Source organism: Podarcis melisellensis (genome assembly GCF_964234715.1).
Source record: "Podarcis melisellensis genome assembly, chromosome: 3".
Taxonomy (NCBI): Eukaryota; Metazoa; Chordata; class Lepidosauria; order Squamata; family Lacertidae; genus Podarcis; species Podarcis melisellensis.
In genome coordinates, this window is record NC_138530.1 from 68187080 (window position 1) to 68259168 (window position 72089).

At 42.8% G+C, this 72089-nt stretch overlaps 2 protein-coding genes across 9 annotated transcripts in view; both read right to left on the minus strand.

Moving 5' to 3' along the window:
- Positions 1 to 379: 379 nt before the first annotated feature.
- Positions 380 to 29131, minus strand: DCBLD1 (discoidin, CUB and LCCL domain containing 1). 4 transcript variants are annotated; one of them, XM_081905443.1, is made up of 15 exons: positions 28844 to 29131; positions 18808 to 19020; positions 16187 to 16321; positions 15099 to 15150; positions 14254 to 14323; positions 13075 to 13208; positions 12100 to 12140; positions 11439 to 11654; positions 8975 to 9099; positions 6044 to 6191; positions 5819 to 5935; positions 4888 to 4978; positions 3418 to 3467; positions 2344 to 2478; positions 380 to 1121 (listed from the first exon to the last, which is right to left on the minus strand). In XM_081905443.1, exons 1-15 carry the CDS (start codon positions 28953 to 28955, stop codon positions 607 to 609), a joined length of 2154 nt encoding a protein of 717 aa, XP_081761569.1. In that variant the 5' UTR covers positions 28956 to 29131; the 3' UTR covers positions 380 to 606. The 4 variants fall into 4 exon arrangements, with proteins under 4 accessions (XP_081761569.1, XP_081761568.1, XP_081761570.1 ...); XM_081905442.1 differs by having other exon boundaries at positions 14254 to 14326; XM_081905444.1 differs by having other exon boundaries at positions 2344 to 2463; positions 14254 to 14326; positions 28844 to 29130.
- Positions 29132 to 72055: 42924 nt separating this feature from the next.
- VGLL2 (vestigial like family member 2) overlaps positions 72056 to 72089 on the minus strand; it is a 16747-nt gene continuing 16713 nt past the window's right edge. For all 5 annotated transcript variants that reach the window (XR_014166841.1, XM_081905475.1, XM_081905472.1 and 2 more), the window contains one exon: positions 72056 to 72089. This exon is cut by the window's right edge. The gene's annotated coding sequence lies outside the window, so the exon portion shown is untranslated.

Below are 72089 nucleotides of genomic sequence, written 5' to 3' on the forward strand. Positions count from 1 at the left end.
TAAATCCATGAAACAGAAGAGCCCGCTATTTCTCAGTGGCAATTGACTAGCATCACTTCTCTTCACAATACCATGCACCATCCCTCATTTTTTCAAAACTTATTTTGCCCAGAACAAGTACAGATTTATCCACACAGTTAAAACTGTTCAAAGCAGGGGGTTCTGCAGCATAGGATATGACCCGAGGAAATTAGCTTTTAAATTTAATTAGCTCCCACTTCTGTGTAACATGTCAGAACTAGTTAGCACAACTACCAACAGGAAAACAACCCCAGACGCCGTGCTGTTTTGTTAGGACACTGTCCTACCTTGTCTAGAAATCAGTGCAGTGACCAGTTCTTCTCACTGACAGCCCCCAACCCACACAGAACAAAACAGATTAAAGTTTAAGTTATTTTTATTAAATTAAAAATGTATGTACACATTGCACAACGTTAGAGTGGAGCACCAATATCACAGCTGCAGAGAATTGACTGCCTGAAGACTCTACAGCAAGGGCAGCAACGAACAGCTTTCACTCCTCAGCCAAGAGCAAATTTTGTTTTGCTCTAAATCTAATCCAGTGCTTTAAACATTATGGCAGTGAGTTTCCGCTGGTCCTTAAGGTTACAGAAGAGCTGTCATTGCAGTCTGATTTACCGGTTTTAGGCAGTATCTGGGTGTCGAATAGCCCTCATCTGTCAATAAACTGGTTTGGGGCTTCTGATAGCCAGTATTGTAGTCAAGTGTGGGCAAGACTTTCATTTTTGGCTTGTCATACTCCTTCTGACTTTGTGGTGTTTGATAATCTTCACTCCCCGTTTCAGTCTGGCACAAGGCAGTGAAAGTGCCTGTGGAAAGGGAACATTTATGCGCAGCGGAAGCAGTAGGAATGTTATAGCAGCTCTCTGAAGGAAAAGCATTTTCTCTTCCTACATGTCGCTCTATAATAGGAGTGGCGTATTCAGGCTCGTGGTTGGTCAAAGGCAGTGCATAATCGTGCCGATTTGCTCTCTGTGGGCAGTGGTAATGGTTCCCAGTCTCGGCACTACCTTTCTTCTCATTCTCTGTGTCCATGGGTCTGAAAGTGGATCCCTTTCGGGTTACTGTCCCAGTTCCTATCATGAGAGGCTGTTGATAATCTAGATGGGAAACAGAAAGAATCACATCAGAATCTCAGATCACACCAAATAGTAGATGCCACCTTAATTTATGCTGAGCAATCTGCTATATTATTTGCCTTCTCCCAGAAAGAAACTGTTATTGTTCCTACAGGAGACAGATATTTTTTCTGTTATCCCTGAGTCGTCTGACCAAGGGATATTATTTCCCAACTGCAGCAAAGAAAATTCAAGCAAGTACTTTGAATCAAATGTGGGTGGACTGTCAAGGCAATTAATTAACTTGAATAAGCTAAAATTAAGCACATTTCCAGGATGCTTCAAATATGTATTTTAAGTTCAAGACAAGAACAAATAAGAAGCATACTGGCTCATGTTTTATGTTTGTGTCAATGGGCATTTTTAATTCATTATTTGCAATGGCCTATGGCAACAAGCAATAAATATTTATAAGAATCGTAAGATTTTCCTTGGAGTACTCCTGCCTCCATGCACAAATTTTATTAGAGACCATTTGTTTTTCCCCTGCCTTCTCGCCACAAGATCAAACCATCCTTCTCGCTCTACTGACAAACCCAGTCTTCAGTCTATCAAAGGTCAAAAACAGATTCCTACATTAGATCCTTAGTAGAGCAATAGCTATTGATTATACAAGCTACATGAGCCATGTGCAACAGAAAGAAAAAAAATGTGCACTATAATGTTAGAGTTACTAAGCAAGAAAACATGCACACAATTGTCAAATTTATCCACCATCCTATCTAAAAGGATGGTACCACAAATTACAGCTAAACTCCAAAAAGCTACTAGTCATGATAGCTATGTTCTGCCCCCACTGTTAGGGCAGTATGCCTCTGGATAGCCAACGCTAGGAATAATAGAAAGTCAGGCAAAATCCTCATGTCAAGCTTGCAGGCTTTGCAAAGGCATCTGTGAGAATGGGATGCTGGGCTAGAGGGGCCTGACTGGGAAATCTCTTCTTAACGTCTTTGATATCGCACATGGGTAACCTGACGAGGAAGAATGTTGGAATGCCAAAGCCATTACTCTACAGGTATCTGGAAGAAGAATGCCAACAGTTTTATGTGAACACACTGGCAGGGCAATAATAGAAATATGATAAATAAATTAAAAAATGGTACAAGTTCTATTCTGCCAATCCTTACGGATGGGCAAACTAAGCCTGTTCTTTACGTTTCTTACGTGATACATAGGGATTGTTTTCAGAAGACAGTGAAGTTACCTGCCATCTCTCTTGTGACGAGATCTAGCTTTTGTGGCGTATCCTTTTCATTATTATAACTGATGGTGAATTCAGTAGACTGGTGTCTGACAAAGGGTTGTTTGATTTGTTTCCAGAAACCTAGAAGTTCAAGTCCTAATAATGTTAAAAATCTCAAATGTGATCCAATATAAAACATTGCATGCACAAAAAATAAATAAAACTGTCAGTTTGATTCAGACTGTGTTGGAAAGGATGACATGTAATAGACTTAGGGTTAAAAGAAGCTTGCACTAGCAGAGATCAGTCTATCTATACAGAGCACATAGGGCTAAATCCTGACAACTATCTTCCCTTCCATCCTGCAGCTGCTTGTGTTCCTCACAAGTCACCCTTGAGAGCTGGAATGAAGGGAGATATTGGGGGTGAGAGCTGCAGTGCATGTGCGTGTGTCCGTGCATGTGTGTGTGAAAAAATCAGCAGAAGCTCATCTAGTATGGTCACACAAGGGACTCTCTGATCCCAGCAATTTATCATCTGGACGTTCTCTTGGAGTCATGAACACACTTAATTTTAAATCAGCTGCTTTGCTGATCATTTTTGGATCTCCCTCCCCAACAACGCATCTCAACAGCAGTGCACTGTTGAATTTCAAAGCAAAGCTAAATTTGGACTTAGTGAGCATCTCATGGAAGCAGGCCCACAAGGGAGAAGGGAACAAGAGTGTGATATCAAAAAACACTGACCCAAAACTTTTAATGAAAATGGTTCCACAAAACCCTTTTCCTATTAAATTATCCCCTGGTAGAGATTGACATGGATAATGGATGCGTGATGCAAGCCATCCAGATTAAGCCACAGTGATTCCAAGGATCAGGAAGTACTAAGCACAGGAAACTGTCGCTGGCTGCTGTCAATGCCTGCTCCAGTTCCACCCATCCATTACATATATTAAAAGTTCTTGTGCTATTTGCGTGTAAGATCCTTAAGGGGAATTAGTCCCACTGCACACAAAGATATTGTTACAACTACATAAACATTTCCCTTTCTCATTATTGTCAGATGATGAACAAAACCACGATTTTTACCACCCACCTGGTTTCCCGGTGTCGTATGAGCCATAAGCACCTCCTTTCTTTCCTCTCCTATAATGAAGAACAGCAACAATAGCACTTGGCTTCAGTCAGTTCCATTGAACCAGTGACTGTCAACTCCTATTGACTGTCTAGGCTAGATTTTCAGGCACTGATCTTCCCCAACTTTGCTACTAGAGGCACTGGGTGTCCCTTGGAGACGGAGACCTGGGTCTTTATGCTGAACCCTGGACCTACCGCCTCTTTTGAAAACTTAAGAAAATGCTTACAGGGTAGCTAGGCACAATGCAAAGCAGAATACTGGTGAGACCCATCCACTCACCATCCTGATTTGCTGAATGAGTTGGGCAAGGGTGTGTTTGGGGGGGGGGGAGGCAGACAGGTAAACAGACAGATATAATACTGGATAAAGCTTCTTTCAGTTTCCATATATACTTAAGTAGAAATTCCTGCCAGGTAGGGCAGAGAGACCAACCCACATAAAATGGAATGATGGCAAGAGCCAGAGTAAATTCCTTTCCCTTTGAAAATCGGACTAAATTTGTATAATGTAAATATGCATTAACGTAGGCATATTTGTTTCATGGGCTTGTGCTCCAAATCTTTCTAATTACTCAGTAATGCCCCTGACAGGTGCCATCGGAATCTACAGACTGTGCCTAAAATTACTAGAGAATAATTATTTTTCTGGTGGCCAACTACAAAGAAACAACCATACTACAATTTCATTCCTAAGTAAGGATGTTTAGAAATGCAGGCTTAAATGAATTGCAGGTTGTATTTAAGCACTTAAAGCAATGAACTACTAATAGTGGACTGCTTTCCTTTGTGGTGCAACTACAAGACAGTCTTGTAGTTCTTCCTTGTTTTATATTTATAAAATGGTGGGAATGGACTTTGCAACTGGTTAGAAAGAGAGAGGAAGAAAGTGCACCGCCCAAGAGCCTTTTGCATAGGTCATCTCTTTCCCGATCAGAAAAGCCCTCAGGTGAGGAATGAATCATTGTGGAAATCTTTCTGCTGTTTTTCATGGAACTTCCTATTTTAGCTCGCTTGTCTCTAAAAGGCTAGAAGACTCCTTCCATGAAGAGAGCCACCGTTTCCCATTCCCTGCAATTCATGGGGACATCAGCTGGGAGAAGGAGCTCATTGGACGAGCCGGAGCACAATGAGGAGCTGGCGAGGGGACTTGAGGAAGCCCAGGCGGCACAATTTGAAATGCCGGTGATTAAGCTTGGGACTTCGTATTAATAATGCAAATACAGTCATAGGTTTTGGTCATAGCATTTTTCCTCTTCTGCTGTAAAACCACCGAAGGCAATCATCAGGTGTATTCCTGTTAGCTGGTAAATCTGCCAGTTACTCTTTAACCCACTAAACAGCTAAGGAAAAGGCTGTTATGTGTCCAAATACCACCACAAGAATTTTTAAGCTTTTCAACTCTGAAGAGGGAGAAGTGAGAGTTACATACTTTCGTACAACAGCATAGATACCAATTCCAGATATCAGGAACAGCAAAAGCACCACTACTACTGGAACGATTATGGTAGTGAGATTCAGTCCTTAAAAAGAAATGAAGATTAAAAAGTTACAATGTACTGAAAACCCAGCTGAAAAAACTAGCTTGACGGCTGGACTACATATCACATAGTACTGGTATATAGGGGGGAGTATGTAGAACCCAGGAAACAGTGAGACTTAATTCACATTATTGAATCCTGGCTTAACAAGCAAGGATATGCACGACCTCCTTGCACCCTTTGCTCCCATTTCACTCCTCCCTTCACATGATCGGGGGTGGGGAGCTGCTGTTAACCATGGCTTCTTGTTACGTACAAGCCAGGAATTATGCACAATGGATTCCAAACAAGCCAAGTTTTGAAAGTCATTAACCACAGTTTCTAGCTTGCATGTAGTAGGAAGCCATGGTTAACTGAGGCCTTCTTGGTTTCTTTCCCCATTTGCACAAGGGAAAGAGTGCAGCAAGAGGAATGTGGTTGCATCTGGGTGCAGAAGGCTTGCCCATAACCAGGCTTAACTTATGATTTGATTATGTGTTCCACTGTGTTGAATACCACTCCATGTGCTCAGACCTGCACCCACTTTAGATCGGTATTAAGCATTGTATACCTCTCAAGTTATACGATCAAGCCTTGTATATATCCAGAACACAAGTCACTCTTTCTGGTTATTTGGCCCTCATAAAGTAAAAACCATGTAGCAAAGACAGGAATGTGCTCTGACAACCTCACCTCAATGAATTACATTTTGTTCCCAGGCATTTGAAAACTGGGATTCAAAAAGGTGGTTTGCACTATCATTTCTGAAAAGTTGTCACAGTCTGTGGTAAGAGTTGTGCTAAGACTTTCGCCTCCGTTAAAGTTAGGAAAGGTGTTTCCTACCTAAGCTGCCTTCTTCTGAGGGTATGGGCTCTGTGATGGTTCTGTCTTCTTTTCTAACCAAGACACCTGTGCTTTGACTTGGTCTCTGCCAGAGCGGATGCGTAAGGGAGCTGTTAACTGCAAGGCAAAAGGTGGAACTAAGTGAGCCTCAACACATTTGAAGGGCATTCAGATCCTGCTGCCAATCGAACCTCTCCCCGCCCCCCGAATGGTAAAACGGCTTACCTTGGTTTACGCGACAACCAATAAGTTCCACCTTCAGAGCTATTCTTTTGTTCCAGCTCTGTGGAATAATTCTCACGTAGCGGGCTACTATGGGGGGAATGAAATTATTCCGGACTATGTCTCCATGATTAGAGTTGGCTTTGAATACCTGCGGTTTGAAAGGAAAATGAACCACATTATTTGGTTTAAAACCAATGAACAACAACTCCTCCCCTTAAAATTGCAGAGGATAAAAATCAACAGCAGCTTGTGCTGATCTGCTGGGGGCTGGTGGGGAAAAGACCTCAACCCTCCAGAGTTTAAAGCTTTTCCTCCAATATGTAGGCAGTCCTAAACTGGAGCAGTACAGCAGTAAAATGAGAGTTTGTGACCATCTGAGCAGCTAGTTGCGCAACAAGGCTCAACTCCAAACAGTCCAAGGCCAGCAAGGAGTAGTTAACTCTTCCTCCTCCTTCAGATTGTGGCAGAGTTTGAGGCTGGATGCACAGCAAGCTGCAGAGTCAGCACTATACCACTTTAATTCAACCAGTAGAGCCAGTCTCAGCCTGAACAACTGAAGGGAAGGCTTTAGCCCTTTACAATTCTAGCACAATTCTCTCTCTCTCTCCCCCGCCCCCCCATTACTGGTGCCTATTTCCTCTCCTCAACACACCATTAATCAATGCCACTCTTTTACTGTTTCTAAAACTGTATTCCTGCAACAAGTCCTCCTCCCACTTCACAAACAGTGGAATGGGCGTGTGCAAAATAATACCCTTTCCCCCTGCACACTGTCCCTCCAAGTGTGCAGGTGCCCCATGCCCTGTCTGTTGTGGGTGATCCTGCTTCACAGCCCTGCTGGTTGGCATGGGCCCGTCCACTTTGCTAGTAACGGGAATTAAGTATTGGAAACTTCAGTGTTGTGGGGTTGGAAGAGCAGCACATTTCTCATTTTAGATTTAAAAAGTGACCACCACCAAAGAATGGTATCCAGCTGGTAATCCCCCGTGGACAGAAGACCCTTTGATCTAGCAGAGCCTTCTGTCGGCAGAACAAGGATCAAGGTGATCTTTGGCAAATGCCTCCTCACCCCTGCAGTCTCCCCATTCCCCTAAGATCAACTTCTGGGGGTTAGGGGAAGTTTTGGAACTGTGTGGGGGTGGGGACACACGGGGGTGGGGATCTGCAAGGGAAGGAGAAACTGCCAAAGAAGCCAGAGCGATGGGGAGATGGCCATTTTATTTTTCTCAAAGCGTTCTTGAGATTTTCTTCTGACAGGACAGTACTAATCAGCACTGCCAGTGGAAAGCAAAATAAACATACTACTTCTTTTAAATTAATACCATTAAAAACCCCTCTCTTTTTATAATTTTTTGTATAAGGTTTCACAGAAGGCCTAATATGAATTACAATCATATGTTGATAACCCATACTTTTATTCAACTATGTGGAATAGAGCGCTTTTGAAGTATCTGTGCAGCAGATGGATTTCCCATGTTGTGCAATGCAGCTAACTCAGTAATAAAAAAAATAATAAAATCCAAAACGAGTATATGATGGTGGGAGATAATAACTTCTCCAGATTTGATCTCTAACTTGCCCTTTGTATTTAGGGGCAAAAAAGTAAGTTTCTCTCACTAAGCTGCAAGCAAACTGAGACTTTATCAGAGAGTTTGCTTGCAGAGAGTTTGCTTTATCTCCTACTGATAAAGGCTGAGCTTCTCCAATTCCTATTGTAGGTCAAATGAGCAGGGGTCCATGCCTCTTCTAGACTGATTCATGGAGCTGAAAAAGGGCATAAGAATGTAGATGTGCACTTGAAAACACACCCCACATTTAAAGTGCATCTCCCTTGTAAAGAATCATGGGAACTGTAGTTTAACCTTGACAAAGCTACAATTCCCAGCACCCTTAAACTACAGTTCCTGGAATTCTTTGTGGGGGCAGATGTGCTTTAAATGTTTGTCGTGCACCATCACAGAGCAAACCTTGGAAGTAATTCCCACTGCTTTCAATGGCCCTTAGTTTATTGTACGGTGTGCTCAGGAATGCAGCCTTAATATTCTGTATATATCCCTGCCACACCTTATCAGATGCTTGTGCAATTACAACCTTGTGCTAGAAACCAGAAAAGTCCTGCTTTCAAGACAAGGGGAGAAGGGGAAATAAAATGGAAGATTTCTAACACTTAAAAGTTATAAACATAGATTTGAAAAAAGCTGCTCCACCACAAGCAGTAGTTTCACAGAAAATAGTTCTCAAATAATGTTAAAGTACATGCAAAATCAGCTCACAATACAAGCAGCCCTTCCCCACCCACAACCTGTAGGTCATGAGTGAAGATTTTAAAAATACAAATTCTTATCTACTGGAGGGCAAATAACAGTCTAAAATTTGAGGGGCAAGAAGCTGTTGCATCACATATAGGTCTCCCTGAAAACAATCCGATCTGCTTCCCCCACAGTGAAATTTGAAGAAGGAAGAAGACTCTGTCCGTAGGGGTATGTATATGCAAAAGCATATTTTACTGTACCTATAAAGAAAGAAAATGGCAAAGAGGGCACTTTAGTACACTGTCCTGCTTCTTCTCATAGCCCAAATAATATTTTTTCCTGCCAAACTGCTCATCCAGCTTCCTCTAGTGAAGAGGAATCTCTAGCTTCCTTACAAATGTTTTCAAATGAAATCATTTCTCCATGGCAAAACTAGACTGGAGCCTTCTGAAAGTAAGGGACAGGGCAAATTACCCAAGTCACAACTAAACCTAGACAGCACAACGTGTGCAATGAGGGTGCTGAAAACCCACTGGAGTAAACAAGATTTGAGTATAACAATCCAGTAGCTCCAGCTGTCTGCAAAGGATGAAAGATGGAAGTTGGGCTGCAGGAGAACCCCTCCCCCCGGCAACCACCATTTCCCCCTTGCCCTTTATCTCCCCGCTTCCCCAGTTACCTTTTCTTGATTGCTTAGGATTCCTTTGTAAGTTCTCCATTTTGAGTTGTTATTTTTGTAGTTGACAATAAACGTCTGAACGTAATAGTTAAAATTGAGCATTGTGGACCCTGTGGTTCTAATTCCTTGTAATGAAAGAAAAAGTAAACAAAAGGGATCTGTTTTGGTCTGTTGGTTAATAATAGTAAAATAAGCATACATTTCCTTCAAACAATAATCACTCATTTATATCTGCAGCAAAATTAAGAAATGTCACCACCCGAAAACCTTTCGCTTTCTACTATATTATTTGTAAAGGCATCCTCAGATGTACATGCTAGGGCTCTCCCACTGTCAATAGCAATAGGGGAAAGGCACTCCTGCACTTGTGAAGCTCATCTGGAGCATCACACTTGTACACGCTCTGGATCACAGGAATCATTTTTACAGGCAAGTGTCTCTAGTGAGCACACCACCATCTACAAAACCGATAATGAAAGCTAATTAATATTTGAACATACATGCTCTCCCCTCCTTTCGCATTGGCAATTTGTCCTGCAAAACTGCAAAAGCACGCCAGCAACATGGACTCAAGAAACAGTTGCGAAAATGGGACAAAATGGAAACGGGGTGGTTAGGTCAGCCTCAGTTATGTCCATAGAAGAAGTGGGATGGTTATAGGTCTGCTGGAATAGAAGTGAGGCCACATCCCACCCCTCTTTGACCACTGAATAGCTCCCATGTGACGGGTGAATCAGATTCAGGTAAGCTGCTGAGTGGGATCTCAGCAAATGATAATAATAATAATAATAATAATAATAATAATAATAATAATAATAATAATAATTAAATAAATAAATAAATAAATAAAATAATAATAATAATAAAACCAGGCCTCCAGCTAATTACACAAGTGTTTCTGTAATGTGGAAAGGGTCCCCATATCCAAGTGTGCAGTGGCTCATCTGAAATTGGGGTACCAATTATAATTACATTTAACATTTATCCTGCAATTGTGTGTGTGGTTTTTCTTACTCAAAAGCAAGCAAAGGGAACCCAATCCAAAACAGGACTGCAGTGCACAAAGAGTCATGCCACCCTCTCCCCAAAAGGTTCAGACCCCTTTCAGCAGCTACTGATAATAAAAAAGAAACTTTAAAATCCCTATTGGTGTTATTAGGAGGTGTGTTTGAGAAAGGGGGAGGGAGTCTTGGGGAGCATCACAGTTGGGGTGGAAAGGATTAAACCTAATCCTAATCCACGTCACCCCCTATGCACAAAAGAAAAGAGCACATGCACAGCTACAGCCTGAAGCTTATGTATTAAAAACACAATGCATAGTTTGATCAAATCCAGAATAGAACTACACTCTCATCACCAATCATGGTAACAGTGAATGTTGTCCCTAGTTGTTGGGTATCGGCAGAAGATGTGAGATGTGGAACAATGGGAGGTGGTGGGGCACACGTGAGAGTGTGTAAGGCAGGGCATGGGCAGATGTGGTTGCATTTGTGTAAGCATGGCTCTTTGTGTGAATAGTGGCAAAAGAACCATTTTCAGAATGGGACTAAGTGTCCTTTATCAGGGCCCTGCAAATAAATTCTCACCCAGTGTTGTGCAACCTGTTATCTGGGTGCAGCAATTGGTGCCCTACTCCCCTGCCCCCAGCCTTAAGCTATTATTTACAAGAACAGCAAGTCCTAGACTTCCAGCATAGTATGGCAGGCGTAAGGGAAAACATCTAAGGTGCTCCTGATAAGATCAAATTGAGGGATATATGAAAAGAATGGAGCCTCATTAACAACCCAGAAGAATTCATATATATTTAGTTTTGTTTGTCTAAAAGCTTTAGAAGAACACAATTATAACCAACGACAAGATTCCAAAAAGACGATAGAAGATGCAAGTATGAGGAATTCCTTTCTGCATTTCAATGATAAAGGCTTATTAGCTGTTGATAAGAAGAGGACCTCAGCCCCATTGGGCCTTCTGCAATTTATCGAACCATAAAATATTTCCCATTTGGTTACTGGAAAGGCATATTGCTCCTGAACTGCAGCTGTGTGGGCAGTAAAATTTGGCCTAAAAGCCTTTCGGGGGGTGGGGTGTATTTCAATTGGTCTTTGCTAGTTTTAACAACTCAATGTTGTAAGTACCTACATTTTACTCAGAGTAGACTCATTGCAATTCATGGTCCTAAGTAAGCAATGTCCATTAATTTCAACAGGTCTACTCCAAGTAGGATTAACATTGGATACAACCCTTAGTTGTTGTTGTTTTTTGGCAGAAAGTAATTGTTGCAGTGTTACATTACATTTGTAAATAGCCCTTGCTCGGAGTACCATTTGAAACCTCACTTAAAACCTGAGGAAATCTAGCTTACAAGAACAGTAAGCAAGCTGCATAGGGTCACAACCGATAACTGAATGACACTAAACTTAAATCTAACTTAAGAGACGTACTCTTGCTATGACAGACAACTGACCTGTTATTCTTCTCCTTTCTCCCAGGTCAATTTCTAGCCACTGCCGAGAGTTGCTCTGGTTTGCTGCCCAGGAAGGCCCTTGGACTTTGAGCCAGGCCCTAACAGGAGACCATGGAACCACCTCCCCAATGTCATTGGTTTCATCCCAGAATGATGACGCCGTGATCTGGCCATCGGATGCATTTCGTCCTTCTAGGTTCAGTGATTGATTGCAACCTTCCAAAGTGAAAAAAAGGGAGGAAAGTGTATTTTCAGATAACGGTATTAACTATGACTATAATCATCAACCTAGAAGACTTGATTAATTTCCCCCCAAATATCATTAAGAGTTTCTGAAAATGCTTTCTTTCTCTACCCACCCATGAGCCCTAGCCTAACTCCAGTAAACAAAAGAATTTGATCTATGTTATAATAACTTGTTTTTAACATTTGCTTTTATCATTATTATTTTTAAATGAATATTTTAGATAGGTTCTTTGTAAACTACTTGGCGATCTCCTATAAAGTAAGTGGTATATACATTCTTCATTAACAAGCAAATAAAATAAAGTAGTTCATTGTATTTGGCCCCAAATTGTATTTATTTTAATTGGAGAGTGCTTTGGCTTTTCCTGGATTATGCATTAATAATGTCTAAAATGAAGAAAAAAAATAGCCTTACCATTTGAGTTAAAAATAATCCGCTTATCTGACAGAGAGCCACTGTAAGAAAAAGAGATGACATTATCATTTTGATTAGCTACTCATGTACAAGAAATTTTAAGCTGAAATAGTTCTGCTTTATTCTTACCCTGCCTTTTGATCCTACAACCTGATGCACCAAAATAAATACTTTAAAGTACTATACAGTTCAGGGATTGGTCGTGGATCATCTAACTCTGGCGAACAATGACCAGACCATTAGGGAGCCCGAAGGGGACATGCAATTTACATGTTTTTGCAGCTTTTTAGAACAATATGTGAACTCTGGGTGCCATATGAATATCAAGGGGGGGGGGACCAAGGATACAGTTGCAATTTTATCATGAGCCTGCATAACTCAGTGCACTTTAAATCTAAACAGCTCTCAGTTTATTAACTCAAAACACCCAAAGAGAATAGATAGTGCCTGTCACTATTAACAGTACCTAAAATGAAATCAATTGTGCAATTGAGCTCCCCCACCTCTCCACGCCCACATTTCCCCCAAATCTGCTCTGGAGGGTTGGGGTAGCCCCTAGAACAGATTTATGGGGTACACAAAGAGAATGAAGTATCAGCGTGTAAGTGGATGGATCGTGCAAGTCTCATTGTGCTGATGGATCACTTAAAGTGGATACCACCCATTGTTTTTCTAATTCGATCCAAAGGGAAATTATAGATAATGGAAGAGTTCCTGGTCTGTTTGCCTACTCATGTGAAGGGAGGATGAAAGCAGCTGTATGCACAATGCCTGTTCACATCTTGGCTGATTAAGTGAAAATATGATGCTCCAAACGTGGCCATTTCAGTACATAGTTCGAACAAAACAATGGTTAACAAGAGTTTCCAACTCACACAAAGGAAGGAGCGAAGGGGCTCTGTGTGCAAGAAAAAGGCTTGTGTGTATCATGGCTGACTAGTACACACATTATGCATGAACACAACCAATACTTACTCCTGAGAAAGGATGCCATTGGCTAGGATTCCTTGATACCGGCTTGTTCCTTTCAGTTTAATCACACTAATCTGACCACCCAGTTCGTTTGCAATTACTCCAGCGTGTATGGCAGATTTGCACAATAAGGAAGTCTTAGGTGCAGAAATCAAGTGAAAAGTAAGGCAAGATTTTAGTATTCAAACAAACTCACAGTCAGCACAATAAAACAAAACGAATAAACACGGTGCCCTAAAAAAATTCAAGTCAAAAATGCAAAAGGAAGTAGCAATTTTCTGTATGCTAAATTACCTAAATTAAATGTGAAAACATGCTGAAGAGACTTAAGAGAAATCTACTTGTTGGACAAATATATTCTAAGGTTAATATTTTACAGTGTAGTAATCCTCCCACACACATCCTTCCTCAGAGAATAATTAACTGAGTGTCATTTCCATATCATATGTGCAGACGAATAAAACAACATGCTGAAGATATCATACTATATGCAGGGCAAGGCTGAGGAAAATATTCCCAAATTTGGTTATTGCTATTAAAAAGCAGATCAGTTACGCCCATTTTGCAAACTGAACAATAAGAAGTTGTACCTGAAGAACTATACCTATTATACTGTGACCTGAACAAAAATAAATGGCTGAGTTTACAAGCCCACATGAAATGTGCACGTATGAAATGCACATGTAATCTGTAACACTGTTAGCACTAACAGAACAGCTGTCCACCATAATACTTTTATGCACAATTCTTTTCTGATTTCATACTTTGTAATTATGATTGCACAGTGGTAGAATAAATGATTTTCTAGCCAACATCTTCAACGAACTGAGGTAACCTAAGAATAATTTACCATTTCTCCCAGTTCCTGTCTTCAGCAAAATGCACTAACCTTCACTGTGCACAACTGCTTGTTCTACTGGTTTTTGAGCCCAGCATTAAACTTTTAGGTTGTGCTTATCTGCAATAAAAGATTCTTCAGAAAGCAATGCTGTCATATCTCTGGCTTTCTGTAGACCGTGTTTGCTAGCCTGGTGCCCACCAAATGTTTTGGACAAGAACTCTCATCGGCCTCAGGTAGACAGGCCAATAGTCAGGGTTGATGGGAGTTGCAGTTCAAAACATCTGGAGGGCAGGAGGTTTGGGAAGGCTGCGCTAAACCTTTCCTTTATCCCATGTACTTACGTCTCTGTAGCCTTCCACTATATTCCCAGAAATATCACCTGCTATGTCTCTGCAACCAGCTGGACAGTACCTGCTGCCATGGAGAAAAGACAGGATCTTGTTGTGACTGGTGTAATGTACAATGCTTGCACACATGCACTTTGTAAAGCAAACAGTGTAAAGATAAAGGTTTTTCCTCCTTCTAAATTCTAGCATATTCGTGTGCTCCAAATGGCACAGGGAGCCACATAAGCAGCAATGGAAATGAATTTTGTTCTGCTTAGTTCCTTCTAGCATTTTACATGTTCAGGGAACAATAGTAATTGAAGGAAAGATAACACAGCACAACTACATCTGTTCACACCTTCAGCAACTGGCTTACATGCCATTACTCTTTAAACTTACTGCAAAGGGTATTTCTTCAAGAGAACTGAGAAACAATTTAAACTGACATGGATCAGCTTTCAATCCTCCAGCCTGATCCTGCAAGATGCTTAGAGCTTTAAAACCCAACCACCCCCAAGACAGGAGTATTCAGTACCCAAAGCACTGCCCTAATTTCCCTTGGCATTACTGGTTATGCTACAGATAACGGCTGTTCAGTGGTCTGAAGCTGCATTCCTTAATTACTCTGGAATGCAAAGTCTCTCTCCAAGGAAGACTTCACTGCCTCTCCCATGTAAGACGATAATCACAGATTTAGATACCTCCGAGTATCTTCAGAAAAACACATTCCTGTGGTTGGCAACAGGGTTCCAAACGCAGCACAAACGGTCATGGACTGTATCTGGCTACAGCTGTAAGTATGTTAATTGCAAGATGCAACATGACAACCAGAGTGTATTGCCACCAAAACCTATATTTACCTGAATTCATTCTCCACGTGGTGGTTTGCTCTCTCCAGACATGTGATTAGATCTGCGAAAGGTTAAAAAAAAAGCTTTTTGGGAATCACACAGAGAAGATGTGGATAGTCAATTCCAGCTGAACTGTTTTCTTAAACCTCCCTCAGCAGCCACAGCACCTATTCAGTGTTTCCTTCTGCCAGCAAGGTTCTGCTCCTGGTCCCCCCTCCCCACATGCCCAATTTGTTCATCTGGATACACATTTTCTTCTGCACAGGAGCAATTGTTCTGGACTCTACCCTCAGAGTAACAACTTCATTGAGAGATCAGTCACATCCTACTACATCCTGAAGCAATGGCCAAGTGAGGGTGGTAGAAAGAATTCCAACAGACATTTTTGGAATATTTTTGTACAGTGAGGATTTTGTTCCAAGGCAAGAGGCCTGAAGCAAAAAGATTTCAGCCTGAGCGATGCGTCTCAACTACCATGAAAAAAAAGAGTTCTCTTTAAGGAACTGAATCAAAACTTTGTCTGAAGAAAAGTCTTGGTTTATATCAGCTAGTGCTCAAATACCTGTAGAAGATGAAGAAGCCCAAGGATAATAAGGCCTAACCAATGAGAAATGAGCCAATGGGATCAAAATTAGGATTCCCAGTTCTATATGGCGGCCAATGCACTTAGATGTTCAGTTGCATGAAAGAGCCAAATTTCATCAGTGCCATCTATTAGATGAATTAGCACATTATTGAAATAGCACCCAGAGCTTGATTTCTAGAGGGAAAACAAGCGGGTCAAGCAGTTGGCTAAGGGGCCAAACCCATAAAACCAGTTTGAACTACTTAGAAAACTTAAGCACATTCATCTAGGCCAGGTGCTTTTCTAAAACATCTGCTGGTAATACCAGGCAGGGTATTACCTTCCACAGCAGACAAGGCAAAGAGGCAACCAGGTAAGATGATGGGGCGAGAGAATCATTGCACTCATCCCTGACAAATCTGCTCCGAAAAGGGCAGAAGAGTGGGGCAGGGAGAGAGGGACGGAGGCTGGATAGAGCGTAGCACCAACCCAAAATCATTAGTCCACAATGATGTGCAGAATTGTACTTTACCTGGATGATCACTACTAGCAAAGGACAACAGGAAGCCTCTTCCAGACACATGGGACCTGCTCTCAAAGTGAATGGTTGCTTCATTAGAATCTAAGATGATTTCTTCTGGGACAGGCACATTCCCACAGTAGGGTCCTAAATGCAGAACAAATAGTATTTGAAATCGTGTTTGTGGCCTAGAAACAATAAAGCGTACAAATGTATTCATCGTCTACGGTGCATTCATCTATCCGTGTGCATAATTAATTGATTTTTGTTTGTAATCTTTGAAGTTACTCAGACCACCAAATTCTTGCAATTCTGTGTTCAGTAGGAGATAAAAGCTGGCATTAACATTTCAAATTGTTTTAGCTTTGTAGACGGCTGGGGCTCCCTAGCCTTTGAAGCACAGCATTCTTAAAGTGCAGCAGTCCATTACAGAAAGAGTACAACAATCAAAGGCAACTGAATATTGCATAGACTCAGCAAGATAGCATCACCAGGTACAAGTTTTAAATGCAATCACAACACAGGGGGAATTCAAACACATTTTTCTTGAGATGGCACATTGTAATAAAGGCATATAAAAAGAATTCTATATTTGAATACTTAACTGTTCATTCTCAATTTTTTAAAAAAAGAAATAATATTGTTTTCTTAAGATTCCCATCTACCCATCAAAATTTAGGGAAACAATCTATTAGAAGTCAACCTGGAACCAGTCTTGCTTTTTCACATGATTAGCTATAAAGCACCTTTACAGTTAACTTCTAAAACCAATCAGCCAAAAAAGGCATTACATTTGAAATTATTTCATTAATTGATTTTTTATTTAAGCTGATATTTTTAATTTAATTTGATTTAATTTACATTTTACTTTAAGCTGATATTGATTTTTCAATTTAAGCTATATTACAATTTTACAAAAGAGAGGAAACATTAAATGAAGAATGATGCTTAGCTCTTGACCGCACTACGCTATACACATTCCATCAGTTACCATTTGTCATAGATCGCAGGGAAAATAAAATGGCACAAGTCCAGCTGAGTCCAGCTCTGATGCATGACAGCCAGACCATCCTTGCCACCTGGTGAGTAGTTTGGCAATGGAGGCCCCGAGAAACAGACAAAGTCAACACAGATTGACTCTTGCCATCATTTAAATATGTGAGCACCACGCTGAATTCTGGTAATTTCTTTTTCTTGCTTGGATGGAGATAGAGAGGTATGAGTGAGAGTGTGCAGAAACCCCTTACTGACCCTCAACCATCAGATCCATCTCCCCACATAGGGCTTCTTAACCAAATGATTTCAAATTTAACTACAGGGAGGGAAAATTATTTGTTAGTCAAGCAAGTATAGATCACTTCTGTTAATTCTTAAATATGTCATGCCGTGTGCCACACAAGCTTGGGGGGGGGGAATACTGTTTTATAATTTGGAGATCATTGCACCTAACCTTCCCACCCACTCCCACATTTTCCCACAAGATTTGCCTCCACATATTTTCCCACAGATATATTTCTGCTGTCTCTTGCTTACGTTTCTCAATGACCTGTCTATTGCTCAGATGTAATTAAGACTGCTGACTCAATCTATGGCTGACTGGTCTGGCGCTTTCAAAGCAGCATACCTGTCCAAATGACGATGAGAACCTATGCTAAAAGTCTAGATGCATGCATGAGAGAGAGACAGGTCAGCAGAAAGTCTCAAGGCCTTAAAAAAAGTGTGTGTGGGTGTGTAGACTCTTGAGAGAAAACAACAAGTGGGATGGAAGAGGAAATGTTTGGTGCTTTACAGCAGGGGAGGGCAGACATCATGCCTGCAGGATCTACTCTTGCATTTTAAAAGAATTCCAAGATCCACCAGTCAAAGAACTAGAGAACTATGAGTACTAGGGTTGAACTCAGTTGTTCTACACAAAAATATGCTCCCCTCCCCTGGCCTTCTTCGTTTCACCCGTATAACTTAGGGTGGAGGGAAGAGTCATTTTGTCGTTGTTATTGTTAAACAATTTGGAGTCAGAAACACATGTTGATCTACTATGAATCACTCAAGAGATCAAACAGTAGATCTTCATCTACCTTTCTCCCCACTTCTGCTCTACAGAATACAGACATAATGGAAAAAGTAACCAGCTTCTAAATAATTAAGTACAAAACACAGGAATATGGCAAAGTAATGCCATGAAGAATAAATCTTATTAAATCTATTTTTGGTTGTTTTTATTATAGTACTATAAAACAAATTGCAACTTAAGTGAAAGGCAATCCGTAAATTAGTTTCTAACAATATAACAACAACTGTAACTTAAACATTACCTTGAACAACATTCCGTTAAAACAGGACTAGTTAACCTGTAGCCTTCCAAATTCCAACAGCCCATTCCAACATGGCAAATGGTTAGACCTGGAATCCCACATCATCTGGATGTCTACAGGTTAAACACCTGTGCGTGACCATACCAAATTACATTAGCTGAGTGGGGAAAGTGCCATCCCAGTCCTAAACACCCAATGCTCAAGAACAAATCTTAAATAGGACTGGTTTCAGGGTAGCCTTTCTTACTTTGCTCAACAAAGACTTAATTAGAGCTCTAAGTATTTTAATGCATCCAGGCTTACTGGTATATCGTTACATACCATGCACTGTTGTAGAACTGTGGATGCTAAGATAGTTAGATTCACATTGCTGGGATTCAATATCCAAGTCTCCAATTTTCAAGATCAGACGTTTCCCCTGAGGCACCTGAATTCTCCTCTCACAGGTAGTGTAGTTGGGGTAGGTTCCCGGATAGTTCTTAGACGCCAGCGTTCCACTGTCTTGATAGATTATCATAGGCCCACATCCATCTCCTGGGGAGGACACAGAAAGGGGACAATTAAGAAACCATCAAAGCTGTCATCAATAGGCACATACCTATTTCAAATCACTACACTATTTCAAAATGGAAATCCTCCTTATTTTATTTTTTTTCATTTTAAAATTTAAAGCAAGTTCCCAATAAACCCTCGGAAACAGGTCAGACTGAACAGGGGGCGGTACATGGACCCCCAAATAAGAAACTACCAAATTCCTGTGTGACTCACACTTCCTGTTTACCATGGAAACCCATCATGTACCAAACTTATTTAAATGCTCCTGTTCTGCCTTACAGTGGGGCAGGATCAGGAATACAGACCTTCTTGCTCAACCAGGTCACTCAACTATCTTATGGGTGAGCTCTCTCACCGCAGGATAACATGATCTTCTGTATCATCAGGATAAAGGGAAAGGAAGGTTCACCTCATCTTGTTGAAGGGTCAAACACAGGTGAGCAGCAGAAGGTGTGGTAAAATGTTCATCTGCACCAAGTGACTGCTCTCACTCTGTTAAACGGAATGTCTTCACACAGACTCTACAAAACACTGTGCTCCTTGTAAAGAAAAGTAGGGGATCTTGCCTTCTCCCCACACAGACATTCCATTCCATTAGAACAGGGGTAAGGAACCTAAGAACCAGCGGCCAAATGCAACCCCCCCAGTCTGCTCTATCCAGCCTTCAAGACTCTGTGCAGGTCACACCCCTTTCCTCACGACCACTTCTGTTGCTCCACCCGCTTTTTTCATGTGGAACCACCTACCACCAGCATGTGACCCTATGAGGTTGCTCATGAAGGAATGACATTCTTGGGCCTCCGTACTAGCGCAACAGAAATCAGAAAACACAAGAATGTGGGATTACCTCTGTCTGGTTTACACAAAGGCATGATTTTGCACGAGTACTATACAGTGCTTACATTCTGACCCATGGGATTTTTTTTTTTTTTGCCTAGAAGAAAATGGTTTAGGAGGAAATGATCCTGATATTAACAGTGAATGACCTAAGCTGGGAGCCTCTTTCCTCCACCTACATGTAGCCTTGGGCTTCATTACTGGCAGATGTTCCCTTTTGTATTCTAAAACAGGATGACGGTGAATTGTCATACTGCCTGCACAGTCCCCTGATATTTCTGCACAGCACATCCGAAAAAGCAATTGCATTCAGAAGCAACAGAACGATTTCTGGGGGAGGGTAGCTTTATTTATCAAGCTTCTCCTCCCCCTCTTCACTCATTCCTTTACAAATATTTTATTTTTAAAAAAAATCATTGATTTTTATCCACCCTGTTGTAGACCACTTGCTAAAGATATATACATTCAAGCGGTGCACAACTACATATAAAGTATGGCTAAAACCACACAAATCCAATTTCAAAAAATGTAAGATGATAAAATAAGAAACATTTAAAACAAATGTATCTGAAGAAGTGTGCATGCACACGAAAGCTCATACCAAGAACTAACTTAGTTGGTCTTTAAGGTGCTACTGGAAGGAATTTTTTTGTTTTGACTATGGCAGACCAACACGGCTACCTATCTGTAATTTAAAACAAATGTCACTAAGCTGGGGTAGAATGGTCGGTAGACTCTTAATCTAGGGTCATAGAATCAAGCCCCACGATGGGCAAAAGATTCCTGCATTGCAGGAGGTTCGACTAGACGACCCTCGTGGTCTCTTCTAACTCTACAGTTCTATGATTTTAAATAATGTGACTGGACAGGCTTGCAGAAACAGGAAAATCTTCAGCAGGCATCTAACACAGCATAGCAAAGGGTCCTGTCAACAGGCAAGGAGTTCCATAGCACAGGCACTGCCACACTAGATAGAGGCACAACTTATCACAAAAGCAGAATGGAAAAATGAGCGGCATTTGTAAAAGTGCAAACTCTAAAAGGTAAAGGGACCCCTGACCATTAGGTCCAGTCGTGGCTGACTCTGGGGTTGTGGCACTCATCTCGCTTTACTAGCCGAGGGAGCCGGCGTACAGCTTCTGGGTCATGTAGCCAGCATGACTAAGCTGCTTCTGGAGAACCAGAGCAGAGCACGGATATGCTGTTTACCTTCCCGCCGGAGCGGTACCTATTTATCTACTTGCACTTTGACATGCTTTCGAACTGCTGAGGCACAACTTATCACAAAAGCAGAGTGGAAAAATGAGCGGCATTTGTAAAAGTGCAAACTGTAAAATGGCTAGCAGACACCAGTTTAGAGAGGGCTGTTCTAGACAAACATACTTGAACATATAAAACCAGGATAATATAACTGGGGTTGTGATTCCTATTCAAAATACATCAGTGATTCTTTAGTTGGGGAACATCATGCAGCTCAATCCGTCCCGAAGCCTCTTGCTCCAAACAGAGGAGCCTTCAGGGATATCTGAGGGTGGATGCAAAGGGAATGCATGTTGGGAATCCCTCCTCCCCATAGGTGTCTGTTTACATTGCCCAATATGGACTTTTAAGGTTATGAAGGGCTTTGTCTGGGACAGCTCACACAAGTTTTTCTGGTTTGACAATCCTGGGCAGCTAAATATTTACTAAGGTTTGTTAGAGAAACAAGATGCTTTGGGGTTGGGGGAAGAAGGAGCCAAAATGTTTGCCCCGGTCCAAGCCAAGGATGTGTCAGTACTCAAGAATTTTCAGGGAGGAAACCAGGTGCCATTGCAAGACAAAAAGAAGTGAACTATTAAAATGCATCATGAATTAAACAAAGAAACCTGATACTTAATTCTCAGCTCTACTTATTGACTACCCTTTAAAATCCTTTAAGGCAGGGTAGGCCTTAGTTTTAGAAAGACCTGTGTATCAAGAAGACCTATGTCCTCCCTTTCTTCATTTAATTTCCAGCATCGCACTGCGCTTGGGACCTTCACAAACAAACTCAAAGGGAATGAAAATGACACATTTGTCTTTCTTTCTTTCTTTCTTTCTTTCTTTCTTTCTTTCTTTCTTTCTTTCTTTCTTTCTTTCTTTCTTTCGCTCTCTTCTGGTGGGAGACACTGATCTGATTGGCAGCATTGGCTGTGCACAATTTCAGCAGTGGCCTTAGCAGATTATCAGGAGAAAACATTAAAAAGTGGAGCATTTCTCCACCATCCCAGTTTTCTTGAACTGCCCCATTGTATATATACTGCTACTGGCCTCATCCCACTTAACTTGGTACACTAGGCACAGAACTTGGAACATATTGATAAACACACAAATACCAGGATGCTCGATTTTTATTTTAAAGAAGAACCTTAGCTACAATGAATCTGTCTCTTTCAAGTGTTTATATTTCAAGAAGATACTCTAAAAACAAAATACTACTTTAGTGCTTTTCTTTTTTATAATATTTTATTCTTTTTTCCCATACAGAAAGTTACATTTGTTACTCAAATTCCAATTTGAGTAACAAATTGTTATATTCCAATTCAACAGAACTAGTGATTTCCTGCTCACCCAACATCAATGTTTATAACCAAATTCACATACAGTTGCGAGTGGTTTTCAAACTGCGTTCCAGGAACTCGGAGGGTCCAGATCAGGGATCTGGGTCCAGAACAGGGATCTCCCTTCAGAAGATAAACTTTTCTGAAAGACAGTATGGCCACTGGTTTTTGCTACAAAGGTTATGAAGGGGAGCATTGGCTGCATTCTCTGATCACTCAGGAAGGCAAAAGGCCTGGCCAGTATTCTGCATGAATAGACTGTGAACTTTGATGCATTTTAAAAATAATAAAAAAAAAGATTTATATCCTGCTGGGGGGGGGGAGAGATGAAGAAATCCGCATGAAGTGGTGAACAAAGCAGCACAAATTATAATAGTGAATAACAAGACAAAAACAGCAATCAAACATCCTCAAAATTTACAATTTGCCCAAGTTCCCAGGAGGCGACTCAGTGAGGAAGCTGCTCCCTGAAAGCATGAAGCCCGAGAAACTGAAAAAGTTGTGTACTGCATGTACGGGAAATGAGTTGGGCAGGGGGGATTGAATTCCACAGAATTCATTGAACAACAAAGTCTACTGAAAAGTCTCCATAATAACTTAACAAGTTTCACAACTGATGTATACAAGCCCCTGCTTAAAAACTCACATTTCACAATCTAGTCATTCGTAAATAAATGGAAGCATTGGATAACTTCCCTTTTTTGAAATAAATTTCACAAGCTTTGTTATCTGGCTCAAGGGGCTCGTGGGGCGGGGAGAAGTCACAAGTGCAGTGATTAAACATCAAAGGCTGCAATCCTACGTACAATAACCTGAACTCAGTGGGACTTATTTCTGAGTAGACACACATAGGACTGGGCTGTGAAACATATACTTCACAAAGCCAGACCAGCTGGGTTGGGAGCTGGCTTCCTCCCTGACAGTAACAGCCACAAATGCTGCTCTGCAAGTCCTTAGTCCATTTCACATGTGAGAAGTCCTGTCCCAGCCAGGTGCACACTAGCACAGCCAAGCTTAATGTGAAAACCCATCAGCTGCAGAGCTGAATGGCTAGAACTTCCCTATCCAGCAACAGAAGGGAGTGGGCAGTTGCCAGCATCAGCTGCATACGTGGTTGACTACACTGCAGACTGTTATTTGTCCACACCCAGACAAAACCAGGACTGCCCCGGCAAGCAAGAAACCGGCTCCGATATGTAAGTCAAAGTTCACATGCAAATGTGGTCAGGGCTGTAAAACAGGCTTTTGCATGTGAATCCTGAAAGCACACTTACTCAGCAGGATTACTTATTGACTGATGTCAATCAGTCGTGGGAGTTACATGTTCTTTGCTAAAATTTGGGGTGCATGTGAACCATCCATATATGGCATTAAAATGTTGCTACAATGCTCCAGGATCCAACACATTTTTGATCATTTCTAGCCAGTCTGATGCACCAAACTAACTAGAGCAGCTCTACCTAGGATTGAGGATGGGGCAGAAGAACTTGTCAAAGCCTCTGCTCCCTGCTCCTGCCAACCTAGCAGTTCAAAAGCATGTCAAGTGCAAGTAGATAAATAGGTACCGCTCCGACAGGAAGGTAAACAGCGTTTCCGTGCGCTGCTCTTGTTCTCCAGAAGCGGCTTAGTCATGCTGGCCACATGATCCGGAAGCTGTACGCCGGCTCCCTTGGCCAATAAAGCGAGATGAGCGCCACAACCCCAGAGTTGTCTGCGACTGGACCTAACGGTCAGGGGTCCCTTTACCTTTACCTACTGAGGTACTAAGCACCTGCACTGCTCTTTTAATAAGAAAACAAGCAAACATCATTAGAACACCACCTTCTCACCCTTTGCTCCATTGCCCTTTCTCTTTAAGACTCTACAACTCCATAGACATTTTTATGCTGCTGTTGAGACGGGACTTTGGATCACAAGGATGAATTTGGGAAATACAACATGCAAACACATAGATTACTGCCTAATCTACGACAGGATCTTTCCTTGCTGACACTATATTTTCTGTATGTGGAAGTATCTGTTCACAAAACTCCCCCAAAACATGTCTCAAAGATTGCAATGGGCTGAGATAATACAGTCAACACTATGTCGTTAGAAATGCATTACTCTTTCAGGGAATGATTGTGTATGTGTCTAAGTTAAATCCCACAGAGCACCATTTTGTGCAGGTCAACTTCGTTTAGCAATAAGGTTTGATGCTAAAGCTTGTTACTTCTGCAGGCATGGAGCTTGATCATGTGAGGTTGTTTCAAATGGGAGATACCAACGCCACTGGGATACTAGCAGCAGCTCTCCCACATAGTGACAAAAAGTATGTCTCTGCCAGGAGACAAGTGTGCACTCATGCAAGAGCAACTCCCTATTGCTTTTGTTTCCCTCAGCCCAATGGAGCAGTTTGCCATGGTTGGAATGCACTTCAGCTTTCAAGCCCAGAGGCATAAAAACTCCCTCTAAGATGCCTTACAAGTTATTTCAGAGAAGTGTGCAATGGTTTCCAAGCAGTTATTTTAAGGAAGCAACTCCAGGTTGTTGTTGTTGTTGTTGTGTGTGTGCATGCGTGTGTGTAATTGCACCCCCACCCCTGCCCGGTGGCATAAAAAAATGTATGGGACCTCAATAAACTGCATTGTTTCCTGTGCAACTTGGATGTGTCTCATTTCTTTTGTTCCTTTGGTTGGTGCCTCCCTCCCCGTTTTATCTCTCAGCTAGTGGAACACAGAAGAGCATCAACCCTACTCCTTGTCTCTCCATGAAGAGAGAAAGAGAGGGCAAAGAGAAAGCAAAAAGCTTTCCACTGAACAGGTTGGAGACAGGTCTAGCACGCTGTTGGGAGGAAATTGTGGGTGACACCTCTGCCCAGAAGTCTCTCACAGGAGCAGCACAGAGGTTGCCGGGAATGCAATTTTTCTCGCACTAGAAATAATTACCACACAGTTTAAGCTTGTACAGTAAGCCCACAACCATCTTCAACACCCAGCATCTCCAGGCAGGGCTGAGAAAAAACCTTTTCTGAAACCCTGGAGAGTCGCTGTCTGTCAGCAGAGGTGGAGCAATGGTCCCACAAGGAAGCTTCCTATGTTCCAATTGTCTTGGAAGCAAATGCGTTAGGTACATAAATGAGATTTTACAGTAAGAGTTTATGTTAGCAATGAGTTAAACTGATGCCCATTCCAATTGTTAAGATCTTATGGAGACCCCTGGGTATCGATTTCATTCAGCTATGGCCTGTTTAACAAGCTAATGAATAACTGCAACTCTCATTACTCACTGTCATTCAAGCGACATCACAGCAGATAATATCAATACATACAAAGGTTAACACTAAATCTTTTGCTGGCCATGCCTATCCTCGGACATACCCAAGACCAAGTCAGGCATTAGAAAAACTTTTGCAGAAGATTAATGTCTTAATATTTATACAGTACTTTGAATGTTTGAAAGATTTCACATCCTCACATCCTCTCACTTTTACAATCTCTCAAGGCAGGCCATTATTATTATTATTATTATTATTATTATTATTATTATTATTATTATTATTATTTCTACCAGTTTCTTTGTTTAGGCTTAGGACTGTAAATTTGGAGGGACCCCTGAGAGTCAACCCCCTGCAATGCAGGAATCTTTTACCCAATGTGGGGGAACCCATGACCCTGAGATCAAGGGTCTCGTGCTCTACCAGCTGAGTCCTCTCCTACTTGCATGTTGCTGCTTCTGTCGGGGCTGACACAGAAAGGGGTAATGGCTGGCCTAAGACCAACTAGTATGTTCATGGCAGAACTGAGGTTTAAACGGGGGACTTCCCGGCACTGGTTCTTAGCCATTGCACTACATAGCATCAACTATGCTTTGTAGTAAAACTGCACTCCATAATTTGTGTTTCTATTCTAAATTAAAAATCAAAAGATTTTTTTTTAAAAAAAAACAGTCCACGTGCATCGACTTTAAAATATGGGTTACTGTTATAATCTTGCTGCTACTTAGACACATGGCTAAACTAGTCATGGATTAACCGGGTCAAACTATATAAAGCACTAAAATCAGCTAAGACAGCATAATTCATTGTTCTACTGGCACAGACAAAGCAAAGGTGGGGGGGTAGGGGAAGAGGGCAAAGACTAAAAGGAGAGGGAAAAAAACCTCTATTTTTAACTGGCATAGCAAAAATTATTTGGCAATTCTATACCCTTAAGGAAAGCTCTTGTGTGCAGTTAAAACATCTCTTTTTAATTAGAATATTTAGACCGTCCTCCCTCTAGAACTGCCAGATGTCACAGTTCCACAGCACGTAATGGAGATTCCTTTCTACCTCAGCTGTTTCAGCCAGCAAAATCAATGTACCTCCTTAGATAAGACTCTTGCGCCTGGCAGCCTACATTCATCCATCGTCTTTTCTCAAGTTATTATTGACAGCTCTAGGTTTCGGCAGTGGAAATTCCTACATGAACAAAGAGTTACAGAAAGCAAAGTTCACCTAAGAAGTGCACACATAGCTAATGAAATAAAATTGCATGGAATACCAAACATAAAAGGATAACAAGCCAGGGGTGAACCCTGGAAGCGAACCTCTATGAGCACACTGCAAGACTTAATTCCAAGTAAACGTGAACAGGATTCCAGCGAAGGAAAAGTACGGTTAAATTTGAAACCACAAACAAAGCATCTAAGAACAGAGAACAAAGTATATGTGATCTTCCATTGCATGATTTACAGGTTGTCTACTTCAGATTCCTTAGGGAATGCAGAGCTTTAGCTATGGAGGGGTAGGGGCAGGACTATCCAGGCTTTTTGCCCTGGATGAAGCCTCCAGAGGGGTGCCATTGAGTGTGTGTGTGTGTGTGTGTGTGTGTGTGTGTGTGTGTACACAAATATATGTGTGGGGGTCTCAAACTAAGTCTTCAACCGGGGTGAAATAAAGCATAGTTTCGTCCCTGTGGAATGCATTGCCAAACTAAACAAGTTTTACAGGCAGAAATGCAGCAATGAAATGGAAAGCACAAAAATCAAAGGACCGTCTTATATTTAAAAAGCAAACATTCAATGTCACACTTCTCATCACACTATTTAATGGTCAAGATAGGATTTTCAGAAAGCTTTTGATGCTCAGCTTCCCAGCAAGATGCCAAGCTATTTAGCAGCAAGTGAATTAACCAACTGTCAAAATATGGAAAATTATCTTATATTAAATGTGAGTAACGTTGCATTTCAGTCCTATTAAGTGTGCATTCTCTGGCCTTATTAATTTCCCAAGTCAGCCTTTTACTGCCTCCCGCAATCTACATCTCTGCACACACACCATGCATCAGGCTTCTTCATTCCCTTCAAAAAAGAAGGCAGCCGTATGTGTACAAAGGAGGAATCTATTCATGGAAGCAAATGGGACAGTCTTGACATTTGATTTGAGCACTGCAGGACAAGTTGCTGTCCATCAACCCCAGTACTCCATCTGCAAATAAACTCCATCTCCTTCGAAGCTTTGTTGTGACGAACAACACTGGGAAGCCAAATACCTTATACCAAGTCAGACCATTGATCCATCCAGATCAGTAATGTCAACACTGACTGGCAGCAGCTCTCCTAGGTTTCAAGGCAGTCCCCCCCCCCCCCGCTCTACCTAGAGATTTCTAGGACTGAAACTGGGACCTTTTGCATGCAAGGAATGTGCTCTGCTGCTGAGCTAGGGCTCTTCCATGTGGAAATTGGGGTAAAGTAGAATATATATCTAGCACAAGGTTAGCTGGTGTGCCAGATGTTCTTGGGACTGCAACTCCATGAGCCACCAGACAGTTTGGCCAATGGTCGCAGGTGATGGAGTCTGGACTTCAACAACATCTGCTGACAAGAGTAGCACCGCAAATCATACCTTGGTCCTGTTATGTGCCAGTTCATCCCAAATACCTTCTAGCCCTTAAGTCCTGCATTTTCAACCATTTAATAAACACAAGCTGACCAGCCACAAACTACTTACTGGAAAGGTGAGAAAAACATCCGCTCTGCCACAATGTGCACAATTATATTATATTATATTATATTATATTATATTATATTATATTATATATTATTATTATTAAAAGACGATGAAGGAAGAAATCTCAAATGCTGTTTTAAATCTCTAGGAATCTGATCCCTCGAAGGCAAAGAACATCTGGTATCTTTTTCAGAGAGTTAAACCACGAGCTTTTCCAGTGCTGTCGCATTCATTCTCTACACATACAGAGAATCTCTCTGTCTGTCTGTCTGTCTGTCTGTCTGTCTCTCTCTCTCTCTCTCTCTCACACACACACACACACACACACACACTCAGTCACTCTCTCACACAATCCTTCCGCGCTCGGGACTAAACTTTCCCAGTTCAAAGGAAACGTTCAAAAATGGCCCCGACTCACCGAGCTTCTCCGCGCAGCTCCCGAGCAGCCAGGCGGGCAGCAGCAGCAGGAAGAGGGCGAGCGCCGGAGCCCCCGGCAGCAGCAGCAGCAGCCGCCGCCTGCAGCGACCCATGGCCCCGCGGGACTCGCGGCTGCCTGCCTGCCTGCCCAGCCGCCGCTCTTCGCCCTTTTCCCGCCGCTTTGAAACGCCCGCGGCGGCCCTCTTCCGCTCGCCTGCCTGCCTCCTCCTCGGGACGCCCCCTCGACGACGGTGGCGGCGCCGGAGAAGCGGCTCCCCGTCTGCCCAGCGCCCGGCCGCCTCCCGCGGGTGAAAGGAAGCGAGGAAGGCGAGCGCGGCTCTTCCCATTGGACGGCGCGGTGGAGGGGCGGCTCCCAGCGGGCCCGGGCCTCCCCTCGTGCGCCGAGGGAGGCGCGTCCGTCCGCCCAGGCGGCTCCTTTCCCAGCGATGGCTCGCCTGGAGGTGTTCGGTTCGAGCCTGCCTGGAAGCCAGCGGGGATTTACCCCGAAGCCCTCCTCTTCCCTCATCTGGACGTGAGGGAATGACACTCTGCCTGTACCCAGGTGCAACTCCTGTCTTCTCTAGTGTGTCTAAAGTGTATTTCTTCACTTTATTACACTATGCCAGGACTCCTTGGTTTAGGGACACTCCCTCTCGTTTTGCCTAATGGCGCCCTAGATTTCTGTCCCAAAGCCTTGCCCTGATGGCATCACTGAGCACACCTTCGCCCTCGGAAAAATAAATCGCAGCACCCAGAAAACTAGCACGGGAGCCTGCTAGAACTCTGTGATATCCACTCTTCTTTTCTAAACGCAGGGAGTGTTTTCATGTGGGTTAAGTCGTATGACCTTGAAGTCAAAAATTGTGCATACATTAAATTGGAGGAATATCGCGTGTCCACCATCGTTATTAACAGTAATTTATAATTGGTAAGTTGCTTAAAATGGGGCAGCCTCTAGGCAACTTGCAGTCAATCTTCATTACCCATGCGCCTGTTTCGATTATTGCAATGTGCTACATACTTTTTAAAATGGCATGGAAACTGCTGTCAATTGAGAACAAGGTGGTTTGACCATATTATCCCTGTGCTTTGGCAACTGTAGTGGCGCCGAGTGCTTTTCTGGGCCCAACTTAAAGTGCCTTAAAGCTGGAGAAAGTGCTTCTGGGCATCCCACAGGTATCTGGTAGGCCACTGAGAACAGGATGTGGGTCACTGACCTGATCCAGCAGTGCTCTTATGTTCTTAATGCCCTGAGTAGCTTGTGACCAGGTCATCTGAAATACTGCCTTCTATCCTATGTACCTAGTCCAACCTTAAGGTTCTCTTTGGAGACCCTTAAGGAATGAAGTGAGGTGGGTAAACACCAGGGATAAGGCCTTTTCAGCAGTGGCCACCCAGTTATTTATTGAGCAGTCTTCCTTCCCAGGAAGGTTTACTTGGCACTGTCTTTGTGATATTTTCTCATCATCCAGGCCTTTTAAACAACTGGAAGTAATGTGGACCATTCAGTTTTAAAATCTGTGCATGTGGTGAGGTTTTGTTTGGTTGTATTTATGTTGCTTTGGGTTTTGTGTCTTCTTTGTGTTCCAGTTGCTTTCTTATTTAAGACAAACTGTCCAGAAAACTTCTATGCTACAGGGCAGCATCCAAATGCCATGATAATTAATTTGCCACCTCCCCTGCTGTTTCTGCACATCAGGCCAGAGTTTGTGCAGCTGGCTAACAAGAAACAGTGTTGGGAGTTTCCAAGTGTGAGTGCAGATTTGCTTTTGGAGGAATTTATTTGCTTTGCAAACTAGCAGTTCCATTTACAGATAGGTAGCCGTGTTGGTCTGCCATAGTCAAAACAAAAAATTTTCCTTCCAGTAGCACCTTAAAGACCAACTAAGTTAGTTCTTGGTATGAGCTTTCGTGTGCATGCACACTTGGTATCTGAAGAAGTGTGCATGCACACGAAAGCTCATACCAAGAACTAATTTAGTTGGTCTTTAAGGTGCTACTGGAAGGAATTTTTTTTGTTTAGCAGTTCCATGTCCAGGTTCTTTCTTGCTTATCTAGTATATTTGTAAAGAAATGGATTACCTACTAAAATGCCATAAGAGTGCAGTCCTGACCTGCAGAGCCACTGGCTGGAGGAGGTAGAAGTACCCCTCTGCTTGCAAAAAGGTGCTCCACCTGTGGAAGGTGGCATGCATCCACTGTGATGTGGATGTGCTGTGGGATGTGCACAGAGCTGGGCTTAGATCTACCACCTGCAATGTTTGTGCTAGTGGCAGACCCAAAACAAGCATTCAGCAGCAGGTAAGAAGCAGCCTTGTATCTAATGCCCAGTGTGTGTGTGTGTGTTTTGGGGGGAGAGCAGGATCAAAAATTCTAAAGTTCTGTTGGGAACCAATTCATTCTGCCTCCCATGTTTCCACTGACGCGTTACCATGGTTTAGCAGTGGCTGTGTTAGAGATCTCACACACATACACATTTAGGATTCATCTGTAAATCATCAATACTCTGGACCAAACCTGTAGCAGCTGTCCTTCAAAGCTCCAACTGCTTGAACTGAGGAGTTTTGGAAGCCATATATACAAGTTGAAAAGATTTATCCATATTTGATTTGGATGCAGGTTTAATTTTTTGGTTGCTTGCTGTTGTTGTAATATAGGGCAACAGCACATCAGTTTGTTTCAGGAGCCATATTGTTCCATCATGTGCTGAACGAGATCCAGCTGCTCAGCCCCCCTTCCTTGCCTCAGAGCAGGAGCAAGTGGGGAACCTGTGGCATTCCAGATGTTGCTGGACTACAGCCCCTGTTATCCCTGACCATCAGCCATGATAGTTGAGGCTGATGAAAGATGGAGTCCAACAACATCTGGAGGGCCACAGGTTCCCCACCCCTGCGCTTCAGAGGATCTGCTGCTTGCCAACTGCTAGTGGGGAAGTCTGTTTCCATTCCATCATGAGCAGAGCAAGATGCAGCTGCTCAAGAATACTCCCTTGACTCAAGATTTTGGTGGGAACTGCTGCCTGGTCTGACATCAGGGAAGGACAAGGAAGAGGGCAGGAAATGCTGCCTGAATAATCCTAGTCCCTAATGTACACTGAGTGATTTTGGTTCCTGTACCAGGTTTGAATGTGATCTTATTTTGAGAATCTTTTGGAAGCTTCTTTGAGAGCATCTCAGGACTATAAAGCAGGATGTAAGTATTTGCTTTATATTTTGCAAAGTTGTTTGTTCACTATGTGTTTGGACGCCTCTTAAGATTTTTTAACCAAATAATGCATGATGTTTCCTGAAATCAAGGAGTGGGTTTTCACTGATGTTTGAATACAGTTGGGAGCCATTTTGAGTCAAGATGATGGACTGAAATTTTCATAACTGCACTGATTTTAACCACTGATTTCCAAATGTGCACTGGTTGTTTTTGTTGTTTTTTAGAATTCTCAAGCAATGACAGCTTTGAGTCTACTAGTTGTAAATAAATAAACAAAATGTTCATTATTCCCTTGGTAGTATAAAGTGTTCATACCATTGTCAATTGTTTCCAGTGTGAACTTCCCTGTGCTGAAATAAATGGCTGACCATCACTTAACACACCATTTTATTTGGTTATTATTCTACATCAGTGAGAACAAATCCCTGTCTCATGACCAGTTTAGTATCTCATGCGTGACTGTCTTTCCAGTCTGTTCCAGCTTTAACAGCCTTGTTTTCACAAGCTCTTCTGTAATCTGCAGAGGTACATATCAGTCTTGAGCCAAACTTGTTTGGGCTTTTCGTGTTCATTTTTCTCCCTGTATGTACAAAACAATGTTAAATGAATGGTTCCTGCAAACAGGCAGAGTCTATCAATACCAAGGCAAGGCAGAGGGGTGTGTGTGGGTGTGAGAGTGAGAGAGACTAAGTTTGAGTTTTGCAGTCACAAGGGATTTTGTTTACTTTCTTCACATAAATTCTCTAAGTATTTAAGAGTCAGTTCGCCAAGCCAACTCATCTTCTGCCATACAAGATCACATAGTGAAATCTCAGTGTGAACAAGAAGAAAACCTCCAGCTATCCCTGTGTTCATAGTAGTGCTTTCTCTAGCAGTCACAAAAATGACTGTGGATTCTGTGGATTCTCTCTCTCTCTCTCTCATTCCAATCCAGCCACTATGCATGACAGGAAAAATACAGTTGGTCTGCATGTATATCAGTGCCCTCATTGCCATGTAACACTAACCCAAACCATGGCTCCATGTGATTGAGCAAACATGGGAAGGAGGCTGTGGTCAATGGCCACTTTGCTCCTCCACAGCCATTTTCCCATTGTGCTGTGCTGAGCTAAGTCATGATTTGACTTTGCTTGGTTTAGCCCTTTCAGATAACCATTAGCTGTGAACCATTGCCAAAACCTATGGTTTCTGTTCATCGTCTATCTGGAGAGACCTAAATCACAAGCCCAGGTTTGAACAACATTCTAAACCAAACCATGGTTTAGCTCAGTGCAGCACAGCAGCAAAATGAGCAAAGCAGCCATGATATCTCCTGGAGCTTATATGTTTGCTTCTTCATGCTAAGTACCGGTAAGTCATGTTTTGATTTAATGTTACAGGTAAACTGGGCCATTAAATCAGCCTACGTTAATGATTCCAAAGGAGCAGCCTCCTTAATCTTTTTAAGCAAAGACAACAACAAAAAAGTCTGTGGCACTGCTGGATGTGATTTATTGCAGTGTGAACTTTTGGAACTGAAGCATTGCTGCAGGGAGTTACATGATCCTTAGGAAACACTGGCAAAGCTTTCAACCCCCCAGATTGTGGGTTTGTGTTGTTGTTTTTTACTGTTCATTTCCAAAGCAATCCCATGTGACAAAGGAGCTAGAATGTTATCAAGAATATGCAAAGTGGGCTGGCTGGGCTGCTGTCTGTCAACTTTGCTCTGAAATGGGTTGCTGTGAAGAGATCCAGTCCTAAAGTGACCTTAACCAGGCAGGGCTAAGTGAGTAAAGGACATCAAGCCTGGGACAGGGAATCTCCACTGGCTCAAACTGCAAGCAGTTTGCTAGAGGCATGTTCAACATTCAGTAACAGGCACCCTCATGAATGGAGGCTATCATTCTCCAAAGTTTCTTAATAGGGAACAAGGGGCGTGCAAATCCTGACAGGTTCCCACAGCCTTACGTCTGTCCACTGCCAAGTCCAACTGGGTCAAAGTAGCTGTGTCAGCAAGCCTAAAGGTTTTCCCAGCCTAGCCAGCAGAAGGCATCCCACAATGACTTGGACAGCAAATATTTGTTTATAAAATTTATGAATCATCCATTCTACCTTGAAAAGCTCCCAAGGTGACATCCAATTCATCAGAGCTAAGCAAACAAACAAAACCCCTAAACACTAAAACAACAACATCCAATCACTCCTAAACTGCAGGAGGCATCAGCATCAGTTTCAGTTTTAAAATGCCTGGGAAAGCAAAACAAACCACTCTGCCCACGAATTCTAAGAGTGAGTTGGCCTGCTGAGCCTTTCTAGACAGTTGTATAGAGAGCAAAGTCTGCCATCACCAAATGCCAGACTACATTTTCTAGGTATTCTTTCTTGGACTGATGTAAACATTTAACGGCTTCATAGCAGCTCAGGTATAAATGCAAGTTTCAGTGAATTTTTTTGTAAACAAAAATGCTACTCACATATTCAGGTGGTGTGTTAAAAACAATTCTCCAGCTTTAGGAGTGAATTGTGAAGAGTGATTTAAAAAAAACAAACCCAGTTTACATGGATATATAAAATGTGGTTAAAGGTCCTGTGGTTTGGTTTTTTCTCAATTCATTTCAGCGAAATCTTTCTTTGAAAAGGCAATGAGACAATATTGACTGCTTATTTAAAACATAACTACACCCGCTTTAGTGCTTTTAAGAGGTGCTTCTTCTTTTAATATCTTGCCTCACATTTCACAGGGAAGGTTGCAAGGAAATGATTTTGTTGTTCCTTTACAACAGGATCTCAACCCTGGGATGCATAATATAACAATATACCACTGAGCATTTGCAACCCACTGAAAACAAGCACATATAATAACATAAAGAGAGCCCTGCTGGTTCAGTCCAGGGGTCCGCCTAGTCCAGTACAGTATCCTATTCTCAGAGCAATGCCTATGGGACGCCCACATGCAGGACCTGAGTGCAGTGAAATGAAACACCTACAGTAAGGACATGATATGTGGGCTGTTTCCTAGCACCTGCTATCCAGAGACATGCTGACTTGGCACTTATCAATTTAGAAATGTGTTCTTTCTGTAGGTGTTCCATTTCATTTGTCCATAGCAATGGTTTGTAATGGCATGCTAGTTGAAAGGTGGCGCAGCAAGCTCTTATAGCTGGCACTGCACCTGTATTCAGACAAACCATGCTGACTCAGCACATACACACCATGACCTTCTGTGTAACATGTGCTCTACTGCTGCCATCCTTGTAGTCTCCCCAATCCTGAGCCCAGAGGAAATCCATGTTGTTCTCTGGGCATCTTTGGGTTTCACAAAGACAAGCCTAGAAAGTACTCAGCAGCATAGGACAAAGCAGCCAGGTAGCAGCTGTGATTCCTGCATTGCAGGGAGTTGGACTAAGATGACCTTCGGAGTACCTTTCAACTCTCCAATTCTATTATTTTAATGTTCTTCACCTGTCTGAGAGGGAGTTCAAGCAATGACACAGTTCGTTATATTTGCACTCTTGCAGGAAAAATGGTGCAGGGTTCTGCTGCATCATATAATATTTGTATTTAAATAGAAGCATTCCAGTATGTGTCAGCCCAGGTGAGGAGTTCAGAAATTCATGAATGCAGACCTAGACTAAGCAATAAGTGGCTGCACACTCCCACTAGTACCTGGCACAAAGTTGATTTATGACTACCCTTTCTACTTCACTGAGTCCAGGGAATGTTTTCTTTATGCATGCCTGGCATTCAATAAAAGAAAGGACCAAACAGTATCCAGCATTTGTAAGGTGTTTACAATTCCAAAATTTAACATGCGGCATATCACAGTGCCACCTAGTGGAAAGCATGGTGAAAAGTGGAAAGCTGGTTGCTAGCCTATCAGAACAAGTTTTTTCAACAAACAAACAAACAAACAACCTTTGGACCCCGTTCCCAGATTTCATGTATTGTGCAAAAAACAGAATCTTGGACTGGCTATCAGAATGTTTTGTGTAAAAGTCAGCACCATCATTTTCATTTAGTGTGTATGGCTGAACTGTGTATCTCAAACATGAGCATGAAGCTTGCTGAGTTTAGCCCCCACATATGGTGTATGAGAGACTGCTGAGTGACTGTGTGTGATTCTCCCATGCTCACACCCAGAGAGTTTGTTGATTTGAAGAAGATGGGAATAAGACACGTAGGTAAGAAAGGGCATGCCACAATTCAGTCTGTCCACTGAAAAAAAAATGGGGCTCATATGTATAAAGAAATATATTATGCTCCCAGGGTAGAGATTGTTGACTCCCCATGATTATGGTTGAAGTCCTAACCATGTCTGCTCAGAAATAAGTCCTCCTGAATTCAGTGGGGCTTACTCCCAAGTAAATGGGGTTAGTGCTGCCTCTTTAGCTAAGACTGCACGTGACAGCTTGAAAGGGATCCATCCAGTACCAAGAGGTGTGCTTGTAGCAAAGAAGTCAGGGAGTCTCATATGAAACAACCAAGAAAAATAATCACCCCCAAGATAACATTTGGGCTGATAGTCACTGAAAGGTTAATAATTATCTAACAGCTCCTTGTTACAAAAGACAGCTGGAACTTTTATCTTGACTCTTTGCGAGCTGGGTGGTCTCGTACAAGGACCCTAAAATAAATCAATAAAACTGCAGGACCTATAAGAAAAAGATGGATCCATACAGCCCACTGAGGCTGCTGTTAGAATTATTGATTATGTTTGCATAGCACATTTTTTCAAAATGCTTCATCATCTATGTCTTATCCATTTCAGATGTTTCTGACTGCAGGTTTTTGAGTTGCCTGGTATAAGTTAAGTATGTAGGACAAATTCTTGAGAGCAGCATGACATGAGATTGTAGCCTCAGGATGTCAGCCAGAGCAAGTTTCGTGATTACAGAGGTATGGTTTTGAATCTCACAGATATTGATGGAGGATGGAGCTAGTGGAGCCGGCTAACTCAGCAGGTCATAGTGTAATAAGAATTTTAAGGTCTTAGATATATATTAAATGTTCATAAATGTACCGAGCAAACACGTACATAAATATATAAACCACATGTCTGAAGCAGCGCGGGAAGACAGTCCTGAAACCATTTTGACTCCCAAGCTGACCAGATGTTTCTCTGCAAAGAGGGAGGAGGTGAAAAAAACCTTCCTTGTTACAGGAATTTAGTAATCACCATTTCAAAGGGTGACAGACTACCAGGAAAAGACTACCAGAAAAGGCAATCAGTTAAGGCATTATCAGATAACCTGGCAGACAGGAAAAACAACAACATTCAAATTTCTGTTGCAGACCACCTTTTCTGTAATGTAGGTACGATGTTTGTGGGGGCTGGTCTTGGGTTACACCACTTCTGTGATGTATGTATAATGTATGGAGGGGTGGTCTTGAGCTCCAGGGCAGGGAATTTAAAATGTCTATATAAGCCCTTGCGCGTCATTGTTCGAGGTCCTCCTCCTTTCCTGTGGGTGAGGGGAGCACCCTGTTGCAACAGATCAATAAAGATCAGGCTTACTAGCTGCTTTGCTTCTCAATATTCTCTGGTTGGCCTCTGTTATTTTCTCCTACCAATAGGGAACCCACGTAAGGACTCTCAATAGTATGATGCTATAAAACCAAGGCCAGGTGGGTTGCAGCAGATAGAAGTGTGAAGGTTCACTTTTATTCATTAAACCAGGAAGACAGGTCAGTAGTACAACACAGGACCTATTTTCAGTTCCTGGAATGTCCAGGTGAGAATAGGTAAGACTCCAAAAATCTTAAAATCTCAAAGTGGATCACAACCTACCAGAACAACATGAAATAAAACATGACAGGTAAAGGGCTAAATACAAAATACATATTTAATGCAACATGAAAAAATTAAAATATTCTGTTAAACATCAAGCCAAATACAAAACAGCATCATTAGCAACTAAACAAAATAACCAAGATAGAAGCGGTTCCTGTATGGTAATCTCTCCCAAATATATCTTTAGCATTCTGCCACATACAGACCTATCTCAAGCATTCCCACCAGCTGTGCAGACAACACAGCTGATCCCTAGTCAGCCATTTCTTGCAATGCAAAGTCTGAACCATGGGTGCTGCTAAACCACCCATGTCTGGAAGCACTGTGTGAGGTGTGTGGTTTATTACAGAGCAGCAGAGCATGCAATGTGGTTAAGGTCCCTGCTGAGGAGCACTGCCCAGGGAGATGCCATAATAAGTCCAAGAGCCTTTCAAGAGGCTAAATTTATGTCGCATCTTATGATGTAGGGTTGCATTGCAGATTACTGGCTGTACATCACCCTCAGAGAGATTAATATGTGTCATATTATGGAAAAAATCTGTCTGTCTATTTTTGTGACCTGTGGAAGGAAGGGTGTTAAATTACTTGGTGACCCCTGAGTATGAATACTACACATTTTTCCTCTCTGCCTTAATGTGTCACCAAAGGATTGCTCAGAAGAGGAGGTTGACAGCCTGCAGGTGCAGGAGCGTGTTGCAAGGGGAGTGGGGGGAAGTGGCCCCAGAGAGGGTTGAGGAACATTAGTTGAGCAGAGGACAAGGGGAGAAAATTTATCCCCTGAAGCCAATAAAGACCTTAACAGTAAGGAACTCCTTTCTCACCATGTGACAGCAGCAGGGTGTCTGTAGCAAAGTTTTGGGAAACCTTTGAGCTAGTTAATTTGTACTACAGTGGTACCTCGGGTTAAGTACTTAATTCGTTCCAGAGGCCCGTACTTAACCTGAAACTGTTCTTAACCTGAAGCACCTCCTGCTGCCGCCACGCCACCGGAGCACAATTTCTGTTCTCATCCTGAAGCAAAGTTCTTAACCTGAAGCACTATTTCTGGGTTAGCGGAGTCTGTAACCTGAAGCGTATGTAACCTGAGGTACCACTGTACTGTATTGTTACTTAAGGGTCTGGCTGATATCTTGGTAAGGAAAAAAATTCTCATAAACTGAAAGTCTCTGATGGGTCTAGTTGTTTTATTCATTCATTCATTTCCTTTTTCCCTGACGAGACTCAAGGCGATAAAACCAAGAACGTGGCAATGAGATGGAACTGCAGACAAAATTTTCTATAATAATGTCCCACACCACTGCAAGTCTGTATGTCTGTCTGTACCTTTGCCTCACTTTGCCCACATGGGCAGGAGAGATATCCTTAAAAAGCAAGAGATTTGGGTGAAAGGTGGAAAGTAATAGGTTGTGGGTGGGGAGTCTATGGCCCTCCAAATGTTGTTGGACATCAGCCCCAGTCAGTATGGACAATAGTTGGGGGTGATTAAAGCTGTAGTCCAACCACATCTGGAGGGCCACGTATTTTCTCATCCCTGTGTAGCAGGTTGCATTGGGGGAAGGGAGCTCACAGCCTTTAAGCTGCAAAAAACAAACTTTCTCCTCAACAAATCCCTTGTTCACCTGGGCACTGGGTAGAGGAAAATTCTGGTTTAGGCAATTGGCAGTGCATTTTAGAAATTAGTCACCAACTACATCATTCGCCACCCATATCTCATGCCTATTTGTGCTCATTCCTCCCATCCGTTTTGTGGTGCATTTGTGGGAGAGTTTCCTGGTGGATTCTTCCCATTTGTATTAATTTAGGGCAACCTATTTGAGGCTACTGTATTCAGTTCAAAAACTCTCATTGACTTATGTTAGCCATTCCTAGGGATGGAATATGAACAGAACCATCTTCTTTGGCGATCACTCATAGCTGAGTCAGATTGTCTTCCATGTCTTAAGGACTATCTGCAAAAACATTATAAGCTGTACGAATGTTAAGAAAATGCACTCTTTAGGAAATTCTAGCCCCAGCAACTGCTATAAGTGAAATGAAAACTAAAAAGTACAAGAAGTTAGAGGTGGAATCATGAAATAACTTTATTGTGTTGAATTCAAAACATATAAGAATTGGGATATAACATTTTGAATTTGGTAACATGATAAAATGAAAGATACAATAAGTTGTGAAATAAGTTAACAAATTGCTGATGTTTGGTATTATAAAGAACGCAGGGTCTGGAAGATGTGGGGAAGTCCAATAGGTTTGTTGAAAAAAAGATCATGGAAATTTGAAACTTTTATATTTTTTCTTTGCTCTTTTTTCTTTCTTTTCCGTAATCTATAAACTTAATAAAAATAATTAAAAACAAAAAAATTAAAACAAAAAACAGATTGTCTTCCATGTCTTCCTTAACAGTGAGTCCGTAATCACTCTCTCAGACAAAATAGCCATGATCAAAATGATCACACTCCCAAAACTAACCTACCTATTCCAAACCCTCCCAATCTGGATCCCCTCAACCCAACTTCGCAGTTGGCAGAGAAAACTACACTCTTTCATCTTCTCACATAAAAAAACAAGAATAAGCTCCAAATACCTGCACCTCCCCACCTCAGAAGGAGGATGGGGAATCCCCAACATAGAAGCATATTACAATGCCAACCAAATACGCCATATAATCCCATATATACTAGAAGATGAGACAAAACAATGGGTACACCTAGAGAGGGACACAATTGAAAACACCTGCACTACAACATACCCACTCCTCCCAAACAAACTAAAGAAAATTCCCACAACGCTTAACAGGTACACACAGACCATGCTCAAAGCATGGAAAACACAAATAGGCAAACTATCCCCAAGCCCATCCCCACTAATCCCCCTGGTGCACCACCCATTATTCTACCATGCAGCACAAAACCTCCAGACAAAAACCTGGCGAACCAAAGGCTTATATCGCCTAATAGACTTTTATAAAAATAACAAACCCTTGTCAACACAAGAAATACAAGACAAACTAGAAGACACCCAAATGACCTGGTTAACACAACACCAACTACATGCCCTCTTAAACAACCCAACAGTAAAATCAGCAGCAACTAGGCCCCTGACAACCTTCGAAAACCTCCTCCTAACAACAAAGGGAAACGGTAAAGGGACGGTATCCACAATATACAAAATACTACTCCAAAATCCCGCAAATCCCCTAAACGCAATCAAAAAACAATGGGAGAATGACATAGGCTATGAGATTAACCCCACTCAATGGACCAGAATGTGGTCTAAACCCCCCTTTAAATCCATATCAACGAAAAGAAAAGAACTCACACTGAAACTCACCTACAGGTGGTACCTAACACCAAGGAAACTAGCGCTAATACACCCAGGAACCTCACCAAAATGCTGGAGAGGGTGCACCTCCACAGGCACATACCTCCACATGTGGTGGGAGTGTCCCAAAATTCAACTATTCTGGACAACAGCCATACAAGAAATATGTAAAATAACTAAGCAAGTAATAGACATCACCCCAGAATTGGCCCTACTAAACATCTTCCAAGACAACAATGCTCATTTACACCACAAAGAACTCATAACCCACCTGCTCTCAGCAGCCAGAAACATCATAACCAGACACTGGAGAGACCTGTCAGGAGTAAGCATGGACCAATGGTTCCAAATAGTATGGGAAACAGCCCTACTAGAAAAATTAACTAATAAACTGAAACTGACACGGGGACAAACAGAAGAAGATGCCTTCACCCCGGTATGGCTCCCCTTTATCACATACACAGCCCAACAGGACAATGACAATAATCCACCAACAGCATACAAATCAATATGGCTAACCTGATCCAAAACACCCACCCACCTCACTCACACACGAAAACAAAGATCACCACAGCCAATCACAAGCAAACAATCACACCCTAGGCCAACCCCAACCTCTCTCACCACCAAAGGAACACAAGTGAACAACACAAGCAACGCTGACACCAAACTCTACATACACTAAACATAATAGAAACACCGCCACCCGACCCCACCCCCATCCATCTTCCCTCTCTCCACCCCCTTTCTTTTTTCTTTCTTTTTTCTTCTCCCCCCAATGCCTCAACAAATGAAACAGATTTGTAAAAACGCTACGTGGAAGAAGAAGAAGAAAAAAAAACGAGGCACTACACTTCTGTAAAACAAGAAAATCCTTAATAAAAAATATTTTTTTTAAAAAAACAAAAAACAGTGAGTCCGTAAATGACTGTGGAGGCCAATTCTGGATCCACACGTCCTTCCACAGTGGAGACATAGGTTTCCAGGCTGGAGTTGATCATGGTGAGGGTTTGCTAAGCGTGCCTTCCTCTTAGCATGTTTCTCCCTTTTGTCCTGAGTTTGAGCATCTGTGACACCTTTGGTAAAGGCTGTTCTTCAATTCGAGCGTTCACAGGCCAGTGTTTCCCAGTTTTCAGTGTTTATACTACATTCAGAACTAAAGTGAAGCCATGCTTTCTTCTGACCACAGTGTGTCACTCTCGTTCCATAGATAGCTTAAGTAGGTTGCTGACACCAGCTCACCCACAGAAGACTAAAAAATATTTTCCTAGGAAAGCTAGTCATTGTGAGACGATGAGAAATTCTGCTTAAAATTTCATGCTAAAAACGATAGAGACGGGACCTTCTTGCATAATAAAGAGAATGTATACAAATCCTAGCTGTAATAGTAATGAAAACATTCGTTTTTTAAAATGTCACTAGCTTTCCAAGAGGAATCAGTATTTTATTGTTCGTCCGCAACTGGACCTAACTGTCAGGGGTCCTTTTACCTTTACCATTTTGTACCATTGGTCAACACATTTGAGCACCCTTATTTTTGGAAAAAAGAAATCTATACTATTGCAGTAGGGTTTTGGGATCTGGTTGGGAACTGAAACTGCTGTTGCCTGTTTGTATGGTGAAGAAGATGGCATGGCACAGAAGGAAATATAAACTTGTATTTGGCAAATGGAGTCTTCAACATCCAATAGAATCATAATTTCACCAGAACATTCAAAAGCATTAATTCCAGAGTGCTTTAAACCTTAATTATGATTGCTTGGTGTGTCCTACATAGCGTTGAATTATTCTAGAATAAGGGAATTCAAATAAATGATGCTAATGATTTGTTAAATTAACTGTGGATAGCATACTGTGTTAGCAGAAGAAAATGACACATTTAAGAATGTTGACTAAATGTTGGCTGCTGTATGTACCAGACTAGGTACAACAATATCATCTATTGGCACACATTAGGTGGGTGTTAGATTGTGCAAGTTTCTGGGCAACACAGAGTATTTTGCCAGAGCTCCCATTTCCCTCAGTAGCTGGAGCTCATTACTGAAAATATAAGCAAGGCTTTGTAGTGAACTATTAATTTCCATATGTACAGATTGAGGAAGTGTTTTTGGAGGTATATAAGCAAACACATGGTCAGTGCAGTTCCATAGCCATCAGTCAACACCCCAAAATGCCTAACCGACTCTTGTTACAACAGGTTCTGAAAGCCTTATTGCCCCAGAATAGGAAAATTTGTTTAAATTCCTACTGTTTACACCTACCTTCCCCAGCCTGATGACCTTCAGATTTCGTCTTCCATCAGCCCCAAACAGCAGAGTCAATAGTCAGGCATGATAGGAGTTGCAGTTCAAAAATCTGTGGAGCACCAGAGAAGGTTGCCTTAGAGAAAAGTATGACCACAATAATATTGATCAAGGGCATATAGCTTGAATAAAGTCACACTGCATTGCTCCCATTTCTTAGACCCAAGAACTATCAGCAAGCGTTCTTACCTGCTCCCTGCTCCAATGTGGTAAAATTTTAGGGAAATAGCAGCTCGAAAAAATGTTGCTATCTAGTAGGTAGATTATCAGGCTACAAATATCAAAAATAGGTGAAACAATAGAGTTATAGAACCTTGAACCAAGGAACGTTGGAAGTCATCTAGTCCTGAGATGGGGAACCTGTGGTCCTCCAGAAGTTGTTGGACTACAACGCCCATCATCTCTGGCCCTCGGCCATGCTGGCTGGGGCTGATGGGAGTCGAAGTCTAAGACATCTGGAGGACCACAGGTCCCCCATCTCAGATCTAGGCCATCCCTGTGTTCAGTGCAGCAACTACAACACAGGATGTAACTATAGCATCCATTTCAGATAACCACCCAGCTCAAACACCTCCAGTGAAGGAGAACCCACCCTGCCCAAAACATGCCCAATGCTGTTATCATTAGGAAGTTTCTCTCAATATTTAACCCAAGTATGCTTCACTGAAATTTCCACCCACTGGGACAGTAAAGAGCAAGTCTGTGCTGTTTTATGCATGACAGCCTTCTGATATTAAATTGAAAATACTACTACTACTACTACTACTTGTCACGGCTAAAATGGCCGCTGTTTCTTTAATGCGAATAAAGCTCGGTCAGCATGACTCAGCGGTCTGCACCAAGTTGTATATATAAGTGAGAAATGTTAGTTTGTTGCTGAGGCTGGTGTTTCGGTTGGTTGGTGCTGGTGTGTGGAGTTATTCAGTCGTGTTTTGCACAAAGACTTTTAAGAATAAAACTCTGCAAGGATATTCTTGTGGACTCTTTTTGTGCCGAAAAGGGTCCGAGGACCAGGCTGAAGAGGCAAAGGGAGGTCAGAACCTTTTCCTCCTTTTTTTGCTTTCTACAAACACTGACAGGTTATGGGCCCAGTGTTTCTGAGCATGTGCAGAGTGCAAAACGACTGACAGCATCTCAGCAGGGAGCTGGTGAGTCCTGGTGGTGTATGGAGCCGGTGGCTGTGCGTTGGAGCAGTTGGTGGCAAGCTGTAACTGTCTGCAGCGACGCTGGAGCAGCTAGGATCTGAGGACCAGAAAAGCACTCAGCGTCGGCTACTGGAACAGTTTGAACTGCTAGAGCAGTGTTTCCCAACCTTGTGCCTCCAGCTGTTTTTGGACTACAATTCCCATCATCCCTTGCCACTGGTCTTGATAGTCAGGGATGATGGGAGTTGTAGTTCAAAAACAGCTGGAGGCACAAGGTTGGGAAACACTGTGCTAGAGGACCACAGTAGGCGACTCACAGAGCGGCTACACCAGTTGCAGAGCCAGGCGGGACCTGAGGGTCAACAGAGGCAGCAGCTAGAAGCCGGTGAGTGCCAGCCAGGACCATCTAGTGGGACTCTAAAGAGAGAGTCTGGAGAGTTTGCTGGAGGCCCCACAGAAGGGGCTCAGCAAGCACCAGCAGAGATGGCAGATTTCCAGTCTTCCCAAGTTGTAAATATTGGGGGAGGCATCCCTTTTGAACTTCTCTCAGAAAGCAACTGGCTGAGTTGGTCAATTAAAATGCAGCAGTTGTTAAGGAGAGATGGACTATGGGACTGTGTTGAAACTGAGGTTTTGAGGACTGACTCTGCTGAGAAAAAACGGCTAGATGAAAGGGCTCGTGCCCAAATTATGCTGTGTTTGAGCAACTCTCAGTTATTGCATGTAGCAAATGCCAGCACAGCGTTTGAGTGCTGAAATTTATTAAGGGCAATGCATGTCAGAGAAACTGCTGGAACTATAATTTCTCTGACTAGAAGGCTGTTCAGGACTGTTATGAAAGAAGGTGAGAGTTTGGCAACTCATCTTCAAACGCTGAAATCTCTGTTTCTTCAACTACAGCAGAGAGGTAAGCGTTATGATGAGACTGACCAAACCTACATTATTCTTTCAAGTTTGCCTGAAAGCTGGTTGCCCGTGATTAACAGCATGGAGAGTATGCGTCCCCGAGATCTGACCCTTGAGTATGTGGTTGGAAGATTGACCGAAGAAGCAGAAAGAAGGTCAGATAAACAAGCTGAACTCCAAGAGCGGAGGAGTTACAGTCGAGGGGGCCAGCAGCAGAATCTGCCAATGGAGCAACGCCAAGGTTTGGACTTGGCCATGGCAGTGAGGAGATGCTATAGATGCAACCAACCCGGGCATCTCCAACGTCAATGCAGGGCAAGACTTCCAGGAGACGACGTGGAGCAGAGACAGCAATCAACGCAGAAACGTAAGCAGAAGGGGTTCTCTTCAGAGAAGAAGAACACGCGTTCTGCTCAGTTTGTTTCTGCATTTTCTCGAGAGGAGAGGAAGATACCGCGAGGAACATGGTTGCTGGACTCTGGGAGCAGCAGGATTATCTGCAACAGTCGGGAGGACTTTAAGACCCTGGGGAAGCCAGCTGATGGAAAAGACTCAATTTATCTTGCTGATGGTCGTAGAAGCAAGATTGATGGCCAGGGAACATGTTTCCTGCAGTGCTTGAACACTACTCTACCAGAGACTCTGTTTGTCAGCAGTTTGGACTATTGTTTGCTGTCTGTAAGCTGTTTGATTAATGCAGGGTATAGTGTTAACTTCACACGGGATGGCTGTCTGATAAAGAATGGAACTCAGGTATGTGGCCATGCAAAGTTGGAAAATGGGTTATATGTAATGCAGGACAAGCCTGTTAAAGCAGCCCAGGTGGTTCAGGATAATTTGCCAGTTCATAAGGGGTGTGTACATGAACTGCACAGAAAACTGGGTCACACCAATTTCCGTGTGCTTTCAGAGATGCAAAAGGTGTGCAAGAACCTAAAAGTAAACAGCTGTAACTGTTTCCTAGATTGCAATGTATGTAAAATGGCCAAATCTAAGAGGAAGCCTGTGGCTTCTAAAAGTGACAGAGTATCTAAAGAGGTTTTAGAACTTGTCCATTGTGACGTGATAGGCCCTTTTCCACAGAAGACTGAAGGGGGCGCCAGATATGCTTTTCTGGTAATTGATGATAAATCACGTTTTAGTTGGTTGTTTTTGTTAAAGCAGAAATCTGAGTGTTTCCCCACATTCAGAGAATGGGTTGCCCAAGCTGAAAAGCTCTTCGCTCGCCCTGTTGTGCAGTTGCAAACAGATAGGGGTGGAGAATTTCTGAACAAACAATTTGGGACATGGTTGCGACGTAAGGGGATCACTCGTCGTTTGACTAACCCTTATAGCCCTGCTGAAAATGGTCTGTGTGAAAGACGTGGGGCTGTAGTACAGTCAGTAAAGGACTGCCTGCTAGTGGATGCAGGATTGGGTCACAACCATAGGCTGTGGGGCGAGGCTTTTCTGACAGCGAACTTTTTGATTAATAGAACCTGGTCTAGCTCTATAAAAGATATTCCTTATCGTGTGTTGTTTGGGAAAGAACCAGAGTGGACAATGCTCCATAACTGGGGTGCTTGGGCACATGTAAACATCCCCAAAGCTCAGCGCCAGAAAGGGGGTGCTAGAGCGCAGAGACTGCGGTTTGTGGGATATCAGTCCTATGGCAAAGGGTGGCGTTTCAATTTACGCCCAGGACGAGTGGTTCTGTCACGAAGTGCAGACTTCGCTGACCAGGACAGATGGACTGTGATTCATGCCAACCCAGATTGCCTACTGCCCCTGCAAGTAAGAGAAGAGGCTTCTTCTCAGCCATTGGCAACGCAGGAGCAGGAGGAGGAGGAGGCACAGATTTCCCCAAAAGATGTGGCAAAAGATAATACTTCTCTAGAGGAAGAGGAAGAAGAGCCAGAGATAAGGGGGGAAGAAGAAGTAATAGTGCCTAGGCACTCCCAGCGTTCAAACAAGGGTGTACCTCCTCAGCGTTTGACCCTAGGAGGAGTGAGAGTATGCAATGTGAGTTGTGTGGAACCACAAAGTTATAATGAAGTCTTAGACTTACCCCCTGGGGAACGTGCTTTGTGGGAACAAGCTATGAAAGAAGAAATGGACTCTTTTAAACGTAACAAAGTGTTTGAGGTCATAATGCCGCCACCTGGTGGCAGAGTGGTGTCATGCAAGTGGGTTTACAAAAGGAAAACCCTTGCATCTGGGGAACCACGTTTTCGAGCCAGATTAGTAGCCAGAGGGTTCACTCAGATTAAAGGGGAGAGTTATGATGAAGTGTTTTCTCCCACTGTAAAGAGTGAAACTTTTCGCTTAATGCTTTCCATTGCTGCTGTAAGACAACTAGCAGTGCACCATTTTGATGTTGATGCTGCATATCTGCATGCAAATTTAGACCATGAAGTATTAATGAGACAACCCCCTGGGTTTGAAGAGGAGAATGGTGCAGTCTGGCGTTTGAGAAAGGCTGTTTATGGTCTCAAACAAAGTGGAAGGTGTTGGAACCAGTGTTTAAATGAAGCCCTTGTAAAACTTGGTTTTAAAAGGAGTGTGGCTGATCCATGCCTGTACACCAAGGGATCAGGCAACAAATATCTAATGCTCTTAGTCTTTGTTGATGATTTGCTTGTGGCAGGGAGTTCCACAGATGAGATCCAGAAGCTCACAAGTCAACTGGAAAAGAGGTTTAAGCTTTAAGCCTTGGGGCCTGTAAGCAATTACTTGGGAGTAGAAGTAAGGCAGGAAGCTGATGGAAGCTTCCTATTGAGTCAGAAAGAGAAAATTCTTCGTTTGATAGAGCAGTTTGGCATGGAAAACTGCAAGCCAGTTCAGACTCCCATGACACCAGATTTCCCAAAGACAGTGTGTGATGATAAATTTGATCAGCCTGAGTTGTATCACTCAAAAATAGGATCACTGTTATATTTAAGCCAGTGGTCAAGGCCAGACATTGCATGTGCTACAAATGTTCTGAGTCAACGTGTATCTAAACCCAGTACTGCTGATTGGTGTGCTTTGAAAAGGCTTATCAGATATCTAAAGGGGACATTAAATGTATGTTTGAAGATATCTAGTACACAAGACGAAAAACTAGAAGTATTTGTTGATGCGGACTGGGGAAGCTGTGTAGCTACCAAAAAATCTACAAGTGGAATGGTTATGATGTTTGCCAATTCCATAATTGGGTGGAGGTCAAAGAAACAAGGATTTGTTGCAACCTCATCCTGTGAGGCAGAATATGGGAGCCTGTCGCTAGCATGCAATGAAATCATGTGGTTTATACAGATACTAAAAGATCTAAATTGTAAAGTTGATTTGCCTATCCAAGTGTATGAAGATAGCCAATTGTGCATTGCATTAGCGGGCTCGGAAATAATGAAATCCGCATCAAAACATATTGCTATCCGTCATGCGAATGTTAGAGATTGTGTACAGAATGGGGTAATCAAACTGGAGTATTGTCAGTCACAAGATAATATTGCTGATTTGTTCACCAAGCCTTTGCCAGCAACATGCCATAATGAACTGATGACAAAACTGGGTTTATGTATATAATGTATGTATGTATTGTTTCTGTTGGGGTTTTTCGCATTTAAAGAAACAGAAGGGGTGTCACGGCTAAAATGGCCGCTGTTTCTTTAATGCGAATAAAGCTCGGTCAGCATGACTCAGCGGTCTGCACCAAGTTGTATATATAAGTGAGAAATGTTAGTTTGTTGCTGAGGCTGGTGTTTGGGTTGGTTGGTGCTGGTGTGTGGAGTTACCGTATTTTTCGCACCATAGGACGCACTTTTCCCCCTCCAAAAATGAAGGGGAAATGTGTGTGCGTCCTATGGTGCGAATGCAGGCTTTCGCTGAAGCCTGGAGAGTGAGAGGGGTCGGTGCGCACCGACCCCTCACGCTCTCCAGGCTTCGCGGACCTCTTCGCAAGGAGCGGGAGCACTCCGGCTCCTTGCGGAGAGTTGCCAGCATGCCGAAGCCTGCGCGCGCTGAGCTCAGCGCGCCCAGGCTTCGCGGACCTCTCCGCAAGGAGCCGGAGCGCTCCGGCTCCTTGCGGAGAGTTGCCAGCATGCCGAAGCCTGCGCGTGCTGAGCTCAGCGCGCCCAGGCTTCGCGGACCTCTCCACAAGCAGCGGGGGTGCTCCCACGGCTTGCAGAGAGCTGCCTGTTTGCGGGCTGGGGTCGGGGGAAGCTCGAGCTTCCCCCGCCCCAGCCCCGTGCCGGGGGGGGGGGGAAATAATTTTTTCCCCTTTATTTCCCCCCCAAAAAATGGGTGCGCCCTATGGTCCGGTGCGCCCTATGGTGCGAAAAATACGGTATTCAGTCGTGTTTTGCACAAAGACTTTTAAGAATAAAACTCTGCAAGGATATTCTCGTGGACTCTTTTTGTGCCGAAAAGGGTCCGAGGACCAGGCTGAAGAGGCAAAGGGAGGTCAGAACCTTTTCCTCCTTTTTTTGCTTTCTACAAACACTGACACTACTGCTACTAATGATATTTGAAGACAGCCTTCATGTCTCTCCTTAATCGTCTCTTTTCCAAGCTAAACATACATAGTTATTTCAACTGTGGCTGCGTATATTTAAAGTTCATGGCTTCCCTCAAAGAATCCTGGGAACAGAGCTACAATTCCCAGCACCCTTAACAAACTACAGTTCCCAGGATTATTGGGGGGAGGTTATGTACTTTAAATATGCTTGCAGTTGTCATTTTCAGACCATTTACCATCCTGGTTGTCCTAAATTTTTACCATCTTCAGATTAACTAATGAAGTTCTGTGAAACTTCAGAGCTTGTATATTCCACTCACCCAGCCTACGCTGCCCTTAACACAATGTATTATGGTACTTGCTTTAAGTTGCCTCATATATTTACAGTGTGGGAATGTTTCTACAGAAGAACATCATGAAAGACAAACTCCTTGCTGTGGACCCTGTATTTTTCTGAAACTTTGATTACAGCTCAGCGTTTAGGATGGGAATGAATGAGGCCAGTGCACTTTAAGAAAAGGAAAGGAAAAGCCTGCTCATGTATTCCAATGCTTTCAATATTCAGGGAGGCGAGGCAGTGTTAAAGCATTTCTGTTATATTAGTATTTGGATTGGAAGGGCAATGAAACACCAGCTCTGCTACTGAAGCAATATGCTCGTGAAATGTGAAGGACTGACAGCAGTGGCATGGTTAAGCATACTTGATGCTGTATAAGCTTTCATCCAGGCATACTTTCCTGGTGCTGTAAGCTACCAGCACGAGTCCTGTGAATATATGAAAGTATTGACCTGCCTATGATAAAGCTGAGAAGCTGAATATTTTGCTGCTGCTGTTGTTAATGTGAGATTATGCAAAGCCTCTCTTTTCTCAAAGTCTGTATGCCTTAAGCAAACATGCCTCCTTTTGTAAGAGATTTCACCTCCTCTCTTTTTATCTGATGCATGTGGGCATAGGCTAGAATGCTCAAGACATTTTCTCTTGGGGAGGCCTGGCAGATTATTATTGTTGTTGCTTCTTTGTACCCAAATTCTGTCTCGAGCTTTCATACCTGACAGCCAACGGGCTTGGTTAACTTTTAGTTAGAGAGGGTCCAGGGCTAAGTGCGCTCTGGTTACTCCCCTTTACAGTGGGTTTACTGAGTATCACTGAGTGGCCAGTCAGTGTTGAGCTAGATGGACCAATGGCATGACTTGGTATAAGGCAGTGCCCTGTGTTCCAGAATAGCATTTTTCTTGGGACGTTCTTATGGAGTGTATTGACAACAAATTGGCCTACAATAGTGATTCTGGATTAACTGAAGTGCCATAAATGAGCCCATTATTGTGTGTGCAAACTTGCATTTTAAACGTTTGCAGTCACACTTTATCCTAATTTGTTGGCATCTGTCTGTCTCAGGAGACAATGGAGGAGTGTGCCTTTGGGTGGGTGAAGTCAAGCGTTTGCTTTTGGAGAGCTACAGCGCCTGATGTGGCTGTGGAGACCGATATGGGAGAGACATGTTTTATTGCAGCTGAGGCAGGTGAAGAAGTCCAGATGCACCACGGCGTTTCTTCTCTCCCAGCGGTCATTCCTCCTCCAGTTGCTGCTATGGATACACAACCTGATGGTCACTTCGGGGCTGCCAAGGCAGCAAAAACAACGCAGGTAGCAGCAGTTATCCTGTGTCAACAGCTACTGTAGTTTAACACTGGAATATTCCAGACATTTGGTTCATCCTCATAAAAATAGACAAACCAGTGTTACTGCTACTGAAAGTACTGGTTGTAAAATTATGGGAATACAGGAAGCAGCTGTAAGTTGCTCATAATTTAACTGTGTAAGTTGCTCATAATTTATTGTGGGACTTCAAAATGAAACCAATGCAGAAAAGGAACAGCAATATACTTGTCAGCCAGCTAAAAACTATGAGAAGCTTGCAAGCTGAATTGGCATGGCTTATCTTGCCAAGGTCATGCCATGCCTCTTCTCACAGCCAGTTAAGTGAGGTGCACTCAAGTGCTCTTCAGCTTTGGAAATCTAACCTGCCCCCAGTGGAGCAAACAACAAAAGCGCATTGCTTTTGCAAAAATAATAAGCTTTGAAATCTAGGCTGCAGGGGGTAAATTAAAAGGAGCAGAAAGGATGCCCTGGTTCTATGCATTTAGAATGTGCTGGCCTCTTTTTTCATACGCCATGCTAAAGATGTGTGATCTCCTACCCTGCCATAATACTATGATCACCATGTTCTATAGCCAGTCAGTTTCACAGATGTGGAATGGCACTGAGCGGAGGTTGTGTATGCAACTGGAGACTTAAAGGGTAGACCATGGAACTGAGATGATGTATGGGAGAAGCTGTAAATAACACACACTTCACTAGGCAATGTGTCTCCATTTCGTGTGTCCTCTTCAGGAATGAGTCCCATAACTCATACCAATTAAAGGCCATTGTGGATGGCGCTTTAATGCTTTATTGTTGTTTTGCTATTTTATTGAAGGCAGGATCCAGCCACAAGTAAGCGCTTTTCAGGTCCATTATTTCCACAGGCAAGAGTAAACATGTGATGGGTGGATTGTATCTCTGAATGAAGGCAAGCAGCTAGCTCTGTTTTGGACTGCCAGTTCCTTGTGCATTGGATTAGCTGAAACCTCTTACTCTGTGAAGCATGTGAGTAAGATATACGATCCTCTCTGAGGACAACTTGAATGTATAGTACCCTTTGAAATTAACAAAAAGGTGTGAGTGTCCACCATCTCCTAGGATTGGGCCTGATGCCTGGAAAAGATGAGTCATCTTTCACAGACACAGAGGGTTAGGTTTTCAGGAGTTCAGCTTTCAGTCTGGCACTTCAATAAAGGACAGATTTTTTTTATGTGTGCTGAGAAACCAGGAGCTTTGACTTTAAAATGCAAGGGCAAAACCTCTTTAGGTTCAGGACCACATGAGTTACAACAGTTCGGCCAAGAATCATAGGACTGGAAAAAATGAGAAATTTCATTATATCGAATCCAAAATATCCCCCGTCCTCAATAATTCACACCTTGAAGTCAGCTGTCTAGAAATTTGCACCCTTACAACTTTCATAGATACTGCTGCACTCCTTTGAAAACATGGCAACAGTACAGCTAGTATAGTTATAACAGCACGGTTGTTGCTAAATTTGCATGGGATTAAGATGATTAGAAAACTGCAGGCACAACTGGGCCTATGTGCCATTGATTTCAATGCAGACTGCGCAGTGTGATCCAAAGTATGTTTAAAAATCAGTCCTCCTGAATTCAGCAGAACTTACTCTCTAGTTCAGTGTTTCCAAACTTGGGTCTCCAGCTGTTTTTGGGCTACAGTTCCCATCAACCCTGACCACTGGTCTTGCTAGCTAGGGTGATGGGAGTTGTAGTCCAAAAACAGCTGGAGACCCAAGTTTGGGAAACATTGCTCTAGTTGATGTGTTAGGCGTGCAGACGCCACAAGCAACACTTTTTATTTAAACCATAAGGGGCTTTAAAGTGTTGGGGTGCATGTGTGCGAGGACTGGCAAAAAAAGATAAATCGTTAAGAGATACAAAGCAGTTTGAAATGTTTTATTCCACCAAACCATCTGTCTTCATTGCTGACTCCATATCCTAAATAATGTCTGTTTGACCATGTCCTGTGTCTTACAAATTTGACTCCCAGAGGGGGACTTCTGTACTTTGTCCTCACAGGAGCAGAAAAATTCCTATATATCTACTGGATTGGATCCTAAGATTAACTTAAGGAAAGTCTCCGCCACACCCCAGCAGCCCTCACCACCCCACCCACATTGTTCGAAGCCTTTTCAGGGGTTCACGGGGCTCAGAACCTTTCCTTTGATGAACTTCCTTAAGTTAGCTTCTCTGAGGATCCAAGCCATTGTAACCTGTGGGGTCAGGATGTGATATCGATAACGCCGGATTAAGATTCAAAGGTCTGAATGAGCTCTTTTGACTCTTGAACCATCTTTTATCTAAGCCATGGAACACTCAGCACCTGTGCGCAGGATTCCGTCAGCAAAGTAAACAGCTTATTGCTACTTTTCTCTGTCATTAATGGAATACTTGGATTCTTGAGATTCTTCTCTCCTCCTATATTATCTTGAACCTGCACTGGACAGTGGCAGTAATTAATCACACCTCCGCTGCATTTGAGCTTTCTCGTAGTCATTTTACAAAACAAGCAATCAAGAAGAGGAAAGGAGTTCAAAGGCCAAAGTCCTTCCACTAAGAAGTGTTTTGGAGTTTGCGGTAGGCTTATAGCATAAGGGGAGGAAAGAACTGACATGAAGCTGTCAGACATAAAATACCTTAAGTCGGTGGGAATTCGTGAGGGTGGGTGCACGTGAGTAAAGGAAAATAGGCAGATTGCATTTTGATTTTTGGGTGTGGGAGGGGAATGCTTATGGAAGTTCATTACTGATCCCCAAAGAAGAGATGGCACATTATTTATACATTTGTTTTACACCAGCAAAGTGCCCATCTTTATATCAGGTATGGTGCAAAGGGGCCTATATATTAAAGGCTCCCTTGAGGGAGCACACACCCTGGGCTGGGGTCTTCTTCAGGGCCAGCCTCCCCCCCAATGTCCATTCAGTGTCAGCTCTAGCTACCACCAAAATGATGCTCAGAGAGGCGAGCAGGTGTTATTAACTTACCAGTACATCTGTGGTGTTTAGATTTTAATTGCACATTAGAGCACTTTGGGGGCATAGCATAGTAATGGCAAGAGTAACAAATGATATTACAATTTATTTAGTCCATGAAATGTATGTGCTGCTTGATTGTAAAAAGAAAAAGCCACAAAGCGGTTTACAGAAGAACAGACGAAGGAATTATCAGTAAAAACAGGAATTATATGGGAGAAAACACTCAAGGGAAGACTGGAGGGGGAGCTAAATCTGATCATTGATTCTGGTGGCCCAGGTGAGGGGACAGAAGTGATTTTGGGGCATGTGGGAGAATGGAGGACAAAGAAGATAATGGAAAAGCCAGTTTCTCTAGAGTCTAGCGGATTTTCTAGAAGGAAAGGAGGAGGAATTGCATCATCAAAGCAGAAGCAGAAGCAGAAGAAGAAGAAGAAGAAGACGACAAAAGGGAGCATGGCTTTGCATACAATTTGCACATGCTAATTTTTATAATAGGATTTCCATTGTGAAAGTGGATGGACACCAATGATTGTCACCCAGTAACAATAAAAAAGACTGCAGCTACTGCAAAAAGTGAGTCCAAAAAGCAGCAGTATTTGTATTTATTATCTGAGCCATACACTTCCTTTTAGGACAGACTTGCCCCTTCAAGGTCATGTGCAAAATTTTCTTAAATAAACAAAGATAATACATTAAGTATTAATCATCCAATTAAAAACTCCTTGCACTCCCTTTAACATTGAGCAACAAGAGTTAAAACATCAACAATAGTTATTAATAGCAACAGCAATTAATAAAACCAGCTGTTTATTCCCTGTGTGTGTGTGTGTGTGTGTGTAGAAGGGGTCACTGATATTTCTCAGGGTAGAAAGTGTTTGGCCACTTCTGAATAGGTCCTGTAGTATTATGATTTGATTAATGATAATAACATTCAAATTTCACAAGAGTCTTTTGATACCTGATATTATTTTAGTTCTGGAAATGATCCTAACATCCTGGCTGGTAGTGAAGTTCTCGCAGTCCATATTGCAGATATTTGAGGAGCAATCCATCAGACCATCACCACTGACAAAGCATAGTGTGAGTCAGTTCTTGATACCACCACAGGAAGCTCAAAGAAATTGAATTTATCTGTCTTTAGGATGAGTTAGAACCATTGGTGCTGTCAGTTCAGATGCGCAGCTAACTGTTGGGAGATGGTTTCCAGTTCTGTCCGTGAAGCGCTTGCACAAAGCTGTTTGGAAGGGCCGTAGGAAGCAACAGATAAGTGAGCCAGATTCCCCCATTTATGCTGAATGCTTTTCAGACCAGTGGATGCCCAGCTGGAATCTTTGCATGAGGCCTTTGCCATATAAATACAAGCTTAGTTTTATTATTTGCGTAGTAGGCAAGAAAACTCATACTTTGTGGCAACTTGGGATATGGGCTGCATGTTGTGACTATCTTGCAAGGGTAGCGAGAACCGATTTGTAGTATTTTCTCATGGCTACGGCAGGGGGTGGTGATGGTCTGCGCCAAATGCTCCTTTAGTACCTTTCAGCACTCTGCTTCCATGTGTGCTCCATGGTGACCAGCCATCCGTGAGCGCAGCACTAAGAAGAGGGCACTTGGAAGCTCTCCACGGGACCATTTTATTAGCTGAATGCTGCTTTGCTTGTGAAACCTGAGGGGATGAGAACACTGTGTTTAGAGATGCATCAACACATGAAGACCTCAGGCCTGGATAGGCATAAATCAGTTGCCTAATTTTAGCAAAGCTTTAACTGAGTAAAAAAAACAAGCCCATGGCCCTTCTACACCAGAGTAGTGGTGATGCTGCCTTGAGCTCTCGTTCTTTCTTTGGCCTCCAAATGGTCTCTATGAGATCAGGTCAACTGGCAACTTCTCTGCTTCACACAATACCTATTTAGGTTGTTCTTTAATGTTGTGAAGTTGTGGGACTAAAAAGACTTGGCATATTGGGCATGTCAGAAGTTGTTGTCAGCTGAAAGGAACAAAAGTTTTCCCTGGAGCCCATGCACAGCATCCTTCAGAATGGTGCTAGCAGGGCTAGCATAAGATATTTTAATGTTGGAGGTGAAGGACAAGATGCCCCAGCCTATGCCTCACAAAAAAGCGAGTTGAACCAGCAGCTGAATTTTGCTCCAACACTGGTGGGGATTGGAAAACATACCCATTTCAGTTTCTCTCTGTTTCTCAGTTCCCCACTCTTAAGATTAGCCCTCCACATCAGTTTGCAATTTGAAAAAAAAGTTTCATGAAAATTCTCCAATATTTCAGTACAGATTTCTCGTAACCACACTTGTAGAATAGGAAGAGATTACGATGGTCATCTAGCCCAACCCCCGGCAATGCAGGAATCTCCCCCCCCCACGCAACCCTGAGATTAGGAGTTTCATGCTCTAGCAACTGAACTTTGCCCATTGAGCACATTTTTAGAAAGCATTTCATCCATCACAGGAGGCATTTTGTTGTTGTGATTTTCCACTACTCCCTGCATTTTTCACACACATAACTTGGATGGAGAACTGAAATGCAAAATTCAGAAAAGTGTGGATTTCAAAGGATGGCTGCATTTGGGTTCTCGTACTGTTTCAGAAAGTGTGAATAAGGTTGGTGCTTCCTTAAATGCAAACAGAATTGCATTTCTCTCCCATCCCTCAACCAAGGGGAATGGACAGTTCCCACCAGGGCACTTGAGTGCAGCAGGCTAGGTTAGAGGTCCAGGGCAGGTTGTGTGGTACACACCGCTCTGTTTTTGAACACTGCCTGCTTCCCAGCATCTGCCACCTGAGGCAGCTGCCTAAGGGCAGGGTTGGCCCTGCCACCTACATCCGTACTTCTTTTTTTTTTTAAAAAAGGTCCACTCTCCACATTAAGAATCACATTGTATCCCACTCCTAGGACTATACCATTTCAGCATGAAACTGCCTGTTCCTGATGTGCTGATTTTCTCTGATAGACGGTAAGGTGCCTTCTGATTGGTCATATCAGGTAGAAATAATAGAAGTGTCTTTTTGCTTGGGGAACAGCCTGCTGCTTGCCAGGTTCTGATTCCATCCATCTGCACAGTGTGAAAGGGCCTGCCCTATCACTAGACGAAGTGAGGCAGCTGCTTCAGACAGCTGGTTTGGGGCATCATGAAAAGGCAACAAATTCCTATTTAATGTATTGTTGTATTTTTCTTGCCAGTGAGAGATGCTTGCAGGATGCTCTGCCTCAACTAACAAAATAATGTGGCCAACCTTGGGTACTTAAACACCTTGACTGGGAGGTGGGATCATTTGGTGATCAACATTGGGCAGAAAAATGTCTTGGACTTCCCCTGCTGATCCACATTCCCATCATGTCAATTTGATTGTGTGAACTGACCTTTTGTCTGCTACTGACATAACATTCTAGGTCTGGATCCTGATGAATGCCATATTGTGATGCCAAACAATGTAGGGTATTTTTTTAAAATAGCTTTGATTATTGAAAAACAGAGAAAAATTGAAATGGATAGATTTCCCCATCTATCCCTACTGGAGCTCCACAGATTACTCTATCTGTTGATGGATGGCCATCCTGACTCGGCCCAGACACACTGATCAGATGTTTGGAAGCTGTGGCTGGATGGTTATGTGGGAGCCAGTTGAAGTTAAATCCTTCGAAGACAGAGGTCCTTTGGCTGGGTCGGGACAAAATGGGATTGGGGTGCAATTGCAGTGGTGCAATTAGTGCCAGCACCATCCATTAAGAGTTTTGGTGTAATCTTCGACACCTCCCTTTCCATGGAAGTGCAGATTGCAGCTATAACAAAAGTGGCATTTTTTTCATCTCCACCAAGCTAAGCAGTTGGCTCCTTACCTCTCTCACCCTGACCTGGCCACTGTGATCCACGCGATGGTCGCCTCCAGACTGGATTATTGTAACTCACTCTACATGGGGCTGCCCTTGAGACTGGCCCAGAAACTCCAGCGGGTGCAGAATGCCGCAGCGAGACTCCTTACGGGGTCTTCGCTGGGGGATCACATTCACCCAGTGCTATACCAGCTGCACTGGCTCCCGGTGGAGTACAGTATCAGGTTTAAGGTGCTGGTTTTAACCTTTAAAACCGTATACAGCCTAGGACCCTCGTACCTACGGGACTGCCTCTCCTGGTATGTCCCACGGTCTTCAAACAAAAACATATTGGAGGTCCCGGGCCACAGAGAGGTTAGGCTGGCCTCAACCAGAGCCAGGGCTTTTTCGGCTGTGGCTCCAGTCTGGTGGAATGCTCTGTCACAAGAGACCAGGGCCCTGCGGGACTTGACATCTTTCCGCAGGGCCTGCAAGATGGAGCTGTTCCACCAGGCCTTTGGCCAGGGCACAGCCTGACCCCTTCCTTTGGCAATCCTCACAGAACTCTAGCCCAATGGTTGCCATTAATCTGATTTGAACTGGTTTTATAATGAAATGATTTTAGAATGTTGTATCATTTTACTGTTAGCCGCTCTGAGCCCGGCTTCGGCTGGGGAGGGCGGGATATAAATAAATTATTATTATTATTATTATTATTATTATTATTATTATTATTATTACTGTATACACTTATCTGGCAGTAAGACTTATGGTATTATCCTGAATGGGGAGAATACTTCTGAGTATACATTCATAAGATTCTTCTGTTAATGTGCATCCCGGTCAGGAGAACATGGGAATTCATTTTTAACAGTGCAAACCTTTAAATGTCTAAGATCATGCAATAGCAACAAGCATAATTTTTTTTAAAAAATAATAATGCTTCTCTGCTTTAGCAAACACATGAGACACCATTCTTCTTTGAATTTTATATCTGAAGTGTAGAGTTTAATAAAATAAAATAAGTCACTTGCAATATATATGGCCCCTCTCTGATAGTGGCACATTGGTTTAAAGGGAATAACAATATTTTTTGTTAATTGTGGGATCGTCTTGTTCATTTAAGGAAACAATCAGCAAGCTATCTATATATCTGGCTTAAAAAAATATTGCAATGACATCATATTTCCATTTGTATGGAGATCACCTCATCGGCTCTAGATAATTATAAAGAAAAGTAATGTGAATGCTTCTCCAGTGGTCTATACTTAGCCAGGTCAACCATCATGTGTCTGCTCTGTAAATATTCAGTTTGACTTAGAAGTCATTATTTTAACTTTTCCTTCTGTACTGCAAAAATACCCAGAGTGTTTTGCCAGCACAGTGGATCTAAGATAGTTTGCCCTTTAAGTCTCCATGAAATGCTTTGTTAATCAAGGAATCTGAATACCAAGACGGCGCAACGTGTTTCATGAAACGTGAGGATTGAAAGGCTAAATATTGCTTTCATACTCCTGAACTAACAGTAAGTATCAAGTGATTTTTCTAAGCTGTTTGTCATCATGGCTGGGGAATGTGTTTTTGTCTCCAAACCTGCTTCCACTCCCACCCCACGCTAAGCTTGGTGCCTAAATTTATCTTTCCAACTTTTACTTTTAACTAGAGATCTTTTCAAGATTATCTGGTCATGTGAAATTAACACAGGCATTGCTTATGCCTCCTAAGCGACAGCGAGCGTGGATGTCAGTCACGTGCTTCCTTTCCTAGTAGCGAAGAAAACTAAGCAGAGGCTGTAATAAAAAAAGGAATGGGTTACTAAGAATATGTACAGAGAATAGCAACAATAATAACTCAAACCCATTTAGCTGTTTATTTTTGTGCCTGTGTTCAGTTGCACAAATAAGGCTGCATATGTTGACACACGTCAGGACTAAGGAACGCAATGTTTGGTTGGCAATTGTAATTTTGGGAGAGTCGAAAAAGAACAGAAAACGAAAATGGGGCAAGACCTGTCCTCTAATGGGCACAGCTGCATGTGCAAGAGGGGGTTGCAGAAGCCTGCAGTAAGGACCAAGGACCCTAAAAAGACACACAGAGGGAAGAATTAAAAGCCAAGGCAAAACCGCTTTTATAGTCCTTGTCGCTGCACATCTCCACCATTTGGTGGGCTTCTTTCTTACAAAAACATCCTGTATTACACCCTGTGTAATATTGTATAATTGTTAGTGCTATATTATATGAAATATTCATTGCTGTTATCTATAGTGTCCCCAAAATATGTGTATTTCAAAATACATTGGGCCAATAAAATTTTATTTCTGTGCATCCTTGCAATGTCATCTCTCTCTCTCTCCCCCCCCCCCACCTCCCCTATTTTTATGCCTTTTTCCTTGATAATCCTTTAGTGTGTCTTCGTGAGAACTCAAAAGGCTATTTTTATGGAGGGACTTATGGAGCTGTAAAGGAACTACCTTTCATCAATACTATATATTTTGAAGACACAAATGTCTGCAGCTGTTCCTGCATAATCCAAAAAGCAGTTTTCTAACAGCCAATGTTTAAGGAGAAATTTTGTCATGTGTAGTGATGTATTCTAATGCAATACATCTGCATTATAAATATGAACCTGCTAGCATTTTGTTTCTATGATCAGGGAAGATCAACTGCAGTTTCACTGTGCTAAATGCCAATTTAATATGGCACGTTGAAGCTGGTCCCCTTTCAGCTAGAATTTATAGACAAGGAAGGAACATTTCTGCCAATACCATGCTACTAATATTTGCAGATCTAGAGCCTGTTCCTGTTGGATGTTGAATATCAAATATTTTCTTCTTAAATCAAATTTAAAGAACAAATTTTAATACTGAGCATTAATAATTAACACATTTGTGTTTGTATGTATCTATGCTGAGCTCCATGCAAACAAATAAAATCACTTTACCTGTAGATGCTCTTTATCCATTTTGAATCAAATTAAAAATCCAATCACCTGCTGGCCTTTTCAAATCTGGGAATATGTCAAATGTCATGCAAGGGCTCTTTTCAAGAAGGTGCCCATATATGCAGATCTGCTCTGTATTTGTGGGGGAGGTCATGATTACAGGACTCAGTGAATCCCTCTTTCCTCTGCACCTTTTGTTCACTTTCTGATGATCTGCATAGTGAACATTCATCCTGATTCATTTGCACTAAGTTTGCAGGGATGTGTGACTCTCTTCGCTATTTTTTTTTAAAGCATTCATTCTTATTTGCATGTGGGGAGGTTGTACAACCTGAATTTGCTGATATGTGTCTGAAATGCACTTGAAAATAGCAGCAGCCCAGATATGCTATTCCCCAGCACTTCGAACGATTCCTACTGTAGTTAATCTTCAGCTTCATTCTCTCTTTTTTTAAAAAAATAAAATTATTCTTTCCGCACTTTGGCCTGCTTAAAGATTATAATTGTTGGGGGGAAATAGACCAAATAATATACAGTCTACTGTGTGTGTATTTTGATGTCTCCTTATGTATAATTTATACTTCAGCACAGTAGCCTGTAACATTCTCAAAGCTGAAAAAGTACCAACAATCATTTGGATGAACTTGCATTGAATTGTAAACCAAACCAATTCAGTCTGTAAAGAGATGAGAGTGAATTGGAGTCAGTTCCTTTTTGGACCTGAGACTAGAACAAGTTACTTTTTACTTTCTAAGCTCTGGTTTTGTGGCCATTGAAATAAAACCTGATACCAATGTGTGGGCTAAATGATGGGCTACTTTATTAAAATCGAACACAAGCAGAACCTGCAAGGGGAAGTTAAATAACAAAATTTTAAGCAAAAGCTTGCCTGGGTAGGCGAAGGCAATTCCACCTCCCCACACCTCCAGCCTCACCAAAGCTGAACAGAGCAGCCTTTCTGCATCAGTTCCCCTGGTGCCTCTGAGTGGATGAGGCAGGTTCTGCTCAAATGTGGCCCTTATTCTGTGCCCAGGCTGTAAAACTTAAAGGTGCAGGGCTTGGGAGCCATCCATCACCCCTAAAGATGCCTAAGGGGATTACACCATACAATAAAAGCATATGGCCTCCTGCAAAAAATCATGGGAACTGTAGTTTACCCCTCACAGAGCTATAATTCCCCGCACCCTTAACAAGCTCCAGTTCCCAGGATACTTTGGGGGAAGTCATGTGCTTCAAATGTATGTTGTGCATGCAGCCTGAGTTGCAGAGTGGGAATATAGTATCTTTGTGACATTGACAGCTATCATATCAGGGCTGTGAAGCTTTCCTCAGGGTTAATCTATCAGGGACTGCTTGCTGCTGATAGGTGGGGCCAGACCCCAAAGTGCTCTTTCTTTTTCCCTTTCAATAACCTCCCCCATTTCCTTGCCATCCGCATAAAAATAGGCTGAGGGCCACAGGCTGCCCACTGTTGCATTGTCCCAATCAGTGTGTAAGTCAGAGCCATGGGTCAGATTTAAATTGATGGCCGCCAGACACGGGGTGGAGAGAAGCAAGCATGATGCAGGTGAGTGTGCCAGCACATTGCTCATTTGTGTAAAACCACAGTTTGCTTTTTAACCAAGTCAGAGACTATCTCATAGTATGTAACTCATATGCGTCTCAGTATGTGTCAGTGCTGTCTCCATTGCTTCTGGCAAAGTCCTCACACAAAATCTGCAGACTTTCATGTGATGTAAACGGAGAACTTGTCTCTCTTGTGCAACCCACAGGTTTCACCTTGTGCGTTAGCGAGTGGGGCTAAAAATGGTAGCTGGTCTAAAATCACATGCATCTTTTGCAGTTGAACACGAAGGTCAGGGGTTGATACTGTATTTGCCATTCTCTGTGGCACCACCCCTTCTCATTTGGGCAAGTGCATTGGTGAACTCTTGATCATTTTTATCAAACGATGTTTTAGGGTGCCAGTCACTTTCTATTTCCTGCAACAGGTTTGAATTCAGCGATTCCCAATTATGGTATGCAAAGCTGCATTCCTCTCAACAAAGAAATGATTTGCCACTCCACTAAAACACTTTGATGTGTTGCATGAAGATTTCTCCAGGGTCTCCCTCTGCTCAGATTCTTAAAGAAACCTGCAAGCCCCACTTCTTGCCCCATAGCCATCTAACAACAGCTAAGAAAGACAAAAGGTAAGAGACCAAATCCTCTCCGTCCCCCTGTAACTTAGGGTTTCGCCTGCTCTTTTCGTCCTTGACTCAGTCTAGAGCCATTATTAAAGGTAAAGGTAAAGGGACCCCTGATCATTAGGTCCAGTCGTGACTGACTCTGGGGTTGTGGCGCTCATCTCGCTTTATTGGCTGAGGGAGCTGGCATACAGCTTCCGAGTTATGTGGCCAGCATGACGAACCAGAGCAGCGCATGGAAACACCGTTTACCTTCCCGCTGGAGTTGTACCTATTTATCTACTTGCACTTTGACATGCTTTTGAACTGCTAGGTTGGCAGGAGCTGGTTCAGAGCAATGGGAGCTCACCCCGTCATGGGGACTGGGCAATAAAGACCATTCCACAAACCTGGAGTCATTTCCACATTATAACAATAAGCGTAGCCTGATCGTACCCTTTTTATACCAGAGCAAGTCTCACTATGTTAATTGAAGCTTACTCCTTAATAAATGTGCAGAAGATGTCAGCCTTCATATTTATATAGTATTTTTCACAGTGGTCAGAATATATTATCTCAGTGATCCTTAGAACCCTGTAAAGAGGGCAGGTATTGCTTACTCCATATTATGTAGGCCATCTAGTGATTTCATGGGCAAGCTGATATTTGAACTGGGGACATCAAGCTAGCACATACTCTTTCCACTGTGCTACTGCCATTTAAATGTTTTGCCTGTGAAATACATTGGTGGTGGGAAAATAAGCAGGTCATAGTTACTAATGCAGATTTAAGCAGTGGCGCCATATTGCCTAGTATATCAGGATGATAACAAGGGGCATCTTTATTAATTGTCCTGTATGGCAAATGAACACCATTTGGCTTCTGCTGTAAGCAGCTGTCTGTAATAGACATATGTGCATAAATGGAGAGTCTTGTGCGGGTGGCACTGTGGTCTAAACCACTGAGCCTCTTGGGCTTTCTGATCAGAAGGTCAGTGGTTTGAATCTGCGCGACGGGGTGAGCTCCCATTGCTCTGTCCCAGTTTGAAAGCACACCATTGCAAGTAGATAAACAGGTACTGCTGCTGCGGGAAGCTAAATGGTGTTTCCGTGCACTCTGGCTTCCGTTACAGTGTTCCATTGCACCAGAAGCGGTTTAGTCATGCTAGCCACATGACCCAGAAAGCTGTCTGTGGACAAAGCCAGCTCCCTTGGCCTGAAAAGCGAAATGAGCGCTGCAACCCCATAATTGCCTTTGACTGGACTTAACTGTTCAAGGGTCCTATATGTAATTGTTTCAAAAGTGCCAGAAAAGGAATAACAGTAATCAAAATGCATTTCTACAAAACCGACCTTCCATTTTCTACAGAACTGTGGGAACTTGGGAGATACAGGAGTTTCAAAGCAATTTGTTGTTGTTACTGCTGCTACATACCGGTATATAAGATGTTTCAATAAAGAAAGTTGTCCCCACTGGCTGATACAGAAATACCTGCAATATCTTTTCATCTTTAAAGCAAGCCTGATCTTAATTATGCCTTCTTACGCCTATGGTATTCTGAAAGAAGCACCGCTGAGTTCAATGGGGCTTAGTCCCAAGAAAGTATGTATAGGATTGCAGCTTAAAATCTTTAAACACCGTTTGCCTTGACAGCCGATGCTCTTGTTGAGATGGATGTCATGGCTGGTGACAACTGGGAGCTGTTCTTGGAGGCTCTCTTGCCTTTTTAGGCTATGAGGGTCTCCGTGTGTTTAGGATAATGTGATTGACGGCTCCACTCCGGCCCCAATTAGCACCCTATAATTTATTAGCTTCTGCTTTCAGATTATGCGTTAACTTCACAAATATTTCAACCACGGAAACAGCAGCTATCAAGTGTCTCCTGCTTGATCCAACTTGTGGGGGCTGCAGTTAAATACAGAGAGCGCTCTCCGGCTCTGTCAGGAGAGAATAATCATTTGCATCTTTGCTGTCAGACTAGTAGCATCGCAGCAGCAGGGGAAAAGGGAGGGGAGGCAGAGATCAAATTAAGGTTCAGATCATATTTTGGGGTCTCCGTTTGCAGGGGAGAGGTTGAACCTGTTGACTCGGCTAAGGGAGGCTTTTGTTTGTCTAACGGCTGCCGCTTGCATAAATATCGCCGCTTCAGTTGCACGCAAACAGCAACTGTGAGAATGACAGGAGTCACCACTAGTGCCATTCCATTGCCCCTGACTGCTGAAAAGGAAAGCAAACATAAAAATAAACTGCATGCGAAAAAGCTGAGGGTAGCATGCACAGAAGAACATGGAGCCCAGAGTCTGAAAAGGGGATAATAAAAACTGTGTAAAAGAGATATACGTAGCCTCTGCTTTCTTGTGTTGTCCTTATCAGATGGGATCCAGATAAATGATGATGAAGGGCTGGCTCATGTGTGCATGCACATCAATGGATATGTTTCACCACTCAATGGATTGCAGTTTAATGTGTGATTGGCCTCCATCAAAATAGTGTGCTTGATGTAATGCAAGGTGGTTCACCAGTGATGACTGCCACACCTATGCAGATCATCAGAAGTTGAGCAGGCAAATATGGATTCACCCTAAGCAGCTTGTACTGGTGAGGTGTGAACACATCCAATCAGGAGGAATTTGCACTTAAGGCCATTCTGGCTAGATGCCTGCTGTGTTGAGCTCTGCAATTGCAAGTCACGTAGCACCAGAGTAGGGAAACTGGCCCATTAGATGTTGCTTGACTACAACCCCCATTTGTCTCTGAACACTGGCTTTGCTGGCTTGGGCTAATGGGATTTGGAGTCAAACAAAGTCTAGAGGGTCACAGGTTCCCCATCTCAGATGTAGAGTCCATATAAGGAGCTGGGAACCTTTGACCCTCCAGCTATCGCTGAATTACAACTCCCACCATCCCTAGCAAACATGGCCAGTAGCCAGGGAAGATGGGAGTTGTAGTTCAGCAACATCCAGGGGGCCAAAGTTTCTCCACACCACCTAATGCATCCATAAAGACCTATTGCATTCTGACTATATTTCCTTTCCAAATATGCTTAAAGATGTCTTCAAATTAGATTACCTAGGTGAACACAGCCCACCAGATTTATGATAAAGCTAAAGCAGCCACATAAGAGCTAATGTAGGACATAGAAACCTGGTCATAATATTTGCTAATCTTTATTTCTCTTCCAACTAGGAGCAGCTCTGCAGAGGGCTAGGCATGTTAGTCTCAACAAACAGCCTTGTGCATCTTAAGGACTAACAAATTTATTCTGGCATAACCTTTGATGGTCTGTAGTCAGGCAGGGATCTTTTACATCATCTGCATCCTTTTAAAATAGAGATTGTCAGGATTGAACTTGGGACTGTTTGCATGGAAAGCATGTGCTCTATGGTCCCTCACCAATAGTGGCCAACCAACTCAACTCCAAATGAGGAAGCTTTGAATCTCATATCAACCCCAAAAACCCTAGAATATCTCAGTCTAGTCCCTGTCACTCTGTTTCAGACCATCCTCCGTCATCAGGATAGGAATAAGAGCAATGGCTTACCTTGCAGGGGTTGGGGCTGGTAACAACTGCAAGTGTATGCGTTCTGAAATCCATAGTAGGACAATAACTTTATTAGGCCAACTAAAAGGTCACATATGGAGCCACAACTTTTCATCTGGTTAAATGGTCCAAATAACAAGGGGTGGGAAAGGAAGAAAGGTTAGCTGGTGGTGAAGCCAAGGAGCCGAAGTGTCTGCTCACAGTCTCTCAGCATGGCACGTGGGAGGAGGGGGCAGACATTCACAATAACCTGTGCTATTCAGGTTAATCCATGTAAAAGACTGTGAACATTTGGAAGTGTTCATCATCATTGCCGTTAGAAAGCGCCCAGGTTTGGTGCTTGCTTGGGTCTTCAAAAGCAAGAGGTGCTGGCCAAGGAGCCTAGTAGGCCACTTTCTGGTGAGCTGCATTCAGTGTAACAGGCCACACGCCTGCTCTAAACTCTTACCAGATATTAGCACAGATCCAAACAGAATTGCAAGGGGAAAGCAAGAGGGCAACGCACATGGGCATAGCCAGGATTTTTGTTGCGGCAGAAACTCAGTTTGCTATGTGATTTTATTGAGTTTTATTTATTGGGGGGGGGGCAGCTGCCCCTTTCCTTCCCTCCTGGCTACATCCATGGCAAGGCAACTCCTCTGCCATGTAAGATGATGGCAGTGCAGACAAGGTTTCCCAGGGACAGGCAACTCTCACTCCCAGGAGATGATGTCTGTATGCACAATGATTGCTAGGACACAGCTTCACCTTGCAGCAAAAGCTCATCTGAACAACCCTGTGGCAAAAAGAAATGAGAATCCAGTGCTAAAAGAGGTAGTTTAAACAGTTCTAGCAGCAGGGGGACCCAAATACAAACTCAAGTTGTCATCTGTTATATTCTTTCAGCCGCATCAGTGCTAAGAAAGATTCTTGGGAAGCAAACTCTTGTTAAAATTCCGCCTCCAAAAATAAAACAGGGACTGGGAGCTGCTTCCCTGCCTCAAAGGGAGATTTCCTTCTGTCTATCCCACCATATTTTCCCGAGAGAGAACACTGGGTCTTCCAGTGCAATGCACTTAAACTCAAAGGTGGTGGTTATTTTTTTTTCCCAACAACACATATTTATAGTGAATCGCACAGTGGCTGAGAACTAAGGAGCCCCTGGTTCAAACCGCAGCTCAACTAAGTGGCTTGAAGCAAGCCATCTCTCTCCCAGCCTCTCTCCTGCCTTCTGCAATAGGGGGATGTTGATGTTTGTCAGGCATCTTCATTGTACTGTTTTCAGCAACTTCTAAAAACTCTTTTGTTTAGATGTGTCAACCCAGACATGGAATTTTATTATGTATGCTTGGTTTTATCTATATTTTGATAATTTTATTATGTCTACTGTTTTTAAATTATGCTTTAATTGCTATTTTTAAAATTAATAATTTAAATTATTAAATATTTGTAAACTGGTTAGAAATGGGTTTTTAATTGTGAAGAATATAAAACTTTCTAAAGAATAATGCCAGCCTTCCTCCCCCCCCCCCCAGGACTTAATACTTAATACGTTCCAGAGGTCCGTTCTTAACCTGAAACTGTTCTTAACCTGAAGCACCACTTTAGCTAATGGGGCCTCCCACTGCTGCCGTGCCGCCGGAGCACAATTTCTGTTCTCATCCAGGAGCAAAGTTCTTAACCTGAAGCACTATTTATGGGTTAGCGGAGTGTGTAACCTGAAGCATATGTAACCTGAAGTGTATGTAACCCGAGGTACCACTGTAAATATTATTCATTCATTCATTATTTTCAATAAAAAAGTTGGATGGAGAAATTTTGTCAAGGAAACCTGAGCCTGAGGCATTTTAACAACAGATTCAGAACATTTTGTGGCGTACCTCTCATTGTGCATATACCGCACAAGCACGTAGCACAATCTTCATGCACAGTTGAGATGTCATGCTCTACACTCAAGTTGGCACACTTTCCCGCTACACTGAAGTGTGACCTAGAGGAATATTTGTGACATTTAAAGTGACTCTTAACTGATGTTAGCTAAGAAGGAGCATCACACACTTATCTAGATAAAATGATTAGGCCATATATCATTTCCTACACTTGCAAAGCTCTAAATGGCTGTCCTCTCTAGATAAGCAGAATCCCCTGCCAAGTCTGCCTGAAACATTAGCAACCAGGGCTGCCCCCAATTTTGATAGGACTTGTTCCACGTCCATAAATCTGGCTGAATTATAGCCCTAAGGGAAAGCTAAAGATAAGATCCAAACTTTAGTGGCCTGGGGGGGAAACTTTTCCTGACCTTTCTGTATTGCTGGCAGTGCCCTCTGTTCTAATGAGAAGCCACCATATAGACGTGCTGCTATAAACACTGACCTTGGAACAGCTGCAGCATTTACAATTAGATGTAGAAAGATCTGAAGCAAACTGGAGCACAACCTTCCCCTCAGCTGTTGCTTCTTGCGAGAGAAGACAGGCGAGGGGAGAGCAGAGTGGGAAGGCCATTCTCTGGGGGTGACTGGCAGGCTAAGAGGTCAAGCCATCCTCCATCCTCACAAGAGAATGCAAATGTGGGGAGAAAAGGAAGCCTCGTCCAGTCCCGCCAAGATCACTACCCCCTTTGATCCTAAGAGTAACACACAATATGCAAAAGTAACTAGCCAGCCAGAATACAGCTCAGCACCCCTGCCTCTCTGGGGTAGCCACACATGATGCAGATGGAAAGCAGGCTGGTGTAATAGGTTTGGCAGAATCTTGCCCACTGACAGTGCAGTCCAACACATGGGTGGTGCTGTGGTCTAAACCACTGAGCCTCTAGGGCTTGCTGATTGGAAGGTTGGTGGTTTGAATCCCCACAATGGAGTGAGCTCTCATTGCTCTGTCCCAGCTCCTGCCAACCTAGCAGTTCAAAAGCATGCCAGTGCAAGTAGATAAATAGGTACTGCTGTGACAGGAAGGTAAACAGTGTTTCCGTGCACTTTGGTTTCTGTCACAGTGTACCGTTGTACCAGAGGCGGTTTAGCCATGTTGGCCACATGACCCAGAAAGCTGTCTGTGCACAAACACCAGCTCCCTCGGCCTGAAAATAAGATGAGCACCGCAACCCCGTAGTCACCTTTGACTGGACTTAACTGTCCAGGGGCCCTTTACCTTTTACTCTTTAGTAAATTTGTTTAGTTTGTAGCCCAATCTCATTTCTTTCTAAATATGGTTAGGGCTTGGAAGCACAGACAACAGCTGGAAATTTTTCATTGTCATCTACCATAGCGAGCTGTCCCAGAATTTATTTGTTTAACCGCTTGCCTGGGGTGAATATTTTGACCCACTCCAGCAAAATATATTGGCTGTGGAATTCTATGCATATTTACATGAAGTTAAGTCCCACTGTGTACAGTGAGACCTAGTCCCAGGTAAGTGTGTATAAGATTGCAGCTTAAGTGATGGATATTGGGGGGGGGGGGGGAGAATCCTAATTTCACATACACACTGCTGGGGGCTCAGCTGGTGATGACCTACCAAGAAAGAGATCTTGGCATTGTGGGAGACAGCCGAATGAAATGCTGACCCTGTGTGTGACAGCTGTGAAAAGGTTGAATTACATGCTAAGGATCATTGGAAAAGGAATCAAAACTGCCAATATCATAACTCCTTTTCCAAGTAAGGTTGGGAAAGATTTCTGTCTGAAACCCTGGAGAGCTGCTGCTAGTCAGTGTGCAGACAATATTGAGTGAGAAGGACCAGTGGCCTGAAGTGGTATAAGGCAGTTCCCCATCTTTGGGGCATTTGAACTTAGAGGGGGGAAGATGAGTGAGAGAGGACATGATAGAGTTTTGCAAAACTACACGTGATGTGGAGAGAGTGGTGCTTTTCTCCTCTCCAGGTATCTGGGGTCATCCAAAGAAACTGATCAGTTGAAAATTCAGAGCAGACACTTTAAATACTTCTTTTACACACTGTATAGTTAAATTGTGGAATTTGCTGCCAAAGGGTGTGTCAAGCACCTCCACTTTAGAGGGCTTCAAATAAAACATGGAGGTTAAGGATATCACTGGCTACTGACCATAGTGGCTATAGGCAACATCTAGGATTGGAGACAGCATACCTGCACGACAGCAGAATAATGTTTCTGGACCACAGCAGGAGAACACTACTGCCCTCATGCCCTGCTCTTGGATTTTCTATGCCTGCCCACTATGCAAAAACAGGATGCTGGACTAGATAAGCCTTTGATCTGATCCAGCGGGGCTCTTGTATTAACATTACCCACACCAACAAAACCCTTGTGAAACATTAACCTCGGGGACGTTTCTTCTCAGTTGAACATGGAGAATGTTGAACACATTCAGGTTCTGGGCACACCAAATCTCCAGTCTGTTTTGCTTGCAAAACTCATACAATCAGATGGTGAAAGGAGACATCTTTAATTCAACTTTCCTACAAATAAACATCTCATATATGTCCCTTCAAAAAAGAAGAGAAGAGAGACCCAGTCACTGATCACTAGAAAGATACATACAGTGAGCATTCATATTAAATGGGGCCCTTTGTCTATCCAATTACTCCCCCACCCCAATTTTCTCCAGTTGTTACTTGTGTAGCCTTTTCTTTTCTTTTTTGAAGGGTCTCTTCTTTCATCATAAAACGTTCCTTGTATAAAAACCTTATATATACACATATGGATGGATGCATTATCCAATGCAATTGTTGTGCCAAACCCAGAGAAGTGCCACCTTAGTTGTCAAGTTTCTAGAATTCGAACAGTTGTCTCTTGAACAGCTGCATTTGTGTAAGCCGGGAGGGCAGGTGGCCTGTGCTAGTCACTTGCCACTCATCACTATGCTGAAGACTGAAAGGTCTCTCCATTTAAAAAAAAAGGAAAAAAAATCCCAAACGTGCCTAGGAGTTTAGAATTCCTTTCTTTGTTTCTACAGTGGAAAGGACAACAATCCCATTTACAACGTCTGAATATCTTCTCATGCTGCTTTGAAAAAGGACTGTGGAGGTGTTTTTGTTTTTTAAAAAATGTCAGTCAAAAA

What these genes read in the sequence shown, in the direction of transcription:
- DCBLD1 (XM_081905442.1), bottom strand. Translation starts at nt 28,955, where the DNA reads ATGGGTCGCTGCAGGCGGCGGCTGCTGCTGCTGCTGCCGGGGGCTCCG. An exon ending in GATTATTTTTAACTCAAATG is followed by an intron (nt 11,655 to 12,099) that starts GTAAGGCTATTT and finishes TCACTTTGGAAG; the next exon opens with GTTGCAATCAATCACTGAAC. An exon ending in ATCTATGCTGTTGTACGAAA is followed by an intron (nt 3,468 to 4,887) that starts GTATGTAACTCT and finishes TCTTCATTATAG; the next exon opens with GAGAGGAAAGAAAGGAGGTG.